The following is a 72,089-nucleotide window of genomic DNA, read 5'->3' on the forward strand; positions in this document are numbered from 1 at the left end:
ATGGCAGCAGTCGCCAACTGATGGGCCGCGGTCCACTGGTGGGCTGTGAAAAAATTTGGGTGGGCTGCAGAGAAATCTCACCCCCCCAGAGCACCCCCACAAAGCAATTAATCTAGGCTGTGCAGAAGCACAAGGCTGCTCAGCCCATATGGCCTGCAGGAACCATCCCCGCCCACTCACTCCTTACCCAGCAAATTTGTCTGCTAAGTTGCTATTTTTCCTTTTTCCGACCATCATCTGTTCTGCTGTGCCGGGAGATTTAGATTAGCTAGGAAGCAGGAAATGGTTGGATTTCTTGTTTTCTAGCTCAGCACAGCCGAACATCCCTTAGAAGGTTTGCTTGCAAGCAAATTCAGTGAAGACTCACAGTAAGCAAATTTGAGAGACCGAGCTAGCCACAAATTAGTCCACACTCATAGAACCAGTTACTGGTCCCTGGGATCTAAAATTATGAGTTTGGTGATCCCCGGGGTCCAAAAGGTTGGCGACCCCTGCTCTATGGAACGTAGAATTGATCTTTGGGATAAAGGTCGGGTCTAATTTTAATACTACCCTGTTTGGGTGGATTATACAGAGGTCCTCCCTCTCAGATAATGCTGCCAATTCTGATATTCCTCTGGCTGATGTAATGGCGATTAGGAAGGCCACCTTAAGGATGAGTGAGGGTAGTCTACTGACTTCAGCGGTTCAAAGGGCTCAGTCATGAGTGCCCTCAGCACCCTTGTCAAGTCCCAAGTAGGGTACCTATGTATCACTGGTGGCTTTAGATTGGTTGCTCCCCTGATGAACGTGCTGATTAGGGGGTGTCATGAGAGGGACTCCGAGGTCCCGCAACCCAACTCCGAAGCTATCTCCGCTACTCGCCTCCTTAAGGTGTTAGAGGTTAAACCCTTCTCCAGGCCTTCCTGGAGAAATTCCAGCACTTGAGTAATTAACACTATGGTTGGATCTATTTGTTTCTTGGAACATCAGGTTTCAAGTGCTCTCCAAGTAGCATCATAAATTCTGTTGGTTGATGGTCTCCTGCATGCCTAGAGTTTCTGTATTACCTTGTCTGAACACTCTAAACGCTTTAGCGTGGCCCTCTCAAGTGCCATACAGTTAGTTGAAGCCATTGTGACTCTGGGTATCATATGGCTCCCTGACTCAGTTCTACTTTGTCTGGGGGAATTCTCCATGTCCTGACTACCGACAGATCTACCAGATCCATGTACCAAGACCACCTGGGCCAATGAGGTGCTACCATTAAGACCTCTGCCTCCTCTTCTATCACTTTCTTGATTACCTTTGGTATCAACGGGAGTGGAGGAAATGCGCAAACCCCTTGGCCATGCTCCTTGGAGCGCATTGGTTCCTTCTGCTCCCTGTGTTGGGAATCTTGAGTAGAATCTCAGGAGTTGTGCATTTGCTGGCGTCACAAACAGGTCCAGGACTGCTCTCCTGAATCTTTGCGACAGTTCCTTGAACAGGTCCAGGTGCAGGCGCCACTCTGAGTGGCCAAACGTTGTTCTGCTGAGCCAATCTGCCTGAATGTTTTCCACTCCCAATATGTGTTCTGCCCTGATCGATAAGTGTGTCTCTGCCCAGCGGCCCAATCGCTCTGCTTCTTGCATGAGCACTAGGGAGTGAGTACCCTGCCTGTTGATGAGCCTCGGCGGTCACATTGTCCGTCAGGATCAACACATGCTGTCCCACTATCACTGACCTGAAGGCCCTTAGAGCCAGGTGAGATGCTCTGAGATCCAACCAGTTGATGTTGTTCTTGAGGTCTGAAACCACTGACCCTGTGTAATCTGGCTCTGACAATGGGCTCCCCAGCCTACTAAACTTGCATCTATTGTGATAGTCAGTCGGGTGGGTTCCTTGAACCCACATCCCCTCGTCACTGAGTGCGATCTCCACCACTAGAGTGACTGCTTCACTCTGGGGGGTGGGACTCATACCTTGGTTCCTGTATTGCCCTTGCCTGCTCTCTGGTAAGGTAATAGGAATCACTGCAAGGTAGTTGCGTGCAGTCTGGCCCAAGGTATTATCGAGATGCACGATATCATCTTCCCTAATATTTGTGACAGCCAAGTCCAGGGTCACCCCCCCAGAGCTGTGCTCACGCGATTTATTAATGACCTTATTCTATCCTCTTTCCTGTGACAGATAAACCTCACAAGAGTGGTGTCTGTTATAGCTCCTAAGGGTTGCAAACACCTTGTCGGTTCTAAATGCCTCTTTTTGAAATTTACCGAAAAACCATGCTTTTGCATTTTCTGTATTATGGTTTCTAGATTACTCTGTGCTCTTAGAGTCAATGTTGACTGTATTAACATGTCGTCCAAGTAGCATTGTACCCATCCTGAGGAAGGCTGCTGCCGCTGCCAGTACCTTAGTGAAGATCCTTGGCACTGAGGACAGGCCGAATGGTAGAGCTCTGTACTGGTACTGTCTCCCTGAGTAACAAAACTGCAGGGACTTCCTATGCCTCCTGGCAACAGGTATGTGTAGGTAAGCATGTGGGGTCTACTGATGTCAGACATCCCCCTCCCTGATGCTTCCTAGTGTAGTTTGCAGGATTGCATCTTGAATCTTCTGTATGCCATGCGCCTGTTTAGTAATTTGAGATCCAAAATTGGTCTTCAACATCCGCCCCCCCCATGCCTTCTGCACAACAAACCGGTTTGAATAGAACCCTTGTCCCTGTTCTTTCTTGGTACTTGTACCGTCCGAATGTCCAGCAGATGTTGAACTGCTGTTTCCAAAATTACGCTTTTGGTTCTGTCCCTTGGTGTCAGGCATCTAGTGAATGAACTCGGGGGTATGGAGATGAATTCCAGAACTAGGCCTTTTCTTAATGTGTCTAGGACCCACTTATCCCTTGTTGTTGTCTCCCATTGGTCGGTGAGTCTCCCGCCGATGGCCACGTTGTTCTGGCTGTCATTTTGTATACCGGAAGGCCTTGCCGATCAAACTCCGGAAAGGGCACCTTCCCTGGGACCTTTGTCCACCTCTATCTCTAAATCCTGACCTATCTGGATGTCTAGTAGGGGTCTGTGTACTATCTCTGTGGGTACGGGGAGTGGCTGAAGTCACACACACAGACCCACACACCCCCGAGACAGGAAAGGGCTGTTGTCATGTATATGGAGATTGCCTATCTGCCTGGCCAAATTTCTTGGGTAAGACCTTCCTCTTGTCCTTGGTTTTTATCAGTAATAGCTCAATGGCATCCCCGAAGTTTGTCCCCTTTAACTGGGGCTGATGCCAGTTTCCACTTATGTTTCAGATCTGCCTGCCAGTGGCGGAGCCAAACAAGTCGCCTTGCAGCCACTGAAGCTGCGATGGCCTTAGTTGCATACTTGACCTCATTAAGTGTGGCGTCTGCTATGAACTCTGTTGCAGCAGTTATTTTGTTCAAGTCCTGTTGGAAATGAAGATCACCAGGTGGCACCCTTTCTTGCATCGGCTCAATCCATATCAGCAGATGATGCTGTGGACGTTGCCTTTACCACCCATGCCACAGCCCGGTGTACTTTTTTTTAGGGTCTGTTCTGTTTTCTTATCCTCCCCTTTTAGATCCTCAGCTTCGTTAATCAGTACTGTAGCAGACGTGCAGGCTACCACAGGGCTGACTATTCTGGGAACTGGAATTAGGTCCGCTAGTTCCGCATTATAAAATTTCATCATTCCCCTCTGGCATTGGGAAAATAACTGGTTTGTCCAACTGTCCTTCCACCACTTCCCTGAACAATTCAGGTGAATGTATGGATTCACTTTCAACCTTGGTTCTAGCAAAAAATCTATCTTTGGGATCAGATGGTTCTAACTCAGACCCTTCTGTCCCTGTGATTCTCCCCAGACCTGTTGCTATCTTAGCCTTTCCCAGCAGCATTTTAAACAGCTGGTGGTGAAATAGACCTGTGAACATTGGGGTTTCTGCTTCATTAGCCTCCTCATCTGAAAAAGCTAACTCCCTATATTCTTCCTCTCTTGATACAGAGGCCTCACTGTGAGTGTATGATCTACTGGAACTGTCTTCCTGGAAGCCCAGTTCCTCCCTTACTCCTCCTGGTCGAGTAGAATGATGGTGAGCATCCTGTCTCCTCTCATTATGTATCAGGCTGGGTCTGTTACCTGACTGTCTCTGTATTCTGCCATCATTTCTTTCATCGTAGCCCTCATTTCCTCTTTAAAAGACTGCTCCCTGGCTCCCGATGCTGTGGAGCACGGGTCGCCAACCTTTTGGGCCTGAGGGACCACCAAACTCATAATGTTAAATCCCGCGGACAAGAGACCCTGGGAAAATCCCCCAAAAAGTCTGCAGGAAAATTCCCCACCCTGTTTTCCTACCGATCGGTCATTCTTTATATGGGATCGCAGGATATTGTCTCTGTTGTCAAGGGGAGAGAGAGAGAGACTTTTGGCTTCATGCAAGGAAAACAGAAGTCTTTCTTTCTCTCCCTCAAATTTCACCAGAAATGAGTTTTTTTGCCAACGCAGCCTCTTGGAGCAGGATGCCTTGCAGGATCCCAAAGACTCATTTCTGGCGGAGTTTGGAGGAGAGAAAGACTTTTGCTGCTTTCCTTGTGTGCAGCCAAAAGTAGAAGAAAGAAGTGGAAAGAAGCAGCCCAGTAGCCAGGCGTGGCATGCGTGGCATGTTTCCCCCTCCACCCTTTCCCCCCTCCCTCCACTACCTCGTGTTGTTCGCAATGCAAGTGACGCAGCCTTGTGTTCCCATGGGCCATCTGGGCGGCGCAGCCTTGTGTTCCCATGCTTGTGTTCCCTGGATTAATTGCTTGGGGGGTGCTTTGGGGGTTACAATTCTCTACGGACCACCAAAATTTTCTCACAGACCACCAGTGGTCCCAGGCCCACTGGTTGGCAACCACTGCTGTGGAGGAATAGCTAGACTCTGTTGAAAACCTCCTTTTCTTGGGGGAGGGCTCTTCATTGCATGCCTGAGAGCACTGTCTTTCTGATTCACTCAATCCTTCGTCCACACAAAGAGCAGGCTGAAAAGGCTGATCTTCAACGCCCTCTAGTGTTGCGCTCCTTTCCTGATACTTCGCTTTCATTGGCTTCCCTGTTGGGAGTATGGGAATTTCCATTCTTCTCCACCTCCTTTTCTGCCCTTGAGAAGCATTTCTCAATGGCCCTGTCTCCTGAATGCCTCTCTCTCTCGTCTGCCTTGGACACCTGCTGAGGCCTTTCTGAAGGTCCCCCAGCCTCTCTGGGTTCCTTTGTAGTTTGCTCTCTGCTCAGGCTTGGGGCAGGTAATTCCTGTTCCTCAGGGCCTGCCTCAGTTTCAGAAAATTCAGCCATAATCTTATCATATTCACAGAATGGACCGTTTGTTCCTTACTCTAATTTCTGTTCTAATTGCTGTATACAGAAATGTTTCCTAAACTTCATATTTTATGTATATTCAGTTGCACATTACAATTCAATATATCTGCCTCATTGAGTGCAATGTTTACTGCACGATTTTTCACTGTGTGAAAATGTTCATTTATAGAAGCAGCTGAATTACTTTCAGCATTATGGCACATCAAATAGTATGTGCCTCTATCCCTCTTTAAATGAAGATTTGAAACAACTGCAGAAATTGCAGTGATCATCTCAGTGCTCTGGTGAGCTAGTATTTGGACTGGAAATGAATTAAGAAATAAGAGCTAGATTTTTCAGATTTTAGAAATCATTATACAGTAATAGATAAATTCAGAGCCTATAGTCAAAACATAGATTTTGCAATTAGTGCACATTTTAATAACACTTAATACCATTAAAGTTGCACTGCAAGTGATTATCAGCAATGCTCTGGCATCCTCAGCACTTCAGAAATTCAAAACTTCATTCCACCAAAAGCTGTACGCTTTTCTATGGTTGCTGCTGGTGGTCATATTTCCTTGCTATACACGTATGGGTCTTGTTCAGAGATGCACTGCTACTGCCGCTAGTACTTGGTGAACATCCTTGGTGCTGATGATGGGCCAAATGGTAGAGCTCTGCATTGGTAGTGTCTTCCTGCGTAACAAAACCACAGGAACCTTTGATGTGTCTTGGTAATCAGGATGTATAAGTATCCGTCAGTGAGGTCTACTGATGTCAGGACATCTCCCTCTCGGATGCTGCCTAGGATGCTGTAGGGATTGCAATTTGAATCTTTTGTAAACTATTCAGTAACTTGAGTTCAGATCTCAAGTTCAGTAACTTGAGTTCTAGAACTGGTCTACACACACACACACACACACACACACCTTTTGCACAAAAAACGGGATTGAGTGGAACCCTTGTCCCTGTTCATTCTTTGGTACCACTTGTACTGCCCGAATGTCCAGCAGGTGTTGCACCACTGTCTCCATAATGACCTTTTTGGCTCTGTCTCTTGGCATTGGGCACCTTCCCAATAAGTTTGGAGGCATGGAGAGAAATTCCAGAACTATACGCCTTTTTATTGTGTCCCAGACCCACTTGTCCAATGTTATTGTCTCCCATTGGTCAGCGAATAGGCCCAGTCTTCCACCGATGGGTGCACTCCCAGTGGCTGGAAAGGACTGCCATCGCATGTATGACGACCGCCTATCTGCTTGACCAAACCTCTTAGGCAAGATCTTTCCTTGATCTCAATCAGTAGTGGTTCGATGGCTTCCCCAAATAGTTTGTCCCCTTTCACTGAGGCAGAAGCTAGTTTTCACTTATACTTCAAATCCGCTTGCCAGTGGCGGAGCCAAACCAGACACCTTACCACCACTGAAGCTGCTATAGCCTCTGTGGCGTACTTGATCCCACTGAGAGTGGCGTCAGTTATCAGCTCCATTGCAGCTATTATTTAAGTCTTGTTGCAATTGAAGATAATCAAGTAGTGCCTTTTCCTGCATTTGTGCAAACCATATCAGATTCCCCTGATAAAGAATGAAGCTGTAGAGGTTGCGTTTACTGACCATGCAGCTGCCTAGTGGACATTTTGGAGGGTCTGTTCCGCCTTCTTGTCTTCCCCTTTTACACCATCTTCCACCTCATTGGTCAAAATGGTACAGACGTGGAACCTGCCACTGGATTGTCTATTGTGGGAACTGGAATTAAATCCGTCAGTTCCACCTGTGGGGAAAATGACTGGTCGGTCCAACTGTCCTTCCATTACTTCCCTGAATAATTCAGGTGAAGGTACCATTCCTTCTACCTTGGTTCTTGCAAAGAACCTGTCTTGGATCTGATGGTTCTAGATCAAACTCCTCTGTCGCTGTAACATTTCCCAGGCCTTTTGCTACCTTGGCCTTCCCTAGCAGCATGCTGATGGAAAAGACAGGCTTTGCTTCATTTACCTCTTCATCTAAAAAGGTTGACACTTTCTGATCATCCTCTCCTGAAACTGAAGCCTCACCTTGGGTGTATGACCTACTTGAACTGGATCACCAGAAGCCCAACTCCTCCCTTGCTTCTCCTGCCAGTGAGGAATGTTGTGACTCCTGCCTTTTCTAATTATGTACCAGGTTAGGTCTATTACATTGTCCATCCCTAATCTCTGACAGCATTTCCAACGTAATGACCCTCATTTCCTCCCTAAGGGACTGTTTTCTGAGCCCTGCTGCTGTAGAGGTAAAGCTGGCCTCTGCTTTTCTCTTGGGGTAAAGCTCCTGGTCTTCACTGCATTCCTGGGGCTTCCCTGCCTCTCTGTTACACACACATTTTCTTCCATACAAAGACCTGGTTGAAAAACTGCTCATTGGCGACCTCTAGTTGTCACACTTTTTCCTCATGCTTTGTTCCCATTGTTCTGCCTGTTGCAGCGTGGAAATTTCCATTCCTCTCTGCCTTCTTCTCAGCTCTTGCACTTCTTTGGGGCTGTCGCGCTTTCTCCTAAACAGCCTGTCAGAAGATTGGCGGTCCTGTTTCCCCTTCGCCCAGTGGCTTCAGGATGGCCAACTGCTTGCTATTCTGGTCCTCCCTCTCTGCTGGCTGATTGCAGGACTTCCCGCTCGATCTATGGACACTGCGGCTTTTTTTCTGAGCTGTTTAGTACTCTGCTGGCTTGCCCGAAATCCCGGACTCTGTCCTTTGTGAACTTCCGCCCCTTTGCGCTTTACTTAGTTCATTGATTTTACTTCCCTTTCTTTTCAAAATCAAAGAATCCAAAGTATAATTAATATTCTTTTCCTTGAGCATTCTCTTCTCATGTCCTCTTTGCATTAAGACTGAGTCAAAAACTGGGCATGCACAGTGGAAGGAGGCAGGACTAAGCTTTGATTGACTGTCTTCAAGCAAGGAAGCAGAGACTACCCACGCTTTGGATTTTCCGACCTGTACAACTGAGAACAAGCAAAAAGTCGTTAAGGGATAGTATATGATAAGCTATTTAGTAAAACAAAGCAAGTAAATAACATGCAGTGAATAATGCTTTCATTTTTACTGGGATCACCACAAATACATATAATACCAATAAATTTAACGAAAAACATTATTTAAAAATCAAACATATTTAATCCAGGCATATAAAGTGTGCAACAATTCCACAGTTCAAAGTGGTCTGGTTTAAGATACATTTACCCAGTAAGCTGCCAAAAAGACATGCCCAATATAATAATTCCTTTTTTTATTTATTTACAGATTGCAGAAATGAATGAAAAATGCACCTTGTTAATGAAAGGGTCCACCTACACAGCCATAAAACATTTCAGAAAACTACTGCTAAATATGTAATTTAATTTACTGTTTTTTACATATAGTTTTATTTATTTTTTAGTTCCAGATTGTTTTTTAGTTATACTGTATTATATTTTAACATAATTTGTATTAACCTTATATATTAAGATAAAATATAGGTGAAATAAAAACTACACCTTTAATTAATTACTCTATTTCTTTTAACATTGTTTTGTTTGCTCTCTGAATTTAATTACTAATTTTTACTGTCTTTTAAAAGAAATTGGAATTGTGAAACAGTCAACAGACTGGCATAACCTTGATCCAAATAAGTTGTTCTTTGCAGATTTTAGATAATTATATAGCCTTTGCTCACATTCAGATGTCATAGTATCTTTTTAACAGCATAAGACATCATTCTTGGAAAATAATCACTCACATACGCTTCAAAAGAAATATATCTACAAAATCCGATTCAAAATTTTACAAAATTATTTTGCTTTGTCCATTGAAAACCTTTTATCCATCAAAAATGAAAATTATCTTAAGATTAGAAATTAATTTATTTTACATTACTGCATAGAAACAAAGAATATGAAAACAAAATAAAAAGATGAAAAATATATATTTAAAAAGAGCTTCTTAAATAGGAGTCATTTAGCTGCATCCAAGAAGTCTTTTCTGAGGCCCATTCTATGGAACATCAGTCTTCCAGAGAATAGAGCAAAATGTATCTTTCTGTACAATTGGATGAAAATCAAATGGAACGACAAACATTACTATCAGAAAGCAGAAAATATGATTAAATGGACAGTGTTCACAATATAAAACAATAAAGAATGATCAAAAAATAGTTACAGTTGTTGTTTGTTTATAGAAACGTATAAAATTAGAGGTAAGCAAGATGACAAAAATCAAATAATTCCAGATTATTGAGCTAAAATATACTGCAAGAGCTCCAAACAGTAATTCCAACCCATAGAGACAAACAGTAAAGTGGCAGATATTTATTTATGTATTATTTGTCACTTATTTTTCCATGGGGCTCTTCTAGGCAGCATATAGCAATAAGATAAAGAAATGAAAAGAAGTGTAAATATAACAGTAGCAAAGTAATAAAACAATAAACAATGAAAATGAACATAACATGAATATAGTATATGAAAATAAAAAAATGGATGGGTGGAGAAGCAAGAAATGAGTGAGGTTTGCTATCTAGTGTAGTACTCCCCCACTGGGTCCCCAGGCTAACCGGCCAAGCCAAGTCTTCAGGCTCTATAAGAGGGTGGAGAAGATCTCATCTGGAAGAAAAGGATGTTCTAAAACCAACCTTGGATGAAGAGATGGCCCAAAGTAATTTTGAAGAAGCCATCTTCAAAAAACCTTGCAAAAGATATGCACGCTCTAACAATTTGAAGAGAGGTAATTTGTTCATGCTCCTGAAAATTAAATAGTCCTTTGGATGCTTTCAAGGCTTATTTTCTTATATGTTATAACATTTATGTTAAATACCTTTTTAGTAATATATTTGCGCAACTCAACTATTTTACTTTAGTTTAATTTAATTTTCCTTTAGGTTTGATTTAAAGTATCATTCCAACCCAAACAATTGGTCTTAACTTTTCTGAACAGGCTATATATAACAAGACAAAACATATCTCTCATCATATCAAAGTCTCCATTTCATGTGGTCCCCAATGCTATTTTGCTTTGTTAAAGTCATGTGGTAAACCCTCTGCATGAGATTAACAGCCTGCCCATGTCCAACCAACAGAAGCAGCATTCTGTGACTATAAGGTCTGTAATACAAACTTTCTCCTTTAATTGATAATAGTTGAGGCATGTTAAATGTAAAACGTCATGTAAAATGGAATAATTTTATGTCCATTTATAACAGGCAAGCAGTCCTGCTTTATGGAGAAATGAAAAATAAACAGCTCACAGTCAGAAATTTAAATCCAATAAAACCATTTAAAGTGTGCTTATTCCAAAGGAAGTCTAATTTAAAAATAAGGGTGCCATTCTTGGAGAGGAAACTCTTGTAGAAGTTGTATCAATACTAAGTGAGAAAGGTCGGTTTGAAACCCTAATTTACATCTACCCTACAACAGTAAATTTAATTTTCAGCTGTCAGGACACACACATCTTTTATCTTTTAACGAATGCTCTTTTCTTCTCCTCAGCGATTCACTTAAAACAGGAGTGCGGACTGATCATGTGATTCCTCAAGATTAGATCTTGCGGGCTAGTTGCTTAGGGCCCGGATTACACTAAACCCATAAGATGGGGGATGTATGAACTGCGCATCAAGTGAACAAAGATAGCAAAGCACTAGGTTTGCATATTTAATAGCAAGCCGAACAAAAGAGCAGTTAACAGAAAGTTCCGACCCCCGCCCTCCCCTCTCCCGGAAAGGTCCAAAGCTGGCTGGAAAATGCATTTGCGTCAACACAGGAATAAATGCTACTTTCCCACTTTTTGTCATCACCTGGGTGAGAAAAGCCAATCGTTGATTCAGCACCCGCTTTTCACAGCATAATCCCCACCATCCCCAATCATCCAGTAAAACTGGCTACCGTCTGACACTCTAAATACACTCCACGACTACCAACACTTGCCAGGGTTTCGAAATGCAAAAGCAAGTCACCTTCCCTCTAGCTCGGCAAAGACACAAACTCGGAGCCGCTCGTTCGGGCGTGCGCGCGCCTGGACGGCCAGTTCTATTTACTCACCCTCCAGCCACGCGCTCGCTGCACCCGGCGCCTCGCCTACCCGCTCTCCGCAACTGCCGCTAAGCACGCCGGCGGGACCCGGATGCACATCAAACGAAGAAATAAATAAATAAAATGGCCAGCGGAAGTGAAGGGAGGAGGTGAGATCGGGAAGGAGCACAATCCGGACTTCCGCTCTTGGCTTTTCCTACCGCAAAGCGGAAGATGACCTGACGCCAGAAATTGGTGAAGGAATCGAGGATTTTATGGCAGCGTCACAGCACATGCCCAGGAAGCAATTTTAGGTTGCTATTCTCAGGCGTCGTAGGTTGTTGTTTTTTTTTCTCAATTCGGATAAAGTGCGACTTCGATACCTGCAAGGCTGCAGTTGAATGAGTCAGAGGGATTAAGAGACCGCTGAGGCGGTTGAGACTTGCTATAACTTTAACTTGCTTTAGATAAGGGAGTGGGGACACGGAAATGGGAGAAGAGAATCTAAATCTCCTAATAGCCTAATTTTTAATGGACCATAGTGCAGAATTCCAAGGACTTGCCAGAAGGGCATTTCTCTACGTTTCGGAAAGAACACCAATCGAGCGCCTAAGAAAAGGCTGCCCACAACCCCGAGTCTGGGACACCAGTGCCCTCTATCTTCTACCTGGACAAGCGGCACTATCTCACGCTGGAGGGTCAAAAATGCGGTCGTGGAGTTGAATTGACGGGGTTTTTGTTGTTGTTGTTGTTTTTTTTTTTTTTGACCCGGTATCCGAGACGTCTTTTCAAAGCGCTGCGGATCTGAATAAATAGTCGCTTCTACCACCCCGCCAACCCCCCGCCCCTTAAAGAACCTGGGAGAATGACAGTAGATGCCTTGGATGCATGAATGCACCTGCCGGGTTGTCACCGTAGAGCGCTGTAGAGGCAGCTATGTTTTCAGCACCGATAATAGAATATCTTTCCCATTTAGCAGATAATTTGGGATGGAAAAACCCCAAGGTATTTTCAAATTCCTGCTTGAAAAAAAAAACTACTTGGAAAAAAACGGTTATCTTTCTACATTGCTCCACTGTCCTCCCAAAGCAAGCAGCCTAACTTACCCCAATTCACTATTAGAGTGAATAATAAGCACCTGAAGGAAAAGCTTACAGTTGATTCCCAAATATGCCAATCCTTTCAATTAATTACCATTTAATGAATCATGAATCTGTTGGCAAAGCCCCAAACTGCTAAGATTACATAACACTAAATAATAAACCAGAACTTACATGCTGCAGTGACTGGCTTCATAGATCAAAGTTTGATTATCAAAGCCAAATCAACCAAGAATTTAGCCATTACTCATTTAACTCCAATTCTAATGCTCCTATAAAAATGGTTCCACACCAGTCCCACAAATGGTTCGTTCAAAAATTATTTTCTGATATCCTTTGTCACTAGCACTCAGGAAATGGGCACTGAGTTGAACTAACAAAACTCTCTAATAATTCAGCAAGGTGTTTGGGAAAGGCAGTGAAAGCTGCACACAAATTGTTGATGAAAGGTATGTTTATTCCCAATTACACAAATTGTTGATGAAAGGTATGTTTATTCCCAATTACACTTGGATTTTTTTTAGAAGCTAACATTGTAAAAAATCCTACAGAAAAATATTGGGCTTGAGTTTCTGCTCCCCAGTTCTGTTCCATTAAGTTTAACAATGTCTTCTAGAATTGGTAAAACTAGTTTTAGAGGAAGACTAAAAACAGAATCAAGTCCATGGTGTTGCTATTTGTCATGCTCAAAATTACTGTCATTCATGTCATAGGAATGCAGCCTGCCTTCACTATGTCAGCATCAGCTCCTTTAATAGTCCAGGTGTTTCTCCTCTTATTCTTCATATACATTTATTTCATGAAAGAATGATGCAACTGTTCTTACTGGAGAAAATGAATTATTGTCGCCTGATGCTTTTCCGATTTTTTCTGTGGAAAAGCATATAATACATTTGTTATGTAAGTCTTGAATTTTTCAGATGTACAGTGTATGTACTAACTAAAGTCAGTCACTCATGCCCTGGTCACTTCCCATCTTGATTATTTCAACGCGCTTTACATGGGGCTGCCCTTGAAGAGCATCCGGAAGCTCTAGTTGGTGCAAAATGCAGCAGCCGGTATGGTTTTCTGCAGACCCCGGTGTGCACATGTGTCACCTCTCCTGCGGGAGCTGCATTGGTTGCTGATTTGTTTCCGGGTGCATTTCAAGGTGCAGGTTGTCACCTTTAAAGCCCTTCATGGCTTGGGTCCGGGTTATCTGAGGAAACATCTCTTGCCAGTCACATCTACCTGACCCAATAGAACGAGGAGGCAGGGAATGTTGCGGGTCCCACCCCTGAGGGAGATACACCTGGTGGGACCCAGAAGAAGGGCCTTCTCCGTGGTAGCTCCCTCTCTCTGGAATATCATTCCCCCAGAGATTAGAATGGTCCCCCTCTAGCACTCTTCTGAAAGGCACTAAAGACCTGCTTTTCACAGCCGGCCTGGGAGCCCAGAGGGGGTGGAGCCCATCAAATGGCTAGTGTGATCTGCTGTTGTCGGGGGGGGTGGGAGTTGGTTTTTGATTTTTGTTTTCCCAATTTTTGTTCTATTGTTTACTAATTTATTTGATTCTTTTTGTTAGTTTTTATTGTTTTTTATTCTTATTGTTTGTTTTAAATATGGTTTTACATTGTGTAAACTGCCTCGAGTCGCCATGGGCGAATAGGTGGCAATATAAATTAAATAAATAAAGACTTTTGAAAGTCCAGAAAAGGAAAAATTATGGTACTGATCACTTGCAAAGATTTCACCAATTGAGGAGTCTGGCTAATTATTATTAATGTATCAGGCTCAGGATTTTCAACCGAAAATTGTAATGAAATAAAAGTATGCACAATGATTCCCGTATTATCTACTGAAAAATACATTTCACACATATCAAATTTTAAATATTTTTACTTTTGTAAAAATAAATATTTTATACACAGAGGCCATGAAGACGTTTACAAGAGCACACACTTACAGCTAACATTACTTGTGGTGTTTAACGGATTTAACAGTACAAGAAACGTGGCACTACTTTCAAATATATCACATACAGAACATAAAAATATGTACTTGAATAAAATAGAAGCTGTATTTTGACAGAACTCAAAGACAACTAGAAAAACAAAAACAAAACTTAGCAAGGAATACAGATCAGTCAGCCATCAGATATGTATTTATCTCACTTGCCTTCTACTTCTACTACATTGTTCAGATGGGTCATAAAGTTAATGCCTTACAGCAACCAGTACAAATGGGGACAATTCTTGCAACTTCAAATGTGAGCATCACTTCTTAATAGTATGACAGGGATCTTTTATGATTACATTAGTAAGTGCGTTGGGCTTACCTGAAACACATCTTCTAGTTGTACGGAAGGAGAATCCAAAGCGTGGGCTGTCTGCTGCTTCCTTGCTTAAAGATGGATTCAATCAAAGTTTAGTCCAGCCCCTTTCCACTGCGCATACCCAGTTTTTGATGAAGGCTGATGATTGACTTGGAGAGTTCTTGGTGCTCTTTATTGACCGTTCCGTGCTCGGGAATAACTATCCAAGGGTGGGATTTGGATTCTCCTCCCGTATAACTAGAAGATGCGTTTCAGGAAATCCCAACACTCTTTCTCAGTTGTACGGGTCGGAGAATCCAAAGCGTGGGACATACCAGAGCTAATTGCCCTAAGGGTGGGCCAACTCCTTGTACCAAACCCCCATCTCCGTGTGAACTCTTTGTAGCACCCTTCTTCCAAAGGATGCTTCCGCTGATGCAAATGTATCCAATTTATAATTTCTGATAAATGGAGATGGATAAATGACCACGTTGCTGCCCTACAGATCTCTTCAATTGAGGCCTGTGTGTTCCATGCCACTGATGTGGCTTCACTCCTGGTTGAATGTGCCGTTATTGCAATGATTGGCTTTCATAAGCTTTCGTGACACATGTCCTGAGCCATCTGCCTATGGTTGATGATGAAACCTTTTGTCCCAACAAACTCCGTTTAAATGAAACGAACAATGCCTCCGTTATTCTAATGGGCCTTGTTCTCTTAATATAAATGCTTATAGCTCTCCTAACATCCAAGGAGTGCCACTTCCTTTCTAGGCTATGGACCGGTTCCGGGCAGAAGTCTGGTAGTATTAACTCTTGTGCTCTATGGCAGCAGTCGCCAACTGATGGGCGCGGTCCACTGGTGGGCTGTGAAAAATTTGGGTGGGCTGCAGAGAAATCTCACCCCCAGAGCACCCCACAAAGCAATTAATCTAGGCTGTGCAGAAGCACAAGGCTGCTCAGCCCATATGGCCTGCAGGAACCATCCCCGCCCACTCACTCCTTACCCAGCAAATTTGTCTGCTAAGTTGCTATTTTTCCTTTTTCCGACCATCATCTGTTCTGCTGTGCGGGAGATTTAGATTAGCTAGGAAGCAGGAAATGGTTGGATTTCTTGTTTTCTAGCTCAGCACAGCCGAACATCCCTTAGAAGGTTTGCTTGCAAGCAAATTCAGTGAAGACTCACAGTAAGCAAATTTGAGAGACCGAGCTAGCCACAAATTAGTCCACACTCATAGAACCAGTTACTGGTCCCTGGGATCTAAAATTATGAGTTTGGTGGTCCCTGAGGTCCAAAAGTTTGGGGACCCCTGCTCTATGGAACGTAGAATTGATCTTTGGGATAAAGGTGGGGTCTAATCTTAATACTACCCTGTCTGGGTGGATTATACAGAGGTCCTCCCTCTCAGATAATGCTGCCAATTCTGATATTCCTCTGGCTGATGTAATGGCTATTAGGAAGGCCACCTTAAGGATGAGTGAAGGTAGTCTACTGACCTCAACGGTTCAAAGGGCTCAGTCATGAGTGCCCTCAGCACCCTTGTCAAGTTCCAAGTAGGGTACCTGTGTGTCACTGGTGGCTTTAGATTGGTTGCTCCCCTGATGAACCTTTCTGAAGGTCTCCCAGCCTCTCTGGGTTCCTTTGTGCTTTGTTCTCTGCTCAGGTGGGGGCAGGTAATTCCTGATCCTCCGGGCCTGCCTCAGTTTCAGAAAATTCAGCCATAATGTTTTCTTTGGTTTCTTCTGATAGCTGCCCTGTTTATGAGTATGCTCAGACCGGCCTGAGTATGGACTCTAGCCTCCCTTTCTCCTGGATAGGTTTGTGTGGCTGTGTTGGAAGCTCACTCAGCCGAAGACTGAGTTTGCCCCAATTAAAGAGTGTGCTGGAGGCTTTGTCCGGCTCCTGGTTTGGTTTAAAAAGGCTCTGGGAAGGCTGAGTGTTAGTTAATCTGCCCTCTTTCTCTGCTTGCCGATCTAGAGTCTGCCCATTCTTACTGAGGCTGCTGCCGCTTGTCCTCTTAATAACAAACAGCTACGTGGGGCTTCCCATCTTGGGATGAGGTTCCGGCTCTTTCTCCTATGAGCTGTTCAGAGCATCCAGTAATGGGAGGTGCTTCAATCTCCGCATTCATAGGCTGAGCTTGATTTGTGGGCGCTCCTCCTCCTCCACGTGACTCCTTCTCAGCGTTCCCAGTTTTTACTCTGCCTCGTGCGAGACAGGCAGTGCTTTCAATGTTTCCTTGACCAAAACAGGAATCTTAGCTCGTGTCACAGCAGGTTTCATTGCAATTCAGGTTTATCTTTAGCCTTCTTCTCAATTCTTAATTAGTCTGAGAGTTCTGTTTAAGGGAAGCGCTGTTGTGCCCCCCAAAAAGGCGGCGGGAGGCTTTTGGAGCTGCTCTGCACCACTTCCCCACAGCCAAATTTCCTTTACCTCTGCCAGTTTGGTTGCCGCTGTGCCTTTAATTCTGTTTCTTTGCTAGCGGCTTGATTTTTCGTTTAAAAAAAAAAGAGGGTAAACCGAGTTGTATCGCCTGTACCCCCTCTCCGAATGCCTTTCCTTTCAGTGGGGAAGTTAATTAGCGTTAATTTCCCCTTTTCTCCGCTGTTTTGTTAATTTGAGAGCTCTGGCTTCGTTTGCAAGGTGGGAAGCTGCCGCTGAGAAGCGTGCAAAAATCTTTAACTGCTGGAGGCCATTTTGAGTGCCACCTCGTGGTTGCGCACCTGTCTGCTATTCCTGAGCTGTGTGAGGTATTTTCTGCTTGAAGCAGCAGGATCCCTCCAGGATTCTGAGAGCAATTTTATCCTCATTTTGGCTACTTGCACTCGAGGATAATTACTTCGCTTTAAAAATCGTTGGCTTAATCCTCACAGCTTTATCCTCAGTGACACAGCAGCAAGCACCTAGGCCTGTGTCCGCCTGTGCATGGAAGCTGCTGAAGGCCCTTACAATCATCAACCCGGGCCTTAGGCGTTGGCAATTTGGCTAATTGGATTATACATTAATCTTGGTTGTTCACTTATTAATATTGGAATATATATATTTCACTGCTCATAGGAGCAATTACAAAAGCAATTATAGTAATAATATAACAATTATTACAATTATAATAATCATTCATGGTAATAAACTATTTGACAGTATAATATTTTAATTTCAATAAAATGTTATTACTGAGATACGACTATCTATCTATCTATCTATCTATCTATCTATCTATCTATCTATCTATCTATCTATCTATCTATCTATCTATAGACACCAGCAAAAAAAAAGGTGGGGGCAATAAGAACTTTATCAGGGCAACCGTTCTTGAGTCAGATTGGATCCTGGGCGTGCCAACCGCCTTCTCTACATTTTATATTCAATTACTGCTATTCTAATTTTGATCAAAATGGCAGATGGTAGCACCTCTCAGGCCCCTTGTTTGAAGGCAAAAGCCAAATCAAAACACAGGAAATTCTAAAGCCTCAGAAAGGGACGCCTTAAGGCGCCATAAGGCCTTACAAAAACAAACAGACAGGCATACTCGATAGACCCACACTGTATCACAGGGTGTCTCCTCTTCTAGTCCATCAGTTTCTTCACACCCTCCTCCCCCACTAGATCTCTCCCTTTCATCCAGGCGCAGCTTGACTCCACAAGGACAACAGGTCCAAGGGTCTGAAACATTGACCAGATGGGCTCCTGAAGCCACATTCACTCCGACAGCCGTTGGTCTTTGCCAGGGTGACAGTTTCATTGAGAAGGTCCCAGAAAGGATGAAAGCCAGGATGGAGCTGGCTATTCGCCAAGGGATTGCAGCAGGGCTCCAACACGCTGTAATGTCCAGACCTTGCCCTGTGGCTACCGACCAAGAGTCCCAACTGCTGAGGTCACTGACCAGGTCGGAGCAACACCAGACCCAGGTACATTTACAGGGGGAAACCCCACTCCAAGAGCAGCAGCAGCAGGAGGAGGAGGAGGAGGAGGAGGAGGAGGTGGTGGTAGACCAAATCATTCAAATGGCCGAGTCTGAATTGGGATCAATGCACAATAGCAAGCCCTGTCAGAGGCAGACCCCTTAGAAGGGGAAATGTCTGAGGATGAAGATCTTATTCCTGACCAGCCTGTTTTTACAGGCTTATTCCAGCCACAGCTTTTCAAATCTCTCTTGTTTAAGGCAAAGAACATTGCAGGCCTAAACAAGCCAAAACCATTTGACAAATCTAACCCTTCAGGGGAAGGACCAGAGGACACGATCTTCAACCAACCAGTAGTTGAAGCAGAGGTAATTCCAGTTCCACCCATATTTTCAGACCTGGTGCAGAAGCAGTGGGCCTCTGCAGCGGTGTACACATCCCCAACTGGACATGATAGGAAATATTTCAACTTGGACCCTGATTTTGCAAATTTATTGAGTACCCCTGAGGTAGACAAACCTTTAGTGGCTTTAGCATCCCCCTCTATTCCCAATGAGGCAATGGAGGCCTTAAAGCCAGAGGAAAAACGGGTCAAGCTAGCCCTATGCAGAGCTCATCAGTCTGATGCATGGGCTATCAGATCAGCCACGGCCTCCTCCTCCTTCACGCGGTCATCTCTTAGATGGCTTCGTCTTTTGAAACAACACGTTCCTTCTTCTAACATTAGGGCGCACCAAGATATCACCAAACTTACTGCAGCGGCTGAATTCTCTGCCGATGCTACCTATCACGCAATCAAGTTTTCAGCAAGGGCCATTACCTCACATGTCACAGCGCGTCGCTTGCTATGGTTAAGACACTGGCAAGCTGACTTCAAACACAAATCCAAGCTGGCCTGATCCCCCATTGTGGGAGATAGACTGTTTGGCCCTTCCCTGGATCCACTACTAATTGAAGCACGCAACAAGAAAAAAATTCTCCCTTCCCTTTTTCAGAAGTCAGATCCTAGAAGCCCCCAGTACTTTCGGAGAGGATCCTTTCAATCCTTTTATCAGGGATCCTTCTCTTCCAGATGCCAGAGACCCCCAGCAGTTAGACCAGGACAGCAACCAGATAGGTCCGACTCAGTGGACAGAAGTAGAAGGGGTGGTCAATCCAAAAGATCCTTTTGGGGTGCAGGGAGCAGGCCCTTCTGGCGACTAAGATAACTCCCGGGACCCAATCCCCATTGGCGGACGCCTTCAGTTATTCGCTGACCAATGGGACTCCTCTACCTCTGATGCTTGGGTCAGAGATACGGTTAGATTCGGCCTCGCGCTGGAGTTTAGATCCACTCCCCCAGATTCCTTCATGTCATACCCTCCTTCCAGACCCGATCAAGCGTAATCTCATGGATTCCGCTATCCAACATCTACTGGATATACGAGCCATCCAACCAGTAGCTGCCAATCAATGAGGGCAAGGTTTTTATTCACATCTTTTCATTGTGCCAAAAATTCGGGGGGTTCAAATTAGATTTGAAACATCTCAACCGTTTCTTAGTATATTGCAAATTTAAAATGCATACCCTCCAATCAATATTACTGGGCATCAGGAAAGGGGATGTGCTCACGTCCATAGATTTGACGGAGGCGTACCTGCACATTGCCATTCAGCCTTCCCATTATATGTTTCTGAGATTCTGCTACAATAACCACCATTTTGAATATGTGGCCCTCCCATTCAGATTAGCCTCGCAGCGCTAGCTGCCCACCTCAGGAACATCCCTGTATGCCTCCAGTGTTATCTTGACGATATTTTGATCTTATCTCCTTCCGCCCATCAGGCAGTCATAGACACTCAGAACACATTACTATCCCTACAAGAGCATGGCTTCTTAATAAATTGGAAAAAGAGTCAATTAACACCATCGACTCGGATAATTCATTTAGGGGCAGTCATAGATACGGTGGAAGGCAAGGTTTATCTGTCACCAGATAGACTAAATAGCATTCAAAAATTAGTTAAGGAGATCAGGTTGCTTAAGAGGGTGTCCTTAATGGATCTATCAAAATTGTTGGGCAAAATGATCTCATGTATTTCTATTATCCCTTGGGCCCGCCTCCACACTAGATCCTCCAGTGGTTCCTGCTACCGTACCAGCGATCCAGCCGAAGCAACTCCAAACACAAAGTCAGGGTTCCACCCAAGGTGCTCATGTCTCTCCTCTGGTGGTCCAAACTGGTTATCAACAGAGGCTGTCTCTTCAAGGAGCCACAAAGGCTCACCATCACCACAGATGCCAGTCTGTTTGGATGGGGAGCTCACGTCCAGTCGCTCACAACCCAAGACCGATGGTCCGACATAGAACAGTTGTGCAGCATAAACTGGCTGGAACTTTGCACAGTACACCTGGCCCTTTGCAACTTCCTCCCCCAGGTACACGGTCAGCACATACTGATACTGACAGACAATGTAACAGCCAAAGCTCACATAAACAAACAGGGGGACACACAATCAAAACAGCTAATGCGGGAAGTGGAGCGCCTGTGTCGCTGGGCGGAGAACAACCTACTTTCCATCAAAGCAGAACACATTTCGGGTCTGTCAAATACACAGGCAGACTGGCTAAGCAGGGCCACCATAGATCAATCGGAGTGGCGCCTCCATCCATCCCTGTTTCAAGAAGCGGCACGAACATTTGGTCAGCCGGTGGTGGACCTATTTGCTTCCCCTCTCAACACTCAGCTCCCGAGATTTTTTTCCAGGTACCCATACCAAGGGGTGGAGAATTTCAACTTGCTCTGCTGTCGATGGTCCCCGGGGCTCCTGTATGCATTCCCTCCACTTCCGCTGGTTCCCAAGGTCATCCAGAAGTTGCTAGACGAGACAGCGGAATTACTTCTAGTAGCGCCTTACTGGCCCAGACGGCCATGGTTCATAGACCTCCGCAGTCTCTCGGTAGCCCCCCCCCGGAGAATCCCGTCAAGCAGAATCTCATTAACTCAGGGGCCCTTCAACATCCGGATGCTCAATGGTTACAATTGACCGTCTGGAGGTTGAGCAGAGTGGTTTGAAGAGTGAAAAGCTATCCAACAGAGTTATCGACACTATTTTAGCCGCCAGACGCCCCTCAACAATTCGCATTTATAACGCCACATGGTCCACCTTCTGCAAATGGTATAGTAAGTTTCAAATTAATCCTGCCTCTCCTTCTGTCGCTCAGATTCTAGAGTTTTTATAGGAAGGACTTGATAAGGAGTTCACACCTAATACGTTAAAAAGGCAGATGGCGGCCTTGGCATCAGTTCTCACTTGCAAGGGCCTCAGTTCTCTTTCACATCATCCACGCATAAGGTCTTTCCTTCGAGGAGCCACCAATTTACGCCCGCCAGCACTGCACCGTTATCCCACCTGGGACCTTAACAAGGTCCTTGTTGCTCTCCCTAAGGGACCTTTCGAACCTTTGAAAACGTCAAGTCTCCAATTTCTGACGTACAAAGTAGTTTTCCTTGTAGCGATCACCTCCGCTTGTCGTATCTCGGAAATTGCAGCCTTGTCTGTCCGACAAGATCTCTGCGTGTTTCATGCTGATCAAGTGGTCCTTCGTCCTGATCCCACATTTATGCCCAAGGTCAATTCAGCTTTTCATAGAGCACAAGAGTTTATTCTTCCAAATTTTTGCCCCAGACCATCACAGGGGATGGAAAGACAATGGCATAAGCTTGATGTGAGGTGTGCACTGCGAATCTATATCAAGCATACAGCAGCTTTCAGGAAATCGGAGGCTTTATTTGTGTCTTTTCAGCCCAATACTCAGGGTTACAAGGTCTCACCATCTACGATAGGCCATTGGATATGGGCTGCAATAGCAAAAACATATCAGACTCAATCTCTGCAGGTGCCATGGGGCGTAACAGCTCATTCAACAAGGAGCGCAGCAACTTCGGCAGCTTGGGCCACACAGGCACCAATAATTGAAATCTGTCGGGCCGCGACTTGGGCTTCCCCATCACCCTTCATCAGACATTATAAAACTGATGTGTTTGCCTCTGCTGAGGCTTCCTTTGGCAGAAGAGTTCTGCAACGGACCAGGAGGAGATTCCAGACCAGACGGAGTCCCTCCTGTAGGACAGGCCAAGCTTTGGTATGTCCCACTACTGGATGCTCTGAACAGCTCATAGGAGAAAGGGTGTTGGTACTTACCTGACACGCCTGTTCTCTTTGAGCTGTGAAGAACATCCAGCCCCACCCTTTTTTCCATCTGGTGGGGTCCTGTTTCGGCCAATGAACTTTTTAGAACATGAGGATGGGAGTGCTTATTTCTCTTGTCTTCGCCAAAACTGGGGAATGCTGAGGAGTCGTCATGTGGAGGAGGAGGAGCGTTTCACAAATCAAGCTCAGCCTATGAATGCGGAGACTGAAGCACCTCTCACTACTGGATGCTCTTCACAGCTCAAAGAGAACGGGCATGTTAGGTAAGTACCAACGCCCTTTCGCTTACTCACGGTTTGCTGACTTTCACTCTTTCTCTTTTCTCCAAAGCGTTGATACTATATTTTCTTTCTTTCTGAGCACTCTCTCCTCATGTCCTCTTTGCATGAAGACAGAATCAAAAACTGGGCATGTGCAGTGGAAAGGGGCTGGACTAAACTTTGATTGACTCCATCTTTAAGCAAGGAAGGAGGAGGCAGCTCATTCTTTGGATTCTCCGACCCGTACAACTGAGAATAAGCATGCTGCTTATATTTAGATTTAAATTATCTGGACTGTACTACAAAAGGATACCAGAAAGGAATCCTCACAAGAATAAATACATGGTACATATCAAAATAGCATTTGCTCTAACCTTTCTGCATTTCAAAACAGATCAACTGCTGTTTAGATTAACAATTATTTCAGTGTTGCGCCCAAAGAATCTCAAAATTAGAATTGGGGTTACAAAATTCAGCAACTCTTGATGTATTCAGAAGTTAAATTTATAAAAGCATTAGAATATATATAGAAGAGAAAGAGAAATGTATAAATGAATAACAAATGTAATAGAACTGAACATTTAATAGCCAAAATTATTGTCTATTATTGGAAAAAATAATACTGTCCACATTTAAAATGTAAATTAAAATACAATCAATTAAAACCTTCAAATCTTCAGACATGCCCAAATAAAATGTGCTGCAAATATATAAGCACCTGAAGATTTTATATTTCCAGTGTCAATCTCACTTTATATTTTTGATAAACCAACAAATAATTGATATTTATCCATTATAAGTCTGACAAAAATAGTGCTATTATCTGGCTTCTAACATCATCCTCTTTTAGACTTTTAAGTCTAAAATATTAAATTTGACCCAGTCATAAAATATTGAAAACTACTACTACATTATCATTTATCAGCCTTCCATCCTTCCGAGCTCAGTAAAATGAGGACCCAGATCATTGAGGTTATATGCTGACTCTGTAAACTGCTTAGAAATGGATGTAAAGCACTGTGAAACAAATGGTATATAAGTCTAAGTGCTGTTGCTATTGGTGGTGATTTCTTAAGAAATTATAATTTCAGAATTCAATAGAATAAAACAATTAAAAGGACAAATGCAAAAAATATTCTTGTTTCATCATATTCACAGAATGGACTGTTTGTTCCTTACTAATTTCTGTTCTAACTGCTGTATACAGAAATGTTTCCTAAACTTCATATTTTATGTATATTCAGTTGCACATTACAATTCAATATATCTGCCTCATTGAGTGCAATGTTTACTGCACGATTTTTCACTGTGTGAAAATGTTCATTTATAGAAGCAGCTGAATTACTTTCAGCATTATGGCACATCAAATAGTATGTGCCTCTATTCCTCTTTAAATGAAGATTCGAAACAACTGCAGGAATTGCAGTGATCATCTCAGTGCTCTAGTGAGCTAATATTTGTATTGGAATGAATTAAGAAATAAGAGCTAGATTTCTGTATTTTTCAGATGTTAGAAATCATTATACAGTAATATATAAATTCAGAGCCTATAGTCAAAACATAGGATATGCAATTAGTGCACATTTTAATAATATTTAATACCATTAAAGTTGCACTGCAAGTGATTATCATCAATGCTCTGGCATCCTCAGCACTTCAGAAATTCAAAACTTCATTCCACCAAAAGCTGTACACTATCAGTCTGTTTCTGTGGTTGCTGCTGGTGGTCATATTTCCTTGCTAGAAAATAAATACATTTAGATATTAGGCTGTAATCTGAATGTATAGCTAAAAGTGATCCACACAGCATAAATAGGGCTTATTACCAAAAACACATACCAGGATTGCTTTCTAAATTTTTATTTAGGATCAAATCTTGTATCGGTGGAAATAACAAACTGTAGTGTAAGTTTACCAGTTTCCAATACATTTTGGATCAAAATTAATCATTTCTCACAACTACCAAATGTAAATTTTTAATCACGAAAACTTATAGCAAATTGTAATAGCAGCACCAAGCCAAAGAAGATCTTTAGCAGTTATAAACTATATAGGAATAAAAAATATATAAATATATTGTTTAGTTGGGGCATCAATCTACTACTAGGTTTGATTTTAATACTATACATGCAATCTTTTTGGGGTAAAAGAGGGATACCTATTCTAAGAACCAATAAAGAAAGCTGCTATTGAGCAAGGTACCACCTATTCTGCAGGTTTGGAAGGTTGTTGTTTTTTTGCCTAAGTGTAAAACCTTATTTTTGTCACCATTGAATTTCATTTTGTTGGATAAGGCCCAGGGTTCAAGTTTATTAAATTCCTTCTGGAACCTGAGCCTATATTTTGGAGTGTTAGGTACTGTTTAATGTCATCTGCAAATTTGATGAATTCCCCTTCTATTCCCTCACCTAGATCTTATGAAATCACTGAAGAATACTGGGCCTAAAACAGAACATTGAGGTACTCTCCTGTATACTTCTCTCTATATAAATGTGGGTTCCATTAACAACTACATGTGGAGTTTGATTAGTCAGCCAGTTATGAATTCATCTGAGGATGCAGTCTAATCCAATTTTTTCTATATTACTAAATAGAAGGTTGTAGTCTACTTTATCAAACGCCTTACTAAAATCTTTTTATGTCTATAGCATTTCTCTGGTATACAAATTAAGACACTTTGTCAAAAAGTGTATTCAGTTTTATCTGGCATGATCTATTTTTGACAAAAAAAAATAGACTTCTGGTTATAACTTTGCTTGTCCCTGGGTGTTTGCAGATTCGTTGCTTATCTTTTTCCAGGATTCTCCCAGGTATTGATATCAGGCTGATAGTTCTACAGTTTCCTGTATCCATTTTTTTTCCTTTTTGAAGATGGAAACCATGTCAACAGCTCTTTTTGAATCTTCTGGTAGTTCCCCAGTGCTCCAGCATCTTTGAAAGATGGTTCAGTGGTTCTGAACCAGCTCTTTCAGAATTCAGAGTCTGCCCGCTCTTTCATAATTCTGGGGTGTAATCTGTCTTGATCTGGTGATATGAACTCATCTAGAGTGAATAGGTGTTCTCTTACTGATTTCTTGCCTATTTTGATTTGTCTTTTACAGTACGTTTTTTGAGAGTTTGGATTCTTTGTGGAAAGACAGATACAAAGAATGATTTAAGCAGTTCTGCTTTCTCCCTGATGCCAGTCACCTCCTTCCCATCTCCTACTATTAGTGGGCTGATAATTTCCTTTAGTTTTTTAATGTTTTTATATATTGAAACAAACTTATTTATTGTTAAAATTCACTGCAAATCTTAGTTCATTCTGAGCTTTAGTTTTCATATTTGAAGTTTGGATTTATGTGCTGATATTCTACCTCAGTTATATGCCCCTCTTCCTACTTTTTATATCTGTCCTTTTATCAGAGTTTTTTGTGCAACCATGATGGTTTTTTCAGCATTATTTTTTTATTTTTTTTCCCCAGTAGTATTGGGTTAAACTAGGTTTTTATAATTTCATTTTTCAAAGTTTCCCAAACTTCTTGAACTGTTTTCCCCTTGAGGATTTCCATCCATGGACTCCTTTCAAGCATTCTTTGTTGAAATCAGCTTTCTTAAAGTTCAAGACTCTTGTTTGACTTTTTTCTATTGCCTGAGCTTGAATTGAATATCAATATTGCCTGGTTGCACCCCCGCTTCCAAAATTCCCATAACTTCAACCTCTTCTGTCATTTCATCTCTGTTAGTGAGAACTAAGTCCAGTATGGCTGACTCTCTAGTTTCCTTCTGTATTTTGGGGGAGACAAAATTGTCTGCTAGTTCTATCAGAAACTGTTTGATCTTCCACTAGGTGCAGAGTTTGTCTCCCACTTAATATCAGAATAGTCAAAATCTACCACATTACTATTGTGGTGTGCATCCTGCACACTGTAGTGAACTACAAGTTAATATTTATTACAGCCAGAAACCAGACATCAGAGCAAATATTTATTACAGCCAGTTAAAACACTTAAGGAATATGCACTTAAAAATTATAGAATAAAGTAGTGAATAAAAGATAAAATCCATACTAAAATCACAGCATGTCCTAACTATACCATAATATCAATCCTTAAACTGTGAGACTTATAGTCATTAAATACTAAAATGCAAAAGAGTATATAGTACAAAAGGGTTTGCTTCATTAATTGTGTAAAATAGCTATGATGAATCACATTTCCAACAAATTCCCAATGCTGCGACACAGAATCTAGCCACTGCACTGTAATTACAGTCTATTCGTCCTTAAGCAGCCATTGGAAATTCGTAATGTTGGAATGGCCAGGATATCTATCAATTATTGGGAGATATGGTTTCGTTAATATCTCAATAAAATAAGCATTGAAGAAGTATGCGTCAAAGAGTCTTCACCTCTCCTGAGCCACAGGGACAGTCTTTTAATCAATGGTATTGTTGTATTCACAGAACTGACAGAAGTCCCCACTCTGGTCCGCCGTTCTGGTGGGAGCGCCTATCACTCCCATTGGCTGATGCCGTTTGACAGCCGGCTATAAAAGGAGCTGTCAAACGGCATCAGCTGTTGCCACCAGCTGATCTGCCTGTTAGCCCCAGCAGCCGCAGCAACCCTTTATTAGCAGAATAAAGCCTTTACTGTTTAGCTCTGGTGTCTGCCTCGTATCTTCCGCCGCTCCACAACACTGGCGACGAGGGTGGGATACAATAAGAGGTGACCAGACATAAAACAGCTGAGCTCTGTCACTACAAAAAAGAGCCGGAGCCACTGAGAGCTGATTAGTTGCAGTCGCCTACGCTCCCCGTGAGCGCGAAGTTTAAAGCCTCTACAGCTGAGGAGACAGACACTGCCTGACAGGCGCAGCCGCAAGCGCTCTTTTGAGAGCGCGAAGTTTAAAGCCTCCCCAGCTGAGGAGTTAGATGCTGCCGCCTCACGATGACTTCTAACCCGGCATTCCCACCATTCAAGCCGACAGCCGAGGCGTGGGAATCGTATAAAAATCATTTTTTCTGCTTCCTAGATGCGATAGACCTCACAGACGCATACAGACCATCAAAAGAAATCCTATTTCCTTAGCTTCTGCGGAGCCGCGGTTTTTGACACCGCCACGGCACTGGTCGCTCCGCGTTCTGTCAGGACTATCCCCTGGGAGGAGCTCCAAGAGATCTCTCCAACCACTACTCCCCTAAGCCTTCCCAAATTGCTAGGAGACATGCCTTTAGGAATAGAAAGCAGGCTGAGGGGGAGTCAATTAGTGAGTATGTGGCAGCCTTACAATCAGCTGCCCTACAGTGTGGTTTCAGGGATTACCTAGAAGATATGCTCCTAGATCAAATTGCCTGTGGGGTCAAGGACCTGAGACTTCAAAGACATTTATTAGCAAAAAAAAGACCTGACCTTAGCTATAGCCATAGAGGAATCCCAAGCTGCTGAGCTATCTGCTCTGTCAGCAGCTGAAATTACACAAGGCAGCTCAACTATTCATTCTGAGGAAGTCTCCCTAGATGAGGATCCTGAAGACCCAATCGAGGTAAACCGCCTCAGACATAAGAAGCCCCCTCTAGAAGGACCCAGACAAAAAACCAACCTTGCCCCCAGGCAGCAACCCATCTGCCTGAGCTGTGGAGGAACCCATCTCAGGGCATCCTGCAGGTTCAGGAATGCAATTTGCCTGAACTATCAAAAGAAAGGCCACCTAGTTAGAGTCTGCGAAGCAGGGAGAACCTTTCCACAAAGACCTCAACCTACTCCTATTTTCCAAAGGCAAGTTGAGGATTGCTATACCTGCTACCACTCAGATCACACTACAACAGGCTCTAACAAAATAAGTATCTTTGTCTTTCTAGAAGGTAAGCCTTGCAGGATGGACGTGGACACGGGATCTGCACTTTCTATCATCTCCTGGGCAACGCTAAAGAAGATGCATCCCAGAATGTCCAAGAAGAAGCTCCTGAGCTGCCACCTGACTCTGCGAGATTACCAAGGCAAGGCCATCCCTGTCCTCGGGAAAGGCAAGTTTCTAGTCCAATTCCAAAACTTCAAAGGCCACCTGCCCTTAGTGGTGGTAGATGGTGCCCTTCCTACTTTACTAGGATTAGACTGGTTCCCTGCTCTTGGCCTCAGCATAACTGGTATCCACGTTGTTTCAACCTCTGGAGTAGACATCCTATTCAGAGACTATTCTGATGTATTTAAGCGAGGATTTAGGGTGTTACTCTGGTACCCCTATTTCATTCAATGTAGCCCCACAGGCAACTCCCATCTGCCTTAAACCATGTAGGGTACCTTTTGCTATCCACCCCAAATTAGATTTAGAGCTAGATAAATTACTAAAGCAAGGGGTATTAGAACCAGTAGATTTTGCTAGATGGGAGACCCCCATAGTCACCCCACTTAAGAAAGATGGCAGCGTAAGAATCTGCGCAGACTACAAGACTTCCCTCAATAGATTCCTACAAATCAGCGCCTACCCTGTCCCTGTCATCCAACATCTCTTACATACCTTTGAACCTGGGACTATTTTTGCAAAATTAGATATGTCCCAGGCCTACCAACAGTTCCCTGTAGATGACCAAACTGCAGAATTACAAACCATAGTCACACATAGGGGTGCATTTAAGTGCAAGCATCTCCAGTTTGGTGTAAGTGTAGCCCCTGGGATTTTTCAATCCCTAATAGAGAGGCTTCTCCAAGGACTCCCAGGCGTAGTCCCCTATTTTGACATTTTGGTTTCAGCTAGGGATGAAACACAACTAATTCATAGAGTCAGAGCAGTCCTAGACCGTTTTAGGCAGCATGGCCTTAAACTTAAAAGAGACAAGTGCACTATTGCCACTAAGCAAGTGGACTTTCTAGGCTACAGAATTAACACCTCTGGTATTCACCCAATTGAGTCCAAAGTCAGAATTATCCACCAGGCATCCACACCTTCCAACAAGACTGAACTCCAAGCCTTCTTAGGGCTTCTAAATTTCTATGCTGCATTCCTTCCACATAAAGCATCTATAGCAGGACCTCTGCACAGACTTTTAGATAAACAATGCCCCTGGCATTGGGGACCAAGAGAAGCCCATGTCTTCAAATCCGTCAAGTCCTTGCTCACATCTAATGCAGTTTTAATCCAATTCAATCATCAGCTGCCCTTAGTCCTGGCAGCAGACGCATCCCCCTTTGGTATAGGGGCTGGCCTGAGCCATAGGCTCCCCAATGGCTCTGAGGCACCAATTGCCTTCTTCTCAAGAACTTTCTCTGCAGCAGAAGGAAACTACAGCCAAATTGATAAAGAGGCCTTGGCTGCAGTTGCTGCTGTCAAGAAGTTTCATGAATTCCTTTATGGTCACTACTTTGAACTTATAACAGATCATAAGCCACTATTAGGCCTTTGGTCAGGGGATAAGCAAACCCCACAGGTCCTATCCCCAAGGATGACCAGGTGGACCCTTCCCTGGGGAAGAACCTGTGCCATGCAGATGCCCTCAGTCGTTGCCCTCTACCGGTGCCAGTTGAAGACCCCGCGCCCATCCACGCCATTTTTGAGGTCAACGAACTCAACCTGCCTATCACAGCAGAGGACATTGCCACTTACTCCAGAAGGGACAAGGTAATCGCCCAAGTCCTGGACTGGGTGGGAAGCGGGTGGCCTGCAATTCAGTACACCCCTGAGTTCTTGCCATTCAAGATTTGCAGGCAAGAGTTGTCATCCCTACAGGGTTGTTTGCTGCGGGGGACAAGGGTAGTCATCCCTACTAAACTACAAGAGCCAATTTTAAAGGTCCTGCACGAAGGCCACCCAGGCATCGTGAGGATGAAGCAGCTAGGTGTGGTGGCCAGGCATGGATGTCCAGATCTCCAGCAGGGTAAACATGCGCCAGCCATGCCAAGCGACCAGACCAGCACCTCCCGCAGCCACTCCTACCCGGTGGGAGGATGCTGGAGCCCCTTGGTCCCAGCTACACATTGACCTGGCAGGCCCTGTGCACGGGTGGACTTTCCTAGTCATAGTGGACTCTTTCTCCAAATGGATTGAGCTGGCTCTGCTTCCTTCCACAACCACACTGGCTGTCACGAGAGCCCTGACCAGAGTGTTTGTCACCCATGGTCTCCCTGACACCCTGGTATCTGATAATGGCCCCCAGCTCACCTCTTGTGAATTTGAAGTTTTTGTAGCCAATCTGGGCATCAGGCACGTCCTCACAGCCCCTTTTAACCTGCAAGCAACGGGATGGCTGAAAGGGCAGTTAGGTCAGTAAAGGAGGCCTTGGCTAGGTTTGGCCAAATTGATTGGCACTCCAAACTGTCCAGATACTTTCTGACCCAGCACACAACCCCCTGTACCACGACCAACAAATCACCTGCAGAGTTGCTGATGGGCAGGCACCTTAGAACCACCCTGGATAGGTTGTACCCCCATTACGCCCCTGGCTCTCCTTTGGGCTCTGACAGCCAGGCCAGGGAGTTTGCCCTGCATGACCTGGTCTATGCCAGGAATTATGCAGGGGACCCACTATGGGTACCAGGGCAAGTTGTTTCAGTTACAGGACCTAAGTCCTATAGGATCCTCCTGGAAGATGGTCGTATGTGGCGCCGACACGTAGACTAGCTGAGGAGGCGTTGGAGAAGGATGGCTGATGATCCCTGTTTCCAGCCAAACGACCCGGTCTACCCAGCCAACGCCGAAGGTCCCCATCCAAGCGAACCAGTCTACCCAGCAAACACTGAGGGTTCCCAGCCAAGCGAACCAGTCTACCCAGTGAACGCCGAGGCTTCCCAGCCAAACGACCTGGTCTACCCGCTGCACCAAAAGCCGTTCCCGAAGCAAGCTGGATGATGGACCCCACCTGGACTGCCGACGGACACTTGGACAAAGGCACCTGTGGGTTGAACTCACGCTCCAGCAGCCTCCAGCATGACCCAGGGGGCGAAGGACTCTGTTCTAGCTGGAGATCCTCCAGGACTAAGGCGATCCGGCCGCCTGTGCAGGCGGCCGGCCTATTTGCAGGACTACGCATGCTCCTGGCCAGGGGAAAGGAGTGTTGTATTCACAGAACTGATGGAAGTCCCCACTCTGGTCCGCCGTTCTGGCGGGAGCGCCGATCGCTCCCATTGGCTGATGCCATTTAACAGCCGGCTATAAAAGGAGCTGTCAAATGGCATCAGCTGTTGCAGCCAGCTGATCTGCCTGTTAGCCCCGGCAGCTGTGGCAACCCTTTATTCGCAGAATAAAGCCTTTACTGTTTAGCTCTGGTGTCTGCCTCGTATCTTCCGCCGCTCCACAACAGGTATCTTTTTATATTCGCTATGCAGGAAGGCAGATGGAAGTGCATGACACCTTGAAAGCGAAAATGCTTTCCGGTTGTTCACTATCTCCAACTGGCTAGGATAACTGGCATGAGTAATAACAAATCTAATAGATTCGGGAGCCAGAAACAATGGAGGTTTCCCTGCTTGCCTCTCGATGTCCTCTACCCTTTGTCACAAGTTTTGTTTTGCTTGGTCATAGTCCAAGTTGAGTATTGAGGCTGGAGAAAAGCCTAATTTGGTAAGGTTGGACTCAATAGTCTTGATCCATGAAGAGAATTTATCTCGGAGGACTAATGGAGCAAGGCCTTGTGGAAAAAAAAGTTTTAGCCAAAGATTTAAAGAAGCTGTATAGATTCTTACTTCAACTTTTATTAATCCTGTCTCCAGGCACAGAAGTAAAATGCATTATCTAGAAAAATATATTTGGATTGAACTATTTCCAAATGTGTGAAACACTAAGCTGAGGGTCCAGGCAAGATTCTGTAAACAAGCTATGCTAGCAACTTGGCTTGAAAGAGCTTAATTGTGGCAGGAATGTAGTATCCTCCCTTTGTGTGGAAAAAAATGAGAATAGTGTTTACTGATCTTTGGCCAGAGGCAGCCTCATATTTACTATGTACTTTCTTGAGCTGGTGGCATGGATGATTACACCTAGATACTTTAAGGTGGTTAACTTGCTCTATATTATGATTATTAAGAAATTATGAAGTTTTTTGACCTTTTTGCAAAGGCCATAACCTTAGTTTTCTGGTAATTATGTCCAGTTTACTGTAATTACAATACTAGACTAGGGCTTGCAACATTCTTTTAAAACTTACAGGTATCCTGGAGAGGACCATAGCATAATCTGAACAGAACTACAGGATGATGATTCGATCATCTATTTTTGGAAAGTGGTAATTTGGTTTATTTAGCTATTTAACCATGTCATTAATATAGAAGTTGAAAAGCAAGGGGCCAAGGGGTTTAACCTTTTGAATTTGGACCGACCTTGAGGGATCCTTGCATATTACACCTAACCTTTAGACATATTTTAATATGTAAGGCACATAACAAATGGTGACACCTATGATCAAATGAAGCAGCTTCCAGCTTCTTCCATAGCTTAGTTCTGATAACTGTATCAAAAGCTTCCTTGAGGTCTATAAAGGCAGGGTATAATAACATAGATCTATTTAATACATATTTTTTAATCAAATGATAAAGTATTAAGCACTGGTCTATAGTGCCTCTCCCCTCTCTAAATTAGCTTGTTCTTCAGCAATTAAGTTCTCAAGATCCAGCCACTCCTTTCATTTATCTTGGATGTGTTTGGCATAGAGTTTGCTGATTATATTTAGCAGACTTATTAGTCTGGAATTAGCAGGGTCTCTGTTTCTTGTTTTAAAAATTGGGACAATTGCCATGATTCTACTGGTCATGTCCCAGACAATCCTCTGGGACCTGACCAGTAGAGTCAATATAAGTGAATAGTGCTGCCAGGACTGGAATCCACCATTCCATATTATTCTTTTCCCCCCTATGTATTATTTACTTTATTTATATAACATATAAAAATTCCATTTCAATCAGTGTGTTGTCTGGGTGCAATTGTTTTTAGGCAATTGTAATCAAAATGTTTCCAATAACATTCATCAAAATAACATTAATACTATAATAACAATAATATTTAGCTTGTCCATTTTAACAGATTTCCATTTTAACATTTATCCTGTTTATGTCTCTACATTTCTAACTTCTGTTTTTATTGTCTAACCATTGATAAAATAAGTCCCATGTCAAAAAGTATTCAGTTTCTTCTTTGTCCTTAATAGTAAGCATTAGTCTATCCATTTCTGCACATTCTAGTATTTTCTTAATTACACTCTCATCTGTCAGGATCTTGTCACACTTTCATTGTTGAGCATAGACAATTCTAGCTGCAGTTAATACATGTAAAATCAAGTATATAGTCCGTCTGCAATATTTTTCCTGCAGAATACCCAATAAAAATATTTCTGGTATCATGTCTATATGCTGTTTTATCATTTTTACCAACCAAGTATGTATTTTCGTCCAATATTCTCTGGTTTTTGGACATGTCCACCAAATATGGCAATATGAACCAGGTATTTGATTAAATTTCCAACATTTAGCAGATCTATCCTTATACATTGTTGCCAGTCTTGTTGGAGCAAAGTGCCATCTATAGAACATTTTGTACAAATTTTCTTTATATGCAGTTGACATAATCAATTTCTGCCATTCTGCCATTCTATTGCATATCCAAAATTTTTAGTTTTGCAATGTTTTCAAATCTATTCTTGCTTTTTTCCCTAACCAGATATATCTTAATATTATTTTATTTACTTCTTCAAAGTATTTTCCCTCTAATTTTATTGGAATTGTTTGAAATAGTCTTGGAAAACTATTCATTTATATAGTAGCTATTCTTTCTGTTAATGACAATTGCAGATCTTTCCATTTCTCCAAATCTAGTTTAATTTGTCACATCAGTTTCATGTAATTGTCCTCTTTAATTATTGTACCTTTTGCTGTTGTTCCTAAATATTTCACTTTTTTACTATCTGTATATCAATTCTTTCCATCCATAATATTTTTTGTGTGAAATTTTTAACCAAAATCTTTTGTCTTCTCTTTATTTATTTTCAATTCTGCAACTTCCCCTTATTCTTCTACCTTTCTAATTAACCGGTCCAGTTTCTAATGGGTCTTCTAATATAAAGACCAGTCATCTGCAAACTCCTGTAGCTTGTAGTTCCCTCTTTTTTAATTTCCATTCCTTTTATTTCTTCATCTCATTGAATATTTCTGGCTAATACTTCCCGAGTCAGTATAAATAGCAGAGGGACAATGGACATCCCTGTTTAGTGCCTTTTTTAATATCAAAGTTCTCCATCATGTCCCCATTTGTGATTTATTGCTTTAACCATATTAATAAATCTCTCCCCAAAGTCCATATACTTTAATACTAATAACATAAATTGCCAATTAATATTATCAAATGCTTTCTGTGCATCTAGAAAAATCAATGACATTTGTTTTTCAGGGTATGTTATATGATAGTCCAATGTATTTAAAATTATTCTCATGTTATTTTTAATCTGTCTCTTTGACAAGAATCCATTCTGATCTAAATGTATAAATTCATTCAAATACCTTTTTAATCTCTCTGCTATTATAGAAGCATGTATTTTATAATCTGCATTCAATAGAGATATTGGTCTATACTTCTTTATCTGCTTTAAATCTGAATCAACTTTTGATATAAAAGTAATATTTGCTTCCATCCATGAATTTGGTATTTTTGCTTCTAGCAGAATTTCATTATAAACTTCCAACATCACTGGGCCTAAATATATCTTGTTAATTATTTATAAAATTATGCTGGTAGCCCACCAGGCCTGGTGTTTTATTATTCTTTTGTCTCTTAATTGCTTCTGTCAATTCCATCATGGTTATTTGTTCATTCAACATAGCTTTAACTGTTTTGGGTACTTTAGGAAGTTCAGATTGTTCCAAATATTGCATTTTACTTTCTGGAAGGCGAAGCTGATGTTGTGGTGATACAGTGAACTCTCCACAGGGGTCAATGGAAGTTTGCTGAATTCCTACTGCCAGAGGGTCCGGAGGAATCTAAGCCACCCTGGATGGGTAGTGAAGAAGAGAGGACACTCAGGTAGATCACAAGGAGATAGCAAACTGCTTGTTTGATGGCCATTGCGTTCCTGGCCAAGGCTGTGACAGCCCAACTGGAGAAGAATGAGTGAAGATTAAGGGGGAACAGTGTGACGACTGGGTGAGAATTTTCCAACTTCTGTTGAGGAATTTGTTCCTTTCCATCTATTTCTTTTGTTTGGCTAGGTGGTCTGTATTATACATTATGGCAATGACATTCCTTTTTTATTTTATATTGCCATATTTTTTGCACTATAATATGCACCTGACCAAAAGACACACCTAAGTTTAGAGGAGGGGGGGAACATATTCCACCATTGTTGCCTCCCTCCGTGTCATTGTTGCCTCCACACACTGTTACAAAGATAAATAGCTTTGCACATACTATTACCACCATCACTCATTAGCATCAGAGAGTAATTATTTCCAAAAAGCCCAATATTGATTAAACATACACAGAATTCTAAATACTGGAGGTAGAGATAGAGGGGAAATAGAGAATTTTAGAAAAGAAAATGGGTTGGATCCTAATTTGCAGGACCAGATATTTCAATAATTTATAAATATCCAATTTAGGTATTTTCTAAAGATCTTCTAGAGATCTCTCTGATGTAATTTCAACATCCATTTCTCAGAACCATGTTATAATGAAAAATACCATCCCAATTATGCAAATAAACAGAATAAAAAGAAAAGCATGAGAAACACATGAGTGATAAACTCTGCTACTGTACATTTCTGATCAGTATAAAATGTAGGGTATGCATGAAAGGTCATTAGCAATCCTGCAATCTATAAGATTTCATTACCTTCATGATCCACACACATTACAGTTCCATGAGTAGAAGAGCAAAAGGATCATAACCCTAGAGCATTAAATGTTTTTACATTCAAAATAATAGTAACTTCAAGTGGAGCAAATGTCAGGAATCATATTTATGTTTCATCACATATATTTAGTATCATTTTTTAAAATAGGATCTATAGCTTATCCAAACCTTAGTAGTGTCAAAGTAAATATATTTTACTTACCAATAGAATACATCTCTAATTGCTGCCGAAGACGGACTTTTTTCATGCTGTCATAAAAATTTGGTTCAGATGGTATTTCTACAGTTGGAGGCAATGTAAAAATCCTCATAATCTTCCTCTTATTTCTGAAGCCCAAAAGGAATAGAAAAACATAATACAAAAGCAGATATATTTTCCTTAATAGTAAATGAAATTAGCATCTAGTCTTAATTTCTACAGCAAAGAAATAGAAATGCAACTGGAATTTCAATTAGAAGTGGCAATGATTATCTCCAATTTCCTGTGAAAGCAAATATTACCATCACTGAAAGATTTAACTATAAAAATTAGGCTATGAATGTTTAAAAGTCACTTGATAGAAAGGCTTCCTGCTCACTGCATTCTAACACCCATTATTTCATGCAAAGGCCACTAACAGACGTTTATATCCTATGAAGAGACAAAGTGTTCACCTAAACGTGAAATGCATAGGTTCAGTATTTAGACGTGTACTCAGTACGGACATGAAAGTCAGTGTAAATTAGTTGTTATCAGCCTGTATAGATCCTTTGAATGAAGCGTCAGTCCTGCAAAGTTTTTCAGTTATAGCAAGGTCATGAAGGTGCTTATGTCTGCTTCTTTGGTTGACACTCAAATAGCTAGTACAGAGACTCCTCAAAAGGAACAATAATATGCAGGAAATGTTTCAGAAACGGAGTCTGTAAACTAAGAACTATGCAATTCAAATCTCATATGTTACAAATTGTCCAAGACTTTCATGCATGATTTATTCTTTCTTCTAATACCAAGTGAGGAATCAACATTAATTAGATTATATTACATTGCAGCAAGATAAGATGAAATATTTTGAAACTTTGGCTGAAATAAATAATTAACAGCTTATTGTTTCATCTTCTTGACATTCTGCTTGCAGATGTTACTGTTATTCATAAAGTTGTATACTGTTTCTTTCAAAGAGATTTATTTTAACACAATAGCAATGATTTTTTTTATTTCTATGAAGTTTATTTTTAATATTAGCTAAACCACACTTATCCTAGCCTAACTTATTGAAAAGGCAATAAGTTAAAAAATAAGGAAAGTACAAAACTCTTTAAGAGCATGAATTATTCAAGTTAGTTGAAAAAAGTCACACAATATTCATAGTAAACATTTATTTGAACATATCTATGGAAATTCTCAACCATCCAGGTCATTGTTGTCCCAAAGGTGTTTCAGCAGAACTGAAAAAGCTTCTTGGATGAGAAGCAACACATCTTCAAGCAAAAATGAAGAAAGTCCTTTTGAAAAAGCACCTTTGGGACATTTATTTGAACGACAAATTGGGCCAAGGAATGCCTTCATTTTCTTTATATTATTATTATTATTGAAATATTTATAACACTGAATCAGACTTAATTATGAGCAATAAAAATTTAGTCATCATCATAAAAAAGCACTGATAGGAAGGGGTTACTATATGGTGAGATGTGAAGTGCTGAGAAAAAAACAGGATTTTTCCCAAATTAGGCAGGCATATTATATAAACAGAACATATTTCTCTCCCACATTCTTTCTCTAAATCCCTAAATAAATAAATAAATAAAACCTATTTTATTCACAGTAGTTCCTGTTTTGTTGCCACTCCAAAGCCCTAAATCTCGAGATAACCAATTGCTGATTCAACAGCCAGTATTTGCAAGCCTAGCTATATAGCCAGAAAATTTGTAACGTTATTGCCAGAACCTTTGGCAATATCGCAACTTTTCATTAAGTCCAGGAATCGCCTAGGAAAAGTACCCAACATCGATAAAACGGAGATTAGAAAGCCGAATCTCCCAATCAGAATTCAGTAAGAAAATGGTTTCCCAGCCTCCGCGCCTACAGAAGTTTAATCATCTAACAGACTTAGACGCTTAGTATTCTTAATCAATATACAAATAGGAGTTACAGGAGTCACTTCTTTCCCCGTTGAGATTCCCACCTGCGCGCGTACACCAACAGGGCCAAGCTGGCCAACACCGCCAGCAAGTAAATGTTGGTGGCTTCGTTCCAAGCCTCGTGTACTGAATAGTCCATGGCGGCTACACCACCCCCACCACTTTCGCCCAGCGCCCGGGCACCGGCCATAGGGAATAAAGGAAATCGCAGACTGCCGACCCCCAAACAGGAAACTAGACGTGACCTCAGACCCTTCAGACGCTTCCAGATCGAAAACAAAGACTTGGAGGGAAGGATGGATCCCTACGCAGTTCTCAGCTTCCGGGTTGACTTAACGCCGTAGATTGTGATGAAAACGAAAGTCGAGCAGTTCGCCGGGAGCTTTGCGCAATTGCGACGTAGTATTACCATTGGTTTTTTTTTCTTATTCACTCGAATCACCCTCCAGGCATCCCAAAGAACTCTCTTTAAAAAAACAAGCAATGATTTTTCCCGTGTCAGCTCTTTCCTGCGAAAAAATGGAAGGGTTTGAGTGTTCGAAAGGGCAAAATGTCTTAATAGAATGCATAATTTCTGCACGCGGAAGCCAAATTTTATTTTATTTATTTTTATTTGTCAATTGCTTACAAGATAATAGGCATAAGTAAAAACATAGTTATAAATACATGGATACATATAGGAAAAATAAAAAATATAAAAAAGGAACCCAGTACCAAATTTGGGGATAAAATTTCATCCATCCCTCAAATTTTTCCTCTGCCTCATTCACCACTGTTCAATCCCTACCCCACCTGCCTCTATCCCTCATCCCTGCCTTTTTTATTGTCCTTCGCTCAGCCACCACTTAGCCCTGTAAGGCTTCCCAAATTCTTGCCAATCCTATAATTCTGTGATTCTGTATTTGAGAGTAGTGAAAGGTGGGTACGTGATGTGTGAAATGATAAGTCTGTGGCAACCTTGAATTTTTTGTTTAACTTCAAACTTCTTTTCAGGCCATCATAAACAAAAGTCAACAAGCAATAAAGTAGAATGAAATTTGGTTTTGATTCTTGTTTCTTTTTTGGCCCCAACTGACATGAAAATGTCATGTCCCAAAGGATTTTGCCCACTGTGGACATAATCAATTGATGTTATCTGACATTGTGATTACAGCAAGGCAACTTAAATTTGAACTGTCAACCTAATCCAAACCTAAGTTAATTTAGCAGGAGAAGAAAAGCAAATAGTTGAAAGAAGTAGATGTGAAATTCATTGATAAGCAACAAAATTCCCGAAGAGATATCATCATTACTCTTATATTTTTTGATCGTTAAAGTCCACAAAAAAAATACTTTTACTTCTTTCTTCTTTCAGTTTTCTAAAGTTCTCAGTTATTCCAGCCCAGGGTCTATATCAAAAGCATCAATCAATCCCAGTCAGTCTTTCCTTGTTTTTTTCTTTTTTCTGGTTCTGCTTTCACTTTCTAAGATTCTTACTTTGTTTCAATATTTCTTTAATGTTATATCCACACAAGTTCATTCAGAAAACAGGATACTTTCCCTTTTGTTTGAACTCAAGTTTTTGTCAAACGGTGGCACTCTCCTTTATACAAAGTCTTCACCTTTTTCCCCTATTTTTTTATTTAGGGTTTTTCGAACCTCAATATTCCAGCACAGTCTCCAATTTGTAAACTTTATTATTATTATTATTTTGACAATCTTAAGTCCAGCTTTATTTTATGCCTGTTTATTCCCAAAATATTTTAGTCCAATTTAGTTAAATCTTTAGTTCTGGCTTCTTCCTTTCCCTGTTCAAAGCCCCACTTACCTGTCAAAAATATTTTTTTTTCTCCTGTCCCTTTGTAATTTTGCTACTCACTTTTCTTTTCTTAAAAATTCCATGTTACCTTAATCCTGGGGTACTTTTGTTTAGTTGTATTGCCCAGTTGTCCCGGTTCAGATGTTATCCACCTCTTTCTTCCCTCCTGCACAAATCTTAATCCAGCTGAGTCCTCCTCTCTGGGGTGGCCATTTTAAACCACTGCTGCAGTCATCTTCAGGAGGAAAAAGGCCAAGGCCACGGGGGGAAATGCGGCTCCCCTCAACCTGGCTTGCAGCTTCCCCTTACTCCGCCACCCCTCCAAGGCAGTTTCAGCCCCTAATCATAATGATCAGGCGTCTCCAACGAAAGTGCACGGACCATAGCTGCAGAGAGTCGCGATCTACGGTCTGTGAGCGAGGAGGCTCCACCTTCTTCCCCGATGGTGGCCTAATCTTGATCAGGCAATCTCTGACTGGGTCTCTAGGTGCCAAGATTGCCAAAAAACCAGACCAGCTCCACTCCTAGCCCAGCCTCATGAGTGGGAAAGACCAAGGGGTCTGTGGTCTTGAATCTACATTGATTTCGCTGGTCCAGTGCAGGGACAAATGTTCTTAATAGTGGTGGATGTGTTCTCTAAGTGGGTAGAGGTATTGTTGATGCCATCTACCACCACAGAAGCTGTTATATGGGCCCTTAGAACGCTATTTGCCATCCATGGCCTACCTGATCTTCTGATTTCAGACAATGGACCTCAGTTGACAGCAGGGCCTTTTGAACTATTCCTGAGAGGGTTGAGAATATGGCATGTTTTAGTTGCCCTTTTTCACCCCTCCAGCAACGGGCTAACAGAATGAGCGGTTCACTCAGTTAAGGTAGCCTTAGCAAGGATGGACCCTGGGGATTGGTCTTCTAAAGTGGCTACCTACCTGTTAATGCATCATGCTACTCCATGTCCAGAGACAAACCTCAGCCCAGCTGAGATTCTGATGGGCAGGAGGTTGAGGACAAACTTAAGACAAGCTGCACCCTGGCTATGTACTGGAAAAGCCTCTAGAAGACTCTACCACAAGGGTATGGTCTTTTAACAAGGGGGACCTCTTTTATGCAAGGAATTACTCAAGTCACCCATTATGGCTAGTTGGGCCCATCCTTGACATAACAGGGTCGTGCTCATACAGAGTATTGCTGGAGCATAGATGCATAGAATTCTTTATTGGCCAACTGTGATTGGACACACAAGGAATTTGTCTTGGTGTAAATGCTCTCAGTGTACATAAAAGAAAAGATACATTTGTCAAGAGTCATGAATCATAAGGTTACAACACTTAATAATAGTCATATCAATCAAATCATACTAGAAAACAGTCAATATAAATTGTAAAGATACAAGAATAGAATAGAATAGAATAGAATAGAATAGAATAGAATAGAATAGAATACTTTTATTGGCCAAGTGTGATTGGACGCACAAGGAATTTGTCTTGGTGTAAATACTCTCAGTATACATAAAAGAAATGATACATTCATCAGGAGTCAAGAATCATAAGGTACAACACTTAATGATAGTCATAGGGTACAATAAATAATCAAATCATACTAGGAAACAGTCAATATAATTGTAAGTATACAAGCGACAAAGTTACAGTCATACAGTCACAAGTGGGAGTGGATGGGTGATAAGGAGTGATGACAAGATTTAATAGTGCCGATTTTGTAATAGTTGAACAGGATTGAGGGAATTATTTGTTTAGATGGCTTTTGGGGAAAAACTGTTCTTGTGTCTAGTTGTTCTGGTGTGCAATGCTCTATCATTTTGAAGGAAAGAGTTGAAACAGTTTATGTCTTGGATGTGAGCGGTCTTAAATATTTTCACAGCCCTCTTTTTGACTCGTGCAGTATACAGCTCCTTGATGGAAGGCAGGTTAGTAGTAATTATTTTTTCTGCAGTCCTAATTATCCTCTGAAGTCTGTGTCGGTCCTGTTGGGTTGCAGAACCAAACCAGACAGTTATAGAGGTGCAGATGACAGATAAATAATTCCTCTGTAGAACTATATCAGCAGCTCCTTGGGCAGTTTGAGCTTTCTGAGTTGGTGCAGAAAGAACATTCTTCATTGTGCTTTTTTCATGATGTTTTTGATGTTAGGTATCCATTTTAGGTCTTGGGATATGATAGAACCTAGAAATTTGAAGGTCTCTATTGTTGATACTGTATTGTCTAGTACTGTAAGAGGTGGTAGTATGGGAGGGTTTCTTCTAAAGTCTACCACCATTTCTACAGTTTTGAGTGTGTTCAGTTCCATATTCTTCCATTTACATCATGAGGCAAGTTGAATAACCTCCCGTCTGTATGCAGAATCATCGTTGTCTTGAATGAGACCAGTCAATGTTGCATCATCTACAAACTTCAGTATTTTAACATATGGATTCTTTGAGATGCAGTCATTGGTATATAGGGATAAGAGAAGTGGAGAAAACACATAGGCTTGGGGTGGGGGCTGCGCTAATTATACAGGTATCCAATGTGATTCTGCCTAGCTTCACCTGCTGCTTCCTGTCTGTTAGGAAGTTCCATTTACAAGTGTGTTCAGGTACCACTAGCTAGTTTAGTTTAGTTAGAAGAATGTCTGGAATGATGGTATTGAATGCTAAACTGAAGTCTACAAAGAGGACCCTTGCATAGATAAGGATGGGTGGATGTGGCATTGCCACATAGACCAGTTAAAGGGGCAGTGGAACACCATGCCTCATGAACAGTCTTTTGGGGCTGGGACAGATGATACCCTCAAAAGTTTACCAGCCGAAGCAGAACGTCCCAGAGATGAAACAGCAAGGTAACCAATGGATTTACTAATAGAAGCAGGTATCGTTTCGGCTTTGCCAACTCCGGCTGATGTATCATTGCAGTTCCCAATCATTCCAGAAACTATCCCTATCTGTCCACTGCTGTTAACCATTAACACCAAGCCTCCAACTGCCAGCATCAAGCCACGTAGGTCTGGGAGGACCCGACACTGTCTGCCCTACCTTCGAGACCATGCATGTGCTAATTAGGGGGGGAGGAGTGTTGTGTCCTGTTCTCACTCTGGTCCGTTTCCCCAGCGGGAACAGAGAAGCATTCTGATTCGTTAAAGGCTCTGACAGCTGAGTATAAAAGGGCTGTTAGAGTGGTTGATTAGCTGCTGTTGTTGTGAGCCAAGCAGCCATGGTTAGCAAGCTCTGTTAGCACAACATTTATTTCTGAGTTGAGCCTCAGCCTGTTTGCCACTGTTCTTGGTACTGAACACTGGTAATATTCAGTTTGCTCCTTCTCTTTAATTGCAAGTGTTAATCTACTCATTTCTACACATTCTAATATTTTTCTGATCACATTTGCATCAATAGGAATCTTTTCACTTTTCCAATTTTGTGCAAATACAATTCTAGCTGCAGTTAATACATGAATAATCAAATATACATTTTCTTTATTATAAATTTCAGGTAAGATCCCCAACAGGAATATTTCAGGTTTAAATCAATATGCTATTGTATCATCTTTTCCAACCCCATGTATATTTTTGTCCAGTGTTTTTTGGCTTCTACACATGTCCACCACATATGAGAATATGACCTAGCTATTTGGTGACATTTCCAACATCTAGCTGATTTATCTTTAAACATCCTTTCCAACCTCATCAGTGCTAAGTGTTTATAAAACATCTTATACAAGTTTTCTTTGTATGAGGTTGACATTGTTAACTTATAATTTCTATCTCACAATTTCTGCCATTTATCTAATTTTAATTGTATAACCGCATTTTTTTGCCCATGCTATCATTGTCTCCTTTGCTTGTTCCTCTTCTAATTTAATGGCCAACAAATAACTATACAATTTTTTAAATCAATCTTTCTTCTGTTCCTGTTAGTATCTTGTCCAATTCTGTCAATTCTCTGTAGATACCATATAGTTTTGCACCTTTTTCATATCAAGATTGTATTTGCATGTGTGAATACCAAACCACTTTGATCCCTTGCTCCTCCAGTTCTTGTTTAGTTTTGAGCTCACCCTTTTCATTCAAAATATCTTTATATCTAAGAACATTTCCCATATTAAAAACACTTGGATGAATAAGTGTTTCCATTGTTGAAAGCTAAACTGGTATTTTCAAATAGTGCTGTTCTCTAATTTTCTCCCATACTAGCAATAAAGCATTACTTATATAGTGTCTGCTGCAGCTTGCAGAAGTCTTCACTCTGGTCCGCTCGGCAAAGGAGATGGAGCCTTCCCTGATTGGCTGTTCCGTTTGACAGCTGAGTATAAAAGGAGCTGTCAAATGGAATCAGCTGCTCCCTGTTAGCCGGCTGCCTGGTTAGCTTGCGGCAAGCTGCGGCTGTGTTTACTTTATCTTAATAAAGCCTGTTAGCCTTGACTGAGCCTCTGCCTCTTTACTTCTGCACGCCAAATTTAAAACTGGCGATGAGAATGGGATGTCAGTGAGGCAATTCTGAGGCAAAAAAGGACTGAACCAACAAGGCTGAAGTCACTGAGCTGAAATCATTGACTTAGCTGTCACTGACCTAGCTGTTTTGGCTGGCGAAGTGCTGTAGAAGGCCATCCAGGGCAAAAATGGGCTATGGGGGTGGGGTGGGGGCTGCTAATACAGGCAGCATGGGCAATCCTTCATTATTTCCAGGATGGCCCTGCTGGTCAGATCTAAGCCTTGAGTTTGACACCCCTGTGTTAAACCCAAAGTAGTTTCTAAACAAAGCCCCTCTGCTCCAATCCTTTCATTGTTGGTAAGAAAGAAGTAATGTTTAGGATTAACAAAGGCAGAAGGGAATTGAATAAAGGCCACAAAGATCCAGCCTGACATGATTGATTAAAGAAAGCTTAGTAATGAAATTGCAATAAAATATGTTATGTGCCTCCCATTAATGTTCCTCTGCTGCTAACTTCCAGCTCTGCTGCTGCCTATAAATGCAGGTTTTGTAAGGAAAGCTCTCCTCACACAGTTTTCTTTTTATGGTCCCATGATCCTGTCAGTAAATTTCCTGGTCTACAATTCAAAATTCTTATGAAAGGTCTTATTTTTCTATTGTCTCTGTTCCTTTTTCTTATAAAGCTGAAATCTAACCATAATGGAATCTCCTTAGTGGTTTTCTCTATTCTGCTGAATTTTCCGTTACAATGCAGACTTCTGAAAGTTGTATATTTTCTCAAGTATACTTATCATTTCAGGCTCCAGATTATGCAAATCCCAGTAGTCAAGAAAGATATGTGTTTTAGATCAGAATCCCATAAAGCATTAAAAGCCAATTATTTCTGATAAAAAAGGTTTTGATGTATTGTTGGTGTATTATTTATTTAACTTGTGTGAAAATATGGAAGTGATTTGCCACTGCTTTTTCTCAGCACCTTTTTGGAAGTTTTTTGGGGTGGTGGTGGTAATGGTTTAATGGTTTATTTGTTTTGGATTTTTTTTTAAAGTTTTCCAGTCTAATCTGTAGCCTTCAGATTTCTTGTATCCCCACCTACTCCTAGCTAAACCCAAACTTGTAACTTTGGGCTACCAAAGCATCAATCACAATGTCAAGATCTGGTTAGTAACTGCCCATAAACATATACACCTTTTGAAGCATGGGAATCTCCCCTCCCAGCAGTGGAAAAACAGAAATCCTGAAGATGAATGAGGTATTGTCATTTACTCAGTGGTGGGATTCAAAAATTTTTTACTACCAGTTCTGTGGGCATGGCTTGGTGGACATGGCAGGGGAAGGATACTGAAAATCTCCATTCCCACCCCACTCTAGGGGGAAGGTTACTGTAAAATCCCATTTTCTCCCCACTGCATTAACCTGCTTTCCAGCTCCATTCTCCTATGCAAGGCAACTAAAGAAGACTCATCTGATCAGCTGGGACTCAGGAGGCAGAGAATAGATGGGGGCAGGGTCAATCAGAGGTGGCATTTTCCGGTTCTCCAAACTACTCAAAATTTCTGCTACCAGTTCTCCAGAACTGGTCAGAACCTGCTGAATACCACCCTGCCTTTACTGTATTAAATAGTGCAAGTTCCTGATAGTCTGCTAAACAGTTTATTGGTGGATTGCTAGGAACTATTTGCCCCAACCACTATTGCCATTCTCAGCAATCAGTAAGTTGTTTAGCAATTGATTTGACAAAAAATTCAGACACCCAAAGTTAGCCACCCAGCTATGGCTTAAGGCCCACAGCTTTAATTTTGGATAAAGAGCTACAAATATTACATTCTCCAACCCAGAGAAAATAAATGAAGCAAGATGGTGGGATTTAAGATACTTTCAATAGTACTACATTATATCCCACTTTCATGCCCTCCTGGATATGTGGGCAGCTAGATCTGCCCTTAGATCAGTTCCATTCCCCAGTCCATCCCTCATTAAATCAGCATTAGTTGTGGATAAATATGCATTGTTATTGTAGATACTTGAGGAAAGAAAATTGTTAGCAAGGATGGGATAGAGATTAAAAAATAAATAATTTTTTAAATTTTTTTAATTTTTTTAAGGAAAACATGTACAGTGATCTGAAGATAAATTACAGTATAAAATCAAATACATTAGATATTAGAAATACTGGTCATGTTTTCAGAAGTCATATCAAACAAATATAGGTGACCAAGATGCTGAAAAGCTTTTTCATCTTCAGAACAAAGGCTAAAACACAAATAAAAGGAAGAACAAAGGCCCTTCATTTTCCTTTCAATGGAGAAAAAGTTAAATAACATTGAGAAATGATAAATAACAGTTAGACATATAATTAAAGAACACAAAGAAACCCAAACTCTTATGGGAACCACTGAATACAAAGGGGTTTTTAAAAACACATTATTTGAAACAGTGAATTGAAACTTTCAAGTTTAATTTAAAACTTCAACTTTAAGAAAATTACAGTACAATGAGCCCTCATATTCCATGAATAATTTTGCAATGAGAAAAAGGATCTTCTCATGGGAAACTCTGGAATGAGTTAAGTAGTTTGTGGTATACTATCCTAGTATATGATACCCCTATCATGCTTGAAACTACTTTAGTCTAACAGGCATAATTGAACAGTATAACTAAAAAATAAAATTAGAAAGTTTGTGCTGATGTTGATGAGACAGGAAGAAGCAAGGCAGATGTAGCAGTCATAATATAATATATAACAGAATTATGCAGATATCAAAGGTCTGTCTCCAGATATATTAACTATCTTATACATGAGAAGTTCATAATTAAACCTTTTGAATAGAGCACTTTTGAATTTAGTGCTTACCGAGGAATGAGTTCTTTTCTGGAGTGCTGGTCAAGGATGGGAGGAATCGGAGATCTCCTAGTACTTTTGAACTGAGCGTTTGCTGAGAACTGGAGCTCTTTTCTGGCTTGCTGGCAAGTCTTGGGCATTAGGCTTTCTACTTCACCTGTTGGGCCCACAGGGATTAGAGGGCTTTTCGCCTGGTGATGCCCGTACCTGCCAGAGCTCCTCACGCTGTCTTTATATATATATATATATATTATTCAGCTTTGTTTGGGTATTTTCCGACGTCATTATAGTTGTGCTTTTAAAGTTGTAGCAATGTTTCGGCAGAATTTCATCTGCCATCATCAGGCTTCTGTATTGTGTTATACAGTATACAATATATACAATATATATTGTGTTATACAGTATACAATATATACAATATATATTGTGTTATACAGTATACAATACAGAAACCTGATGATGGCAGATGAGATTCTGCCGAAACGTTGCTACAACTTTAAAAGCACAACTATAACAACGTGGGAAAATACCCAAACAAAGCTGAATACCATACATGGTAGAAGAAAGGGGTAACCAAAGGCTAGAAAGCTCAGGTTTGTGGGCCATGAGCCAGATTCAAAGAGTTATTGCTTTAGTGATGGGAGCAAAAGAATAGTGTTTTCAAGGTCAGTTTTGCCAGCTTTGCAGAGCAAAATTGGAACAGTATTGATGCAAATTTGTGGAATGATTCACTTAGTGATGGTGATCCACTTAGTGATGGTAACTCACTTAGTGATGGTGTCAGCATTCAGGGAGGAGAAGCTGAATAAGATATGAGGCAAGAGAGAGTTGACACAGAGGAGCAATCAGTGCCATGCAGGTCAGAGCAATGGAAGAAAGAAATTCCACCTGATGGGTATTCTGCTAATGAAGTTAAAGTATATAATATATGATATGAGCCAAGGAACTACAAAGAAGTATTGGAATTACCTAAAATTGAACAAGTAAAGTGGAAAGAAGCCACGGACAAGGAAATGAAATCAATGGGAGAAAATGAAGTGTTCACATCTATGACTTTGCCACAGGGTAGCAAAGCTGTAGGATGCAAGTGGGTATACAAGAAAAAAGTACTGCCCAATAATGAGGTACAATATAAAGCAAGGTTAGTGGCATAGGGGTTTTCACAGATGAAAAATGTGCACTATGGTGAGGTATTCGCACCAACTGTAAAGAGTGAGAGCATCAGGCTGGCACTAGTGTTGGCCATAAAATTTGGCATTTTGACATAACCACTGCATTTTTCAATGCAGTATTAAAGGAAGACATTTACATGGTTCAAGCACCAGGGTATGAAAGTCAAAATCCTAACACAGTATATAAATTGAACAAGGCCATTTATGGGCTGAAGCAGTCAGCCAGGAATTGGAATATCTGTTTAGATACTGCATTGGAGGGTCTTGGGTTCAAGAGTTGCAAGGCTGATAGTTGCATATACACTGACTGGAAAGTTAAAAGATGGCAATTGTCAACTACTAGCATTTGTGGGTGATCTTTGCTTCATTGTAAAGGATGAACCATAGGTAAACAAATGTGCAAATAAGTTGAAGAAGAAATTTGAATTAAAGAATTTAGGAGAAATAAAAAATTATCTCGGTGTAGAGGTCCACATCTGGTTGTGGTTGGGTAGGGTTCTTCTCATTTTTCTATTTTTCAGAGACATCCCATGTCTGTCAAATTACTTCAACAAAAGCTGGGTGCCTAGCAACAAGGGCTGGCTTTATCAGCTTGGTAGACTCAGCTCGATGATATAGAAGGAGGAGTCTAACCCAGACCTGGACTCTCTTGCAGCATGTATAGAAGGGGCGCCTCAGGTAAATTTTACCAACACCCAATCTGAACCTCCAAATCTGTAATCTTGCTAACTCTGCCTCACACATAGCATTAGTCTTCTCCAGCCTGTCCTACATGGCATCTACTCTGGCTTTCATCTATTTCATATCTCCCTTCAGATCTTTAATTTCTTCCCAGAACTCCCTTAGAAGCTCATCCATTTTGGTTTCCAACTTTAACATTATATTTCAAAATTGTTCTTGCAATTTTATAAAATATTCATCCATAAATATCTTTAAAAGATTTCTATCTTATGAAAGTGTCTGAGTCAACATATTTCTCTGAGTTTAATAGACCAAGAAATATTCTTAAGCAGACACAGCAATATCACAGACTTGTGGCTCCCTCTTGAGGTGAATCAACACTATTATCTAAAAGAAACCTCAAGCAGAAAAGGAAGAAGGAATGTTATATGACCAATATCCAATCAGAAGTTGTCAAAAATGAAACTATTCACACACCCCTCACAGCAGTCTCTATTCTTCACACAGAAAATTATTGTCCAGATTCCAAGAGCAAAGACAATTGAGTCAGTCAAAAATATAAGATTCATTGAAAATCTCAAACCCAAAGTTACAGAAATAAATCCAGAGATAAGTTTCCACTTGCTTAATTTCAGCTTGTCTCAAGTTTCTTGTTTCAGCTTGGCTGTCTTAGCTCCACCCCTTGCCCTCTTGAATCCCAGAGCCTCAAAAAATGATGAAGATTCCACAAAAAATGAAACAACAGGCTGTCACAAGAGAGAGCCTTCAAGCATGAAAGCATAAATATGCTGAGAAAATGTCTAAGAAGCAGTGGCATCCTTCATTATCTGTTAAAATGGATGATTCATCCATAGTTAACTTACTTGATTGCCCCATCCCTAACAGGCACTCTCCCGATTACTTCTTTTCTTCAAGAAGCAATCTGAGAATGCTCCACTTCCCAGGGGAGCAAAAGGATCAATTTCAAAAGCCTCCTCCTATTGGGGGCGATGGTGGTGGTGTTTCTGGCTTAGAAAATACTCAAACTGGAGAATCTGCAGGTGGGTCCCGAAATACCTGTTGCTTCAAGGGTGAAAACATCTGCTGGAGTACTTGAGCATGCAGCCTTACAAGGGAGAATGGGTATTGTCTTACCTGAACACCTATTCTCCTTGTAGGCTAGACAGGTCAGCCCACCCTAATGGAACTGGTCCTTCCAGTGGGCCGATGGGAGGGAGGAACTGATAATGGTCTCCTGTGATTTTAGTTTTTTCTCAGAGGCAGTCCTGTCTGTTTTGATGACTTCACAGAAGGCTGGAAGGGAGCCACCCAAAGTGAGCAAAGCTAAGCTAATAAGCCTTTTAGACAAACTCAGTCCAAGCAGCTAGGAAAAGAGCAACTCCCATTCCTATTCCTGATCTGTCTAGCCTACAAAGACACACAAGACCCATTTCCCACAGAAAAGAAAACACTGGGAGCCACAAAACCTGGGTGGGTGTGGCCAACTCAACATCACTCCCGTCCAGTCACGTGACCCCCCTCCAGCCACGCCTATCCATGTTTTGTGGCTCCAGATGTTTTCTATGGGAAATGGGTGTGTCTCTCTCTCCTTCCCTCTCCCCCCTCTCTCTCCTTCTCTCTCTCTCTCTCTCTCATTTCTTTCTTTCTTTCCTCTCTCTCATTCTCCCTCCATCATTCACTCATTTCTCTCTCTCTCTCTTATCTCTCTCTCACACATACTTGTGCACACAAGAGGGATACCCTCCTGGGCCGGGATTGTGACAGCGACTCCTCCTCTCACTGCCACCACTACATGCTCAGGTGGGTAGCTGGCTGTGCTGTGCAGGTGAGCTGGAGCTCTTCCCTTCCTGCATCTGGTGGCAGCGGTGGTTGCTCCTCCCTGTTCCCCTCCTTCCTGAGCTGACACAAAGGGGACCGTGGCTGGTGCTGAGCTGCCCACAAAGGATGTGGAATCACAAAAAGCAGCCAGTTGCGGGAAGAAGGCGGAGCCACATTGCTGCGATACAGCTGCAATCTTGGGGCTCTGAGATTGCAGCTGATATTCGCCCTGGTCGGTCCTAATGGACCTAAACCGTCCCGTAGAGACGGTGATAGTAAGGGGCGTTCTGCTGATCCCAGGGACATCGCAAAGTCCCTGGCTGATCCAGAAGAAGCCCTTTTACCATCGGCGGAGAGGCAGCCCTTTTAGCTGCTGAAGCTGTGACAGCTCCGGAAGGAGAGGCTGAAAGAGAACGTGCATCGGCTGGTGAGAATTTTTTTTTTCTCGGGGACTCAAGGACACTCTAAAATGAGAAGAATCCTGTAAGACTTTGGACAAAAACTGATGAAACTGATTTAGCGGCGATTTCTTAAAGAGAATGTCAAATTGAGGCTTGGCTTTTTACTTTTACTTTTGCTTTCATTGAACTTCCATTGTGATCTTGTAACTGTAACTAGACTGGTTTTTCCTTTTATATTCACCTAATTTTTCTTTCTTTTTCCCCCCTTTTGACTGTTAATAGTTTTTTTTTAGAATAGAGGCTCCCTTTAGTAATTTTTTTAAAAAAATACATATATATACATGTATATTTCCCTCTTTTTACTAGGCTTTTTGGGGAAAGAAGGGGGAGTGGATTAAAGAAACTATGTAACACTGCCAACTAGAGGCTTGAAGATACTTTATTGAAAGTTGAAAGAGCTATGAAGGAATCCTTTCTCAAGGACACTGGAACTTGATTAGATAGAGGGAAGAACACCGGAGTATGTTTTAACAGGTGTTCTTTGGAACTTCTATTATTGAGTACTTGAAGTTTGGCTTTGGAATTTGTGGAGAAGCCATAATAAGAGCCTTGGATAACTAAATAAGATGCAGTGTGCTTTCTTTCTTATCTTTCTTTAGCTGTTTCATCCCTCCTCCTCAACCCCACAGTATTTTGTAATATTTGTATATCTATTTTCTTTTTCTTTTGTTTGACTTTATTTTTAATTTTTAAACTTACTTTTTTTTTAAAGGAAAGCCTCAGAATAGTTTTCCTTTTTCTTTTTGCTTATCGGGATTTTTGCCTTTTCTATTTTCTATTTTCATTTTTTATTTATTTTTATGGTCATTTTTTTTTATTTTTTGAGACCCTGCAATTGGACTAAGTGTGTGAAGAACCTGAAGAATTCTTTCTTTTTCCTTTTCTTTTTTTTGATCATTGCTTTTTAATATTATTGGGTCTTACTCTCTTTTTCTTTTTACTATTCTTAATTTTTATTTTTGAACCATAATTGGCCATCTTACAATAGGATTAAGGTTTAGGAAGAACCTGAAGAATCTCCTCCTTTTTTTTCTTTTTAATCTTCTTTTTCTCCTTCTCTTTTAATCCTGGACTCTTTATTTTTTATTGGCTTTTTAAAAAATGTTTTTCTTCCTCCCAATTGGATTATAATTGGCTACCCTATTGATTGGATTAAAGGAGCTTAAAGATCTTGAGTTATTCAAATGAGTAAGAAAACTTTACCTTCTGGCAGTTCAACTTCTGCTCCTGCTTCTCCATCAACTGGAGGACGACTATCAATAATGGCGAAGCAAGATAAAGTACAAATGGATCTAGCGACGATTATATAAGGAATACAAGAACTCAAAACAAGTATTGACCAAAGAACAGAGAGTATTGAACAAAGAATTGCAAAGACTGATGAAAAAATTTGAAAATTTCCAACAGATGATGGCAAAACAGGAGGAGAGACTCCAAAAAATTGAGGAGAAAGATAAACAAAGAGATGAGACAATTGGAAATATTGTTAGCAAATTAACAACGGTGCAACAAGATATAACTGGGATGTTGAAGTGGGAGATGGATAGGTCAGAATTTTATCTCAGATTTCAAAATATTGAGGAAGAAAAAGGACAGGATTTGGCGGCTGTAATGATAGAAATTCTGGCTGGAGCTTTGGAGATAACAGAGGAAAAGATGATGGATGGAGTAGATGAGATATATCGTGTTTTCACAAGATATGCAATGAGGAATAAGCTACCAAGGGAGATCCATGTCAGATTTACTAAAAAGACTATTAAAACACAAATATTACAAGTCGCAAGAGATAAGGGGCTGAAATATAAAGGTAAAGAGATTATGGTTTTAAAACAAGTCCCCAGAAGAGTGAGAGAGATGAGAAGAGAATATCGATTCTTGACCAAAAAATTATTGGAAAAAGACGTATGAATTATAGATGGTTGATCCCAGAAGGATTAATGTTTATATGGCAAGAACAGAGACACAGAATCGACTCAATTGAGAAAGCAGAAATATTCCACAACGAATTTTTGGAAGAAGAGAAATAGAGACAGAAAAAAAGACCTTTGCAATTGAGCCTCAAGAAGACCAGATAAGACCAGGGAAAGAAGAAGGTGTGGTAGGTGGACAAATGGAGACCAAAGAACAACGTGAAGTAAGCTCCACAAGAACTGTTAGACCTAAATATAAAACATAACCATGGAGGAAAAAAAAATTGATTTCTATGAATATAAATGGATTGAACTCAGCTATTAAAAGAAGAAAAATCTTTCATAAATTAGAGAAGTTAAAATTTGATATAATTTGCCTACAAGAAGTACATATTAAAAACAACATCAACGATTATTGGTAAGACCAAAACTGGGGAAAATTTTTACTTCCTTGACTAACTGTAAGAAAAGAGGAGTGGTCCTGTACATTAAAGAAACTATTGCAGCAAAATTGGTTTATACTGATGAAGATGGAAGAGTATTAATGGTTGAAATAGTGGATAACAATATAAAAATATTACTTGTTGCAATTTATGCTCCGAACGATAAACAAGAATAATTTTATAAAAAGTTACATATGAAATTAATTGGACTGGACCATGTCAATATAATTATGATGGGAGATCTTAATGGAATTGTGAGATAATAAATTGGACTATACAGCGACAGCATTAAAACAAAATAGAAAGACTCTCCCTAAACCCTTTTTTAAAATGGTAGATGAATTAAATTTAAAAGATATATGGAGAGAAAGAAATGGTAAAACGCAGCAATATACTTTTTATTCAAATAGACATTTATCATGGTCCAGAATAGATATGATGTGGACCTCATCAGAACTAATATCTAACATTCAAGAAATAATATAGAAATGGGTATATGGGCAGACCATAACCCTATGACAATTAAATGGAAAGGACAAAGAAGAAGATCTAGATGGACATTAAACAACGCTATCTTAAAGGAAAAAGACTTTACACAATGGATGGACAAAATTGGCCTTTTTTCATTGAAAATAAAAAAGAAGATACTTCAATGCAGAATGTTTGGGATACAATGAAGGCATATGCGAGAGGATTAATAATGGACTATACAAAGAAAAGAATATTAGGAGAGGAGGCAAACTATTAAAGCTTTAGAAGATGATTATAAAAAACTGGAAAAGAATTGCAGAATATGCCACAGAAAAAGATATTAAATTCAAAATGGATATAATTAAACATAAGATGGGTCAGGCGGAGAAAGAGGAATTGGCACAAAAAAAAATTAGAAGTGCTAAACAGAACTATTTTGAAGATGCAAATAAACCAGGTAGATGGCTAGCATACAAATTGAGAAAGGAGAAAGAATCTAGAGAATAGTACAGTTAATAGATGATCAAGGTCAAATGTGTTAATGTAATAAGGAGAAAAAGATAATTATCCAAGACTTTTATGGACAATTATATAAACAGGAGGATTTTGATGAGGAAAGAATTAAGCTTTATCTACAAAATGCTAACCTACCCAAGATATATGAAGAGACTGAAAAAATGTTAGAAAGTACCATAACAATGATGGAACTAACGGAAGCATTTAATAGGCAGAATAATGGAAAAGCACCAGGCCCAGATGGGCTCCCGGCAGAATTTTATAAAACATTACAAGAACCGTTGAGCACTCCATTGTTAGAAGTTATGAATGAAGCCATATTAAATAAGAAAATACCTAAAACGTGGTCAGAAGCTTATATCACACTTATTCCAAAAGAAGGGCTGATCCATCACAAATTAAGAACTATAGATCTATTTCTTTACTGAATGCAGATTACAAAATCTTTGCTTCCATCTTGGCAGAAAGGCTCAAAGATATCTAAATAACTTTATTCATCCTGACCAGAATGGATTCCTGCCAAGGAGACAAATTAGGGATAATATGAGGGTAATTCTGGACACTTTGGAATATTACGAGGCACACCCTGAAAAACAAATGGCTTTGGTATTTTTAGATGCCCAAAAGCATTTGATAATGTGAATTGGAGATTCATGTTTTTGTTATTGGAACAGATGGGCTTTGCTAGAAAATTTATTCAAGCAATAGAAGCCATATATGATAAACAAACGGCAAGAGTGATGATAGAGGAGATTTTACAGATTCTATTAATATTAGAAAAGGCTACAAGACAAGGTTGCCCATTATCACCTTTGTTATTTGTATTGACTTTGGAAGTGCTGAATAGAAACATTAGAGAGGATCCAAATATAAAAGGGGAATGAAAATTAAGAAGGAGGAATTTAAATTGCAAGCCTTTACGGATGACTTGGTTTTTATTTTGGAAGATCCTCTAGGAACAGCTTTAAAGCTACTGAAAAGATAGAGATTTATGGTGAGATGGGCTTGCTTGAAAATAAAACAAAGATAAAACAAAGATCTTGACAAAGAATATGTTACTAAAACAAAGAGATGAATTGGCAGATTTATTGAAAATTAAGTTACTTAATAAGGTTAAATATCTGGGGATATATTTGACGTCAAAAATGTACTACACTGAAAGAGAATAACTATATTAAACTTAAACAACAGATAGCATTTGATTTGAAAAAATGGGAAAATCTACAACTGTCATTGTTAGGTAGAATCTCAACAATCAAGATGAATATTTTACCCAGAATTTTATATTTATTCCAAACCATACCAATTAGGCTTGGTAAAGATTACTTTGAAGAATTAAATAAAATTGTGTTGAAGTTTATATGGCAAGGTAAGAAAGCCAGAATAAAATTAAAACTTCTGCAAGATGCTAGAATTAGAGGAGGTTTTGGCCTTCGAATTGGGAGTTGTATTACCAAGCGGCAAATTTAATGTGGGTTAAGGATTGGATAACATTAAAAGATTCTAGATTGTTGACACTAGAGGGGCATGATTTATTACTGGGATGGCATGCTTTTCTGCTGGTATAAGGGAACTAAATCGCAGGGCTATTATTTTAGAAGGCATTATATAAGGGAGTCTTTATGGTTGAATTGGGAGAAAATTAAGAGAAAATGTTGTTTGAAAAATCCCAGTCTGGTTATCAACTATTGAAGCCTTTTCTATCCTATAATATATGAGAAGGAACAAACGAGTTAGATATGGGGAAATATTGGATGAAAAGAGTGAACTTAAAACAATGTAAAAACTAGAAGAACAAGGCATAAAGATGAATTGGTTTTCATATGCGCAAATACATTCAAGGTATCTTATAGATTCTAAAGCGGAGGGATTTTATGATAAATTGACTGATTTAGACAGGATCTTGACAGGTACTGATGAAAAAATGATTAAAAATTATATACTAATTTGTTGGAAATTTTATTAGAGGAGGAACAAGTTAAAGAAACGATGATTGTTTGGGGAAGAATTTTGGATATGGGATTGATTTGGAGAAATGGAAAAATTGTGGTCTCAAAATTATAAAATGACAATGTCAACAGCTTATAAAGAAAACTTGTATAAGATGTTTACAGGTGGCATTTCCCCGACAAGAATTGCAAGAGTGTTTAAGAACAAATCTGAAAAAATGTTGGAAATGTCATCAGATACCTGGCTCATACTACCATATGTGGTGGACTTGTGAGGACGCCTAGAAAATATTGGACTAAAATTCGCATATGGTTGGAAAAAAATGACAAAGACACATATAGACTTGAAACCAGAGATTTTTTATTGGGAATCTTACCTGATATATATAATAAAATTTGAAGTATTTGATTGTAAATATATTAACAGCGGCTAGGATTGTATTTGCTAAGAACTGGAAGAATGAGAAAACTCCATCAGAAGAAGAAATTATTAAGAAAATATTGGATTGTGCTGAAATGAGTAAATTGACATTTGAAATCAGAGAACAAGAAGATAAACAATTTTATGAAGTTTGGGGTCTTTTTATCAATGGTTAGATAATAAAACATAATGATAGAATATTCAGATTTAACATAAAAATTTTTTTTTCTTGATATTATCTTTATAAAACATTATCAAGGTAGATTTGGTATGATCTTATGATTTATTGCAAAATAAATTAAGCAAATTATAGTTATCTCGTTAAAATATGAATTAACAAAATTATAAATGATTTTTTTTTAGTGATGATATTAGGTTATACAATTATTGATTGATAATATGAGCTATTATGTAATATAATTATACTAGTGACTAGGAAATGGATGCACAAAAAAAGTGGCAAACCAATCGATGCGCTGTATGTAAATTTATGAAGAAGGATATTTTTATGTTTTTTGTGTTATGTTTATGTTTATTTTGTTATGTATGCTTATGCTTGTTATTAAAAAATAAAATATATATATATTTTTTAAAAAAGCAGCCAGTTGCGGGCAGTGCAGAGAAAATGATAGGGGTGCTTCAGCCGAGTGGCTCTGCAAAGAGGCTCGTGCCTTCTCAGGGTGGAGAGCAGGTTGTGCAACTGCGTGGGTCAGTATCTCATGGTGGAGAGCAGATCACACAACCGGGTCAGCAGGGAGCTGCAGGAGAGGGTTCCAAGAGCCACTTGCAGGTCTGGAGCCATGGTTGCCGACACCCAGAATAATCCAAAACACATAGAGAAGTTCCCTGAAGATGGTCTCCAGTATGAGTCTGAAAGCTTGGAAGAGTAAATCTCTGGTCCCAGTGACCAACCCAGATTTGACATTGCATCATTATCTTGGGACACTTATATCTGTCTTCATTTATGAGTTTGTAGATCATTTATTAGTGAGAAATGAAGAAACATGTTTTTATGTGAGAAAAGGTATTAGTGAGAAATGGAGAAACATGTTTTTATAGCCAGTCTTCCTTAATGTGCCTATTCATAAACAGAACACCTTAATTTCCAGTGATGGGATTAAAATTTACATCCTTCTCCACCTAAATTCTAAGACCAGGACATGACCATTAAGGCATAATAGGATTAAGCCACCGCCATTAGAATAGCAAAAGACACAGAGCCAGTCGTGGGATTTAGCCAGTTCTAGCCGATTTGGGCAAACTGGTAGGAAAAAGCCTAGCTGGCCCTGCCCCTGCCTGCCCTTCCTCTTCCAGGAGTCCCCACTGCCCCATTTTAGCTCCCAGGCAAGATGGACAACTTAGAATGGTGTCTCCATCTGGATCTTTTCAGTGAAATGTCCCAGAAATTTGGATGGCTGGAACTGGACCTTTTTGCCACTCTGGCAAAAACCCAACTCTCCCAATTCTTCTCCAGATTCCCAATTCCAGAGGTAGAAGGGGTCAATGCCCTTCACAGCCAATGGCCCAAGGGCCTACTTTATGCCTTCCCTCCTCCTCCCCTCATTCTGGGGCGTGATAAGAAAAGTACTGCTGGAACAGGCGTAAATTCTGCTCATCGCTCCCCATTGGTCCAGACGGTCATGATATGCAGACCTGGTGAGCTTGTCAGTGTCCCATCCTTGGAGAATTCTTCAGGACAAAATCTCCCTCAGGCAGGGGGTCTTGGAACACCCAGAACCTCAGTGGCTCCAATTGGCCGCCTGGCACTTGAGAGGAGGATCCTGAAGAAGGACAATTTATCATGAAAGGTGATATGGACCATCCAAGCTTCCAGGAGACCTTCCACCAATAGAATATATGATGCTATCTGGAAAGCATTCTGTAAGTGGTGTACCAGAAGAGAGATGGAACCTATGACAGTTTCAATTCCGCAGATCCTGGACTTTTTGCAGGATGGCCTCAACAAACGTTTCTCACCTAGCACACTATGCAGACAAATGCCTGCCCTGTCCATGGTGCTGAATTATGGAGATTTGGACTCCCCAGCCCACCACCCAGTGGTCTGCACCTTCATTGGGGGGAGGCATCAATCTCAAACCACCTGAAATTCATTGATACCCCACCTGGGACCTATCTAAAGCCTTGCAAGCCCTCACTCTAGCACCGTTTGAACCACTGCAGTCTATCTTTTGTTTCTACTAGTGGTAAAGAATTGAGTGAGAAATCATCATTTTTCTAATTATTCCTGAAGTGGTGTGTGTGTAAAAGGCAGCACTGATCACTGATCATAACAGCATAGGAACAGGCACTAAGCACCAGATCCATAGAAGCAAGATTTACTACACTAGGTAGAACCCAAGGAGTAGATCAGTATCTCTCAGCTGAAAGATGTATGGACTTTAACTCCCAGAATTCTCCAGCCAGCCATCAAGGAGTTTCCACAGAAGATTGTGGAGAATAATAGAGCTAAGAATCTGTGGGAGTTCCGGATCCAGAAGTAGAGGCAGACATTGGATAATCAACCAGACACTGTAGTCTGGTTGTAGTAGACAAATTAATAGACAAAAACCAGAAGAGCTTGGGAGATCAGGCAAGCGGGGCAAGGAAGATACTCCTTGATGTGAATGATGTGGAGTTGACCATGCCCACTCAATCACATGACCACCAAACCAGCCCCACCAAGCCACGCCCACAGAACTGGTATTAAAAAAAAATTGAATCCCACCACTGCACAGAGCTCACTACATTGCACAACCCTTAGGAGCATTTCAGACATTGCACAACTCCTGGCAGCATCATGGAAACCTATAAAGACCCATCCACTCATTCAACCAATTGGTTAGCTGCCCCAGAACCACATGCTGTTGATAGTTCTGTTCAACAATAAGCAGACCTTTTTTCCTAAGCAGCTAGCCTCCATTTTATTTCCAATGTCCCTCTTCCGGATTGGAACTGAATAGATGGATTTTTCTTTCAACAATAGGTAAAATCCTATGTCAATCCAAGAAATCCATGTGAAAATTTACAGGGAAAGTTGATGAAAAAAGAATTATATGTGGAAGAAGCTCATTCTGCAGTTTGTGGCTTCTGTTAAAACTCTGCAGAAAGTGCCAAGAGATTGAAATGTTTCAAAATGTACTGTGTTAAAAATCTGACATGACAATTGAAAAATTCAGCCTTTGTAAAAATAAATGATCAAGATGTTTCTTCTCTTTCTTCCTAGGCAACTGAACTGTCATTTCACAGCCCTCTAGGATAAAAGGAGATCTTATGCAATTTTAACATGGATAGACAATAGCAGATTATTGACAAAGAATCTATTTCCTTCTTGCTGATCTAAAAAGGTATCTTCTTCTCTCCTAAGCACATTATCTGGGTTGAAAATTGGTTCTACTTGTTTTTAGAGCATTTGGATGGTAAAGCTACCAAATGCAAGCTACCACTAGAAGATAGCACTCTTCCAAGAAAAGATAAATTGCCTATTATTATGATTGAAGAGGCAGTGTTATCTATATGTTTTTTCTAATAAATGACTTACTAGTAGAAAATACAAATATACATGGCCCCGTATATTTTTTTAACAGGTAGCAAGTATTTTCAATAAAATAGATAACAGCTTTCTGTCATAAATACCCAATATTTTCCCCACCCCCAGATCACTGCGAATTGAGGAAATGAGCTGCTAAGAATAGTGGAAACTATTGAGCAGAAAGCAAGGAGCATGAGATGCAAATACTGGGAAATACAGCTATTGAAAAGTATGGATGCCCTTGAGATTAGGCTTGATAAAATCAATTGGGCTGAAATACCCTCTTTTGTAACATCTTTTCCCCCTTTCAGTTACTTTTTCCTTTCCCTTCTCCAGTTTTTCCCTCACCTTTCTCTCCAGTCGAGCTCACCATCCCACCCCATTGTCTTCCTTTTCTTGTCAGGACTAAGAAATAATTGTATGGGTGTGTTATGGTCTGTATGCTTGTGTTTGTGTGTGAGAGAGAAGTTTATATATGCCAAATGATATTGATTGAGATCAGTCAGTGTTTAAACAGAAGTAATGTATTATACAAGCAAGTAATTTAAATTAGTCATTAAGTTAATTATTTATTTTTGTGCTGGCTCTTCCTTTTCTTCAAAGGTAGATTCTGAGGAGGGTATGTATATCAACAGCAGTTATAGTGAAATGATGGGATGTATGGTGTATTCAGTCAGGAGTAGCACCTCTGATGTAGGAGCATGTTGTGTCCTTTTAGGGCAGCTCATCCACCTTTGGTCCCCATCTATCACTCAGCTCTCTTAGTAGGCTTTTAGTAGTTGTAGCATGTGCAGCAGCCACACCCTGGGCAACAGCTTCGACAGGCTACCCAAACCAGTTTGAAGGTAGCTGTTGAGTCATTGACCTTCGGTGAGATAGGGATTTGTCTATCCCAAGCATGTGAAGACAGATTCTGGTGGATTGAGCAGATGAAACCTACTAAAATAGGATAACAGTCATGAGGGCAGTCTTCGCAAGCAACATGGAATACTAAGAGCATGGCAAGACACAAAAAACGCCCTGGTCATCCTCTGGACCCAGCCCATCTCCAACTCTTGACTCTTGTCCTGCCATTGGAGCAAGATGGAATCTGGGAAGAAAGAGTGAGGCTGACTATGTGCACCTCTCCCTCATTTTAATCCAATTAATGTGCAAGTCTTGACATCCCCCAACTCCCAAAAACCTTTAAAGTACTGTGGTGATGGGCAAGCAACAAAGTAGCAGGTGTGTTTACACTGGGAACTGTAACTGCGTACCTGCACACAGGAGGCTCAGGTTTAATGGTCATCTTGCTGATTGGAGCATCAGCTTGATTTGGTGTCTATCTGAGTGACTGAGCAGCCCTCTTTAGGACCACGCTGCTCACCTCTGAAGTAAGGAGAAGGGTCTAGAAAAGGTGCCCTAAACATTGGTGCTTCACAGAACCCTGGCGAGCTTACCGTGGCTGGAGGGGATCCCATTTCATGTGTTAGAATAACAAAAATTCAAAGAAAACGTATGGTGATACCAGTCACCGTTGACACATAGAACATATGCACACTTCAAGACAACCTCAGCAGATTGATCAGAAAGAAGAATACCCCTGGTCACCAGAGAGCTCGCAAGATTTAACATCAATGTTGTGGCCCTGTGTGAAACTTGTCTAGCCAACGAAGGTCAACTCACAGAAACAGAAGGTGGTTATACATTCTTCTGGTGTGGACGCAGCAGTGACAAATGCCATGAGTCTGGAGTTGGCTGTGTGGTTAAGAATCATCTCATCTGCAAATTTGCCAGTTTTCCCAAAGGCGTGAACGACTGTCTCATGACACTCCATCTCCTACTACCGAGAGGAAAACAGGCCATACTGATCAGTGCCTATGCACCTACAATGACAAATCTGGATGAAATAAAGAACAAGTTTTATGAAAATCTTGATGCCCCACTTTCATTTGTGAAGTGCACCAACAGGCTGATTCTACTTGGTGATTTCAACCTGAAAGTAGGATCTGATCATGCTGTATGGGATGGCATCATTAGAAAAAATGGAATTGCAAATGTAATAGCAATGGTCTATTACTACTGAAGACACGTACAGCACATGATCTGATCATCCCCAATACCATCTTCCACCTGCCCACTTGCAAAAAGACATCCTGGATGCACCCACACTCCAAGCACTGGCATCTTATTGATTAAGTCATTGTGTGGAGGAACGACAGACAGGATATAAGGGTGACCAAGGCCATGCCGAGTGCTGACTGTTGGACTGACCATAGACTCATCATCTTCAAATTAAGCTTTCACATTGAAGCAAAGAGACATCCATGGGGAAACAGACCTGTGATTAAACAGGTCAACATCAGTAAACTGAGGAACCCCAATACAGCAGCTTCACTAGCAGAAGATCTTGACAACCAACTCTCAGCTGCAATTAGAGGGAAATGCTGAGCAGGACTGGGAACACTTCCGGAATATTGTGCATTCTTCTGCACTAAAGGTTCTTGGACCCTTGCACAGGAAACAGCAGGACTGGTTTGATGAAAACCCTAACCCTAAGTAAATTAAACCAACTAGCGGAACACACTTGTAAGTTGTAAATTAAACCAACTTACAAGAACACACTTGTAAGTGGATCATAAGCTTCTTAACAGATAGGAAGCAGCAGGTGAAGCTAGGCAGAATCACATCTGATACCTGTACAATCTGCACAGGGGGCTCCCAAGGCTGTGCGCTATCTCCACTTCTCTTCCCCCTATATACCAGTGACTGCATCTCAAAGGATCCATCTGTTAAAATACTGAATTTTGCTGATGACACAACAGTGATTGGTCTCATTTGAGACAATGATGAATCTGCATACAGACAGGAGCTTGTACTTGCCTTGTGGTATAGCTGGAACAGTCTGGAACTGAACACACTCAAAACCATAGAAATGGTGGTAAACTTTAGAAGAAACCCTCCCATACTACCACCTCTTACAATAGTAGACAACACAGTATCAACAGTAAAGACTTTCAAATTTCTAGGTTCTACTATATCACATGACCTAAAATGGACACCTAACATCAAAAACATCATCAAAAAAGCACAACAAAGAATATTATTTCTGCTCCAACTCAGAAAGCTCAAACTGCCCAAGGAGCTGCTGATACAGTTCTACAGAGGAATGATTGAGTCTATCATCTGCACCTCTATAACTGTCTAGTTTGGTTCTGCAACCCAACAGGACAGACACAGACTTCAGAGGATAATTTGGACTGCAGAAAAAACAATTACTACCCACTTGCCTTCAATCGAGGACCTGTATACTGCACAAGTCAAAAAGAGGGCTATGAAAATATTTACCCCTCACATCCCGGACATAAACTGTTTCAACTCCTTCCCTCAAAACGATGCTATAGAGCACTGCACACCAGAATAACTAGACACAAGAACAGTTTTTTCCCGAAAGCCATCACTCTGCTAAACAAATAATTCCCTCAACACTGTTCAACTATTTACAAAGTGTGCACTACTATTACTGTTAATCTTCTCATCACTCCTTATCACCCATCCCCTCCCACTTGTGACTGTAAGACTGTAGTTTTGTCACTTGTATCCTTATGATTGATATTGACTGTTTCCTAGTATGATTTGATTGTTGATTATACCCTATGACTATCATTAAGTGTTATAAGTTATGATTCTTGATTCTTAATGAATGTATCTTTTTGTTATGTATATTGAGAGTATTTACACCAAGACAAATTCCTTGTGTGTCCAATCACACTTGGCCAATAAAAGTATTCTATTCTATTCTAAAATGATGAAGAGATCAAGGCCCAACTTGCTCAAAAGACGGCCTTCACCATGCTTATCAGAATGACCCATAGCCAACAGCTAAGAAAAATGCCTTCAATAATACTCACAGGACTGTACAGAGCAAACTTCACAAGATGCAGGACTCCTGGTTGAGTGCCAAAGCAGATGAAATCCAGAAGTTTGCTGATAGAAATGATGCTAAATGGTTCTACAAAGCCCTCAGATCCTTATATGAACCTCAGCCCTCATGGAACTCCCCTCTACTAGACTCAGATGGTGCAACTCTCATTATTGAGAAGACTCTGATTCTACAGTGTTGGGCTCAGCACTTCCAATCTGTATTGAACCTCCCATCTTCCATCAACAATGAAGTGATTGACAGAATGCCCCAGGCGGATATCAACCAGAGCCTGGATGCCCTACCATCAAAGATTGAAACCCTACATGCCATCAGCCAGCTGTCCAGGGCGAAGGCCCCAGGATCTGATGTGATCCCAGTGGAAGTCTATAAGGATGGTGGTGCAGTGCTTGTCAGTAAACTCACTTAGCTGTTCCAATCCTTCTGGAATCAAGGATCCATTCCTTGGGAACTGAAAGATGCATCCATCATACACCTCTACAAGAGGAAAGGGAATTGACAAGTCTGTGAGAATCATAGAGGAATATCACTGCTTTCTATCGCAGGCAAGATCCTTGCATGAGTGTTGCTGAACTACCTGACTCACCACTTGGAACAGGATCTATTACTCAAGACACAATGTGGTTTTTGCAAAGAGTGTGGCACTGTACGCATGATCTTCACAGCCCGACAGCTCCAAAAGAAGCGTCATCAGCAGAATCATTATATTTTGCATCACCTTTTTAGATCTCACCAAGACTGTCAGTCATGAAGGTCTGTGACGTATTATGTCAAAGTTTGGATGCCGTGCCAGATTCATTCTGATGGTACATCAGTTCCATGACAGCATGATGGCTCATGTTCTGGATGACAGAAAAGCTTCAGAGGCCTTTCCCATTACAAATAGGTTAAGCAAGGGTCCGTATTGGCACTGATCCTGTTCAGCATAATGTTTTCAACCATGCGGTCAAACGCCTTCCAGAACAGTTCCTTGGGAGTTAGCCTGAGATACAGGTCTGATGGGAAACTGTTCAACTTGTGAAGACTCCAAGCTGTCACCAAGATAAAGGTGACTGTGCTACAAGACCTCCTTTTTGCTGACAACTGTGCCCTGAATACTGGATCAGACCAGGAAATACAAGTCAGTGTGGACAAATTTGCAGCGGCATGCAACATCCTCATTAACACAAAGAAGACTGAAGTGATGCATCAGCCAGCTCAGAAAGCCCAACACCAAGAAAGCACCATCACAGCAAAGGGGAAAAAGCTGCAAGCAGTGGACCAATTTACATTCTTTGGTAGCACCCTCTCCCACACAGTGACAATTGGCATTGAGGTCAAATGAAAAATCACTAAGGCAAGCTTTGCATATGGCAGACTACTGACCAATGTGTGGAACCACCATGGAATAAGCCTTGCTACAAAGCTCAAAGTTGACTGAGCAGTAGTGCTAACTACCCTGATGTATACCAGTGAGACTTGGACTGTATACAGGAGGCGCGCTAGGCAATTGAACCACTTCCACACAACCTGCCTCCTCAGACTTCTGAGGATCCGGTGGAAGGACAAGGTGATTGACACAGAAGTATTCTCCAGAGAAGACCTGCCATCAGTTCACATCCTGCTGATGAAAGCCAAGACATGCTGGGCAGGCCAAGTTGCAAGGATGCCAGAACCTAATCAGCTCCTCTATTGTGAGCTGTCTCAAGGAAAGCGATCACATGGAGTACAGTGAAGTGCTACAAAGATATGTTGAAAGCCTCCTTCAAGTCCCTGGACATCAACACCACCTCCTGGGAAACCCTGGTACAAGATCGATTGACATGGCACACGATCCAACAAAGCTGCCAGACATTTGAAGACAGAAGAAAAACCATAGCACAAGAGAAATGAGAACTCTGCAAAGCCAGAGCTGCAAATGCTGCAACAATGGTGCCCACACATGTCTGCCCAACATGTGGCAGAACGTTCAACGCCCATATAGGCCTTACCAACCACCTGCAGACACATCGTGGACAGCCCACAACTCATTAGATGTCCAGGTCCTCTTCACACACAATAGCCAGACATCATAGCGAAAGATAAGCCTGTGGTTATTTAATCACCTAAAAGCCACCAGCAATCATTTACTAGTTATGACATTTGACAAAAGGGTGTTTCTCTTTGCCATGGCACTTAAAAGCACATACCATCATCATGTTCCCTTCTCCCCACAAATACCCCTTAGAGTTTACCAAGTGTGATAAATATGAAACCAGGAGGGATTGTTTTTCAGTTTAACTGTTTGATTTTTTCTTTTTAAGTCTTCCTTTGGAAATCAGGCTGATGTCCAAGATTGTACCAAGGCATTTAAATTACTTTGGGGTCACTTTTGCTATTACTGCTTTTTTTTCTTCCTGAGTTGTCATTTTTAATATTTTCAAAGTTGATTTTATGTTTTTAGATTTACCATTGAAAGGATTAGAGCATGTACAGCATGTACCTAACTCAACTTTTGACATTCCTGGCTGTTGGGAGAAGCTCCATTGTAATTTAATGTGCCAACTGAGGAGATAAAGCCTCCAGACTAATTGCAAGCTTAGCCTTGATTGTAACTTAAAATGTGTATTCTCAGCAACCTAATGTGAGATAACTCTAACAAACTCTGGGCTATATGTCAGAAAATGTGTTCCTTTCCCCTTTCTGAAGTCCATTGTTTTCAGAGCACTGAGAAAATCTTGAAGTTTGCATGAACTAATGAATATGAAATTATGTTTCTAATACTATGGTGATCTGTGCTAGCTGTGTAAACTATAAGAAGTTTGAGAAAAAAAGTTTTGTGCACGGCTTTTTCTTTTTCTCTCTGCCTGCTCTGTTTAAGGCAGGAGATTAAAAATGCCTCGCTTTAACCTTGACCAGTAATAAAGCTGAATATCAATAGCCTTGTGTTCAGGGTTTCATTGGATTAATTCAGATTCTGAGGTGCGCTCAAAACCTTCTTACACCATGACCATTGTAAATTGTCCCAAAGATGGTACTCATCATATAAACTCCAAGGATTTGGGTTGTTTGCAATGTGACACAAACACAATAAATATATTTTGGGTGAAGGAAGACAGCTGGATGTTGCACAGGAATTTCTGTTTATTATTTATCTGCTCTTTCTTCTGTGGATGATTATCTTATATGCACCATCACAGACACTCTGCCCACAGTTGGAATTCAGTCACGAAGGGCTCAAGGTTGCCTCAGCTTTCCATCCTTTTGAAGTCGGTAAAATGAGGACCCAGACACTTAGGGACAATATACTGACATTGTAAACAGCCCAGAGAGTGCTGTGAAGCACTATGGGAGGTATGTACGTCCTACTACTTTCCTTCCTTAGCTGCTTGTTTCTAGCTATAAATAATGTGCACTAATTTGCTTTAGTGGATGGAGAATAATAGCCAGGCCCTACAATCTGCTTTTCCAGTGGAAACAAATGGTTTACACTACTGTGACTCTGACCCAAAAACATTAATCTCAAATATCTGAGTGATCCCATAAAATCGACTCATTATCTATAAAAGAGGCCACTACCTATATTGTTGCCATGGTTCTGGGAATTCTATGATGTCAGGAATCATGGTAAAATGATTTCACAGCAGTGGCATTATCCTGCAGCCTCCATATGGCATAACATGTGGTTGCTTGGTAACCACATTGATTATCTTCAATTGTTCACTGCAATATTCTAGACTAGAGCATCCTTCACTTGGGTAAAGCAAGCAAGAGGGATGGGCATCATGAGATGTGTTGCCTCCCCTGCGACCCAGATTTTCCTGGTTGGAATTCTACTGGTGTATTTGGAAAGGTTGGATGGATTCATACTTCTATGCCCAGCCTCAAAAATTAATTGTAGAACAAATACCAATTCTCCCAGGTATGACAATATGCATAGTTGGGAGACAATTGGTAATTCCATTGAATTTCTTAAGTCATCAATTTTAAAATTATGGAGTAGATTAACTCAATCAAATCCTCATGAATATTTGGATGAAATGGGATCCCATGAAAATCTGCTGAAAAAACTGTACAAATCACCCAATGTCTTACAAATGGCACCCAAAGCAATAATAACCAAAAATAAAGAGATTCGAAAGTTGGAAGTCCAAAAAGATTTAACTATAGAAATGTATTGACTGCTGCTAGGATTGTATTTGCAAAAAATTGGAAAAATGAGAAAATTCCATTGCAAGAAGAAGTTGTAAAGAAAATTTTGGAATGTGCTGAGATGAGTAGATTGACTTTTGAAATTAGAGAGCAAGAAGATAAACAATTTTATTTAGTTTGGGATCTTTTTTATCAATGGTTGAATGATGAAATACTAAAATATAAAAGTTAGACAATAAGGAATAATATTGACTTTATTTTCCTTTTCTTTTTATTGGTGTTTGATACTATATTTATATAATAGTTTTTCTGGTTCTTTTTTTTTTCTTTTTTTTCCTACTTAGGATAGAATTGGTATGATTATAAGATTTGTTTTAGAATAAAGTATTTAAAATATAGTTATCTCATAAAGGCATGATCGAATAAAAGTTTAGTCAAATTTCTTTTTTTTTTTCCATAGTGATACTATGATTCATAAATTTGTATTGATAAGAGTATTATATAAGGTAATTGTAATTGTGACTATGAGATGAATGCACAAAACTGATGGACCAACCGACTTACTGTTTGTATAAAAATATGGGGGAGCTGATGCTTTTATGTTTTGTTGTTGTGTTTGTATGTCAAAAAACAATAAAAAAAAATTTATAAAAAAAAAAAAGAAATTGCAAAAATTTCAGAAAACAAAGAGAAAACTCATGAGTTGGGGATCCCAAAGTAAATGGCCACAGAAATTTCAGAACATTCTGGTGAATTCAGCATGAGATCTAAAAGCCCTTTGAAATGGTTAAAGAGGCATCAAAGAACAATACAAGAAGATCATGAGCTTGGAAAAAAGCAAAGAGGAGAAGTTATTTCTTAGCTTCCTAAAGAAAAGGCGACAATTTGCAGAAAGCATACAAAAATTTCAAGGAGAGCAAGTAAAACAAACTTCATACACCATGATTCAAGAATGGTGGAAGCCTGCACGACAACAAGCAGGTCAGAAGGTTAAGAAGTGGTCACCAGTCACACCTAAAGCAAAAATAACAGGAAAAATGAAGGAATCTCATGAGTTGGAGATCCAAAAGGATGTTGTTGTAGTTGAGCAATGAGAGGCTAGACCAGGGCATGGATGCAACAAGACTTTATTGGAGCAATAAAGGACTGAACGTGTTAGCCTTGCCTGGAGCAGGCTCACAACGAACAGCGGCTGGCCGGACCCTGCAGCTGGCTTTTATAGCCGGCTGTCGAGGGAGGCCAGCCAATGAGGGGCAGCAAACGCCCCCGCAGCATGAACGGACCTGGGTGGGGACTTTGGTAAGTTCCAGGGACATAACAGATGTAGCTACAGAAATTTCAGAAGCTCTGAAAGTTAAGAGGTTCCCGAAGCATCAGTTCAATCCTCAAGAATCAGTTCACTCCTTACAGAAAAGCTCCATTTTACATCTTTCAACTCAGCTGCCTCCTTTGACTTCTTCTATTGTAGTTGATGATGATGGTGAAGAACAGCCTGATAAAATGGTCTTTATTCTGAAATCTGGTAATAGGTCAGCAAGGCCCACCCATTTTGTAATCAGTGAGCAGGTGAAAGAAAAAAATACTCAGAATGAACAAATCCCAGAGAAACTTTTGGAGCAGAAACCTGAGAAGGAACAGGAATCAAGAAAAGAAAACCTTCTCAGAAACTTAATAATTGGAGGAGGCACTTTTTGGTCAAGCAATGATAACTATTTTCTTCAGGGCGATGTCTTTGAAGCTGAGGTGCAAAAACAGTTGGCACATCTGATCCTAAATAAGCCTATGAGGAACCTAATTGCCCACTTGGTCCATATGATTAAAGTGGACTGCAGAGAACTGACTATCCAGAAGCCTTGTGGTTTTTTCATTGCTAGACTAGGCCTTGCAATGAAACTCCTCAATAGGAGAAATATCATCCAGGAAGCTTCTGATCTGAAGAAATCCTACTTGTTGCTCCCTAAAAATGAAACCAACATGACTATAGCAAGGTCCAGAAAAATGGAGAAACCTTTTGATGAGGTAAAAGCAACCTAGATAAATAAGCCTAATAGGAATTAGAGTTAGGGTTAGGCTTTTGTGCACAAATAGGAATATTACAAGATTTGGTTACTTAGATGTATCTCCCCCCCAAATTGATGTGAAGCAATATTTTTTCCATCTATATTTATAGAACTACATTTGTCCGTTATTTAAGAAGATTTTTGTTAATATTTTGTAAACACTTTTATATAATATATTATATCATAATGATCATTTATATAATCATTTTCACTGTAATTTTGTAATTCCATAATGGGTTTTGTAGGACAATAGATGATTTGGCACACTCTTCCATCTGCCTGGTGTTCAGCAGACAAGATGGATGGTGAAAAATTTGCCAGGGAAAATTACAAGACAGCATGAGGGGAACAAGATTTCTGCAACTTGCCTTTGTCTTGCCTTGAGTTTACCATGAAATGGTAAGGACCTCAGGTATGGCAAAGTATAAACCAATAATAAACCAGGATTTTAAGTTCAAGATAATAATAATTAAAACATGTATGGCTTAGTAAAATAACTTAACTCTATGGGTTTAGATTAAAGTTGTTGCTAAAATCTTATTAGATATGGGCTAAGATTCAAATTA

At 40.8% G+C, this 72,089-nt stretch overlaps 1 protein-coding gene and 1 long non-coding RNA gene across 8 annotated transcripts; both read right to left on the minus strand.

The window, feature by feature from the left end:
• Positions 1 to 5,727: 5,727 nt before the first annotated feature.
• On the minus strand, positions 5,728 to 11,539 carry LOC148124115 (uncharacterized). Of its 4 annotated transcripts, none has more exons than XR_015740071.1 (2): positions 11,361 to 11,539; positions 5,728 to 8,294 (listed from the first exon to the last, which is right to left on the minus strand). It is a non-coding gene; the product is annotated as an uncharacterized LOC148124115 (long non-coding RNA). The 4 variants fall into 4 exon arrangements; XR_015740073.1 differs by lacking the exon at positions 11,361 to 11,539 and adding an exon at positions 11,247 to 11,349; XR_015740074.1 differs by lacking the exon at positions 11,361 to 11,539 and adding an exon at positions 11,276 to 11,346.
• A 6-nt stretch (positions 11,540 to 11,545) lies between these two features.
• On the minus strand, positions 11,546 to 39,358 carry SMIM19 (small integral membrane protein 19). 4 transcript variants are annotated; one of them, XM_087916286.1, is made up of 4 exons: positions 39,045 to 39,354; positions 37,082 to 37,206; positions 24,682 to 24,819; positions 11,546 to 13,300 (listed from the first exon to the last, which is right to left on the minus strand). In XM_087916286.1, the coding sequence occupies exons 1-3, from the start codon at positions 39,188 to 39,190 to the stop codon at positions 24,752 to 24,754; spliced, it is 339 nt and encodes a 112-aa protein (XP_087772412.1). In that variant the 5' UTR covers positions 39,191 to 39,354; the 3' UTR covers positions 11,546 to 13,300; positions 24,682 to 24,751. The 4 variants fall into 4 exon arrangements, with proteins under 4 accessions (XP_087772412.1, XP_087772410.1, XP_087772411.1 ...); XM_087916285.1 differs by lacking the exon at positions 11,546 to 13,300 and adding an exon at positions 17,228 to 17,931 and having other exon boundaries at positions 17,986 to 24,819; positions 39,045 to 39,353; XM_087916284.1 differs by lacking the exon at positions 24,682 to 24,819 and having other exon boundaries at positions 39,045 to 39,358.
• Between the last annotated feature and the right edge of the window lie 32,731 nt (positions 39,359 to 72,089).

The sequence above is a fragment of the Pseudonaja textilis genome, chromosome Z (genome assembly GCF_049901715.1).
Source record: "Pseudonaja textilis isolate UNSWEBS1 chromosome Z, rPseTex1.2, whole genome shotgun sequence".
Taxonomy (NCBI): domain Eukaryota; kingdom Metazoa; phylum Chordata; class Lepidosauria; order Squamata; family Elapidae; genus Pseudonaja; species Pseudonaja textilis.

What these genes read in the sequence shown, in the direction of transcription:
- SMIM19 (XM_087916284.1), bottom strand. Translation starts at nt 39,190, where the DNA reads ATGGCCGGTGCCCGGGCGCTGGGCGAAAGTGGTGGGGGTGGTGTAGCC. An exon ending in CTGTTGGTGTACGCGCGCAG is followed by an intron (nt 37,207 to 39,044) that starts GTGGGAATCTCA and finishes TTTGGGCTTCAG; the next exon opens with AAATAAGAGGAAGATTATGA. An exon ending in ATTAGAGATGTATTCTATTG is followed by an intron (nt 13,301 to 37,081) that starts GTAAGTAAAATA and finishes GCTTTTCCACAG; the next exon opens with AAAAAATCGGAAAAGCATCA.